Source organism: Cryptomeria japonica, chromosome 11, assembly GCF_030272615.1.
Source record: "Cryptomeria japonica chromosome 11, Sugi_1.0, whole genome shotgun sequence".
Lineage (NCBI taxonomy): Eukaryota > Viridiplantae > Streptophyta > Pinopsida > Cupressales > Cupressaceae > Cryptomeria > Cryptomeria japonica.
Window position 1 is genome coordinate 342,928,921 of NC_081415.1, and position 72,089 is coordinate 343,001,009.

At 37.8% G+C, this 72,089-nt stretch overlaps 2 protein-coding genes and 2 long non-coding RNA genes across 10 annotated transcripts; all 4 read left to right on the plus strand.

The window, feature by feature from the left end:
- The first annotated feature begins 18,654 nt into the window (after positions 1 to 18,654).
- LOC131032199 (uncharacterized) lies at positions 18,655 to 25,864 on the plus strand. Its single transcript, XR_009359484.1, has 4 exons — positions 18,655 to 18,844; positions 19,335 to 19,422; positions 21,547 to 21,631; positions 25,615 to 25,864. It is a non-coding gene; the product is annotated as an uncharacterized LOC131032199 (long non-coding RNA).
- A 194-nt stretch (positions 25,865 to 26,058) lies between these two features.
- Positions 26,059 to 28,019, plus strand: LOC131032157 (replication protein A 70 kDa DNA-binding subunit A-like). Its single transcript, XM_057963088.2, has 3 exons — positions 26,059 to 26,082; positions 26,131 to 26,408; positions 26,510 to 28,019. Exons 1-3 carry the CDS (start codon positions 26,059 to 26,061, stop codon positions 28,017 to 28,019), a joined length of 1,812 nt encoding a protein of 603 aa, XP_057819071.2.
- A 2,576-nt stretch (positions 28,020 to 30,595) lies between these two features.
- On the plus strand, positions 30,596 to 35,188 carry LOC131055896 (uncharacterized). Its single transcript, XM_059214586.1, has one exon. It carries the CDS (start codon positions 30,596 to 30,598, stop codon positions 35,186 to 35,188), a length of 4,593 nt encoding a protein of 1,530 aa, XP_059070569.1.
- Positions 35,189 to 35,432: 244 nt separating this feature from the next.
- On the plus strand, positions 35,433 to 38,714 carry LOC131032178 (uncharacterized). Of its 7 annotated transcripts, none has more exons than XR_009359459.1 (10): positions 35,433 to 35,846; positions 35,954 to 36,028; positions 36,237 to 36,592; positions 36,875 to 36,968; positions 37,254 to 37,309; positions 37,469 to 37,556; positions 37,663 to 37,732; positions 37,813 to 37,890; positions 37,997 to 38,375; positions 38,645 to 38,714. It is a non-coding gene; the product is annotated as an uncharacterized LOC131032178 (long non-coding RNA). The 7 variants fall into 7 exon arrangements; XR_009359462.1 differs by having other exon boundaries at positions 35,960 to 36,028; XR_009359458.1 differs by having other exon boundaries at positions 35,439 to 35,498; positions 35,734 to 35,846; positions 35,954 to 36,592.
- Positions 38,715 to 72,089: the final 33,375 nt, after the last annotated feature.

Genomic DNA, 72,089 nt, shown 5'->3' on the forward strand with positions numbered 1-72,089 from the left:
AGAGTACAACCGCAAAACCCAGAATAACTGAGACAAGCATAAACCGGGTGACACCTATCTTCTCATATACTCTAACACTTCATTTCCATTTCACCCTTATGCATAAACATGTAATCTACCATCAAAGATATACATATAAGCAACTAGATCAACATGATTCACCGCTTGACAGAAAACAACATAACATCACATGAAGAAGACATCACACATGACACACTTATTTTTCACGTGGAAACCCAACTGGGAAAAACCACGGTGGGGATGAATACCCACAAGCTTGTTTTTCAACTCTTCAGAAGTCCGCTCTATCAGGAGCCTTGTCCGGTTAAAGACTGATACAATAGGTTCTGTTAGGAACCGATCCTGTTAGGGATCACCCAGTTAAGGGATGGCTAGAATACCTAGTTAAGGGTTAAACCCTATTAAAGGTTACCTTATTAGAGGATTTCAAGAACTCAATGGTTTTGAGTCACCCTGTTAAAGGATTTACAGCAAGCCGGTTAAAGCTACCCTGTTAAGGGATTTCTCAACTGTTGAAGTGGTTAGAGATCAACATGTATTACAATGATCTGGTTACAACACTCAATGCCAATGTAGATCCTCTTAAGCTCCTCTTCACCTTCTGCACTTACACTCTGCAGGTATCACTTCTCTCCTTTGGTCTGGCAAGAATCACGTATCTCTTCTCTTGGATACACACACACAACTTTTGCCAACAACCCTAGAAAGAATCGCAACATCGATCTTATAGGAAAATAGATAGGTCGGTAGCATAAACCCTAAACCCTAAACCTATTAGGTTAAGGAATTCAAACGGTTCAATCCTGACCATTGAGCACACTTCATTAAATGCAACAGTCTTGATCCAATCTCAAGACATTCTCCATCGTCCATTTTCCACCGATTTCATAGCAGCTGATAACCCATCACACATTATCACCATTTACAGACTTTGCACATTCCTGAGGTAGATAGGAACAATCTCCTTCATGCAAGATCCTTCATGCGCACAAGGCTTATGTGGCAACACGATCTGTTCTTCATTACCATGCTAACTCATCACACAAAGTCACCGCTTGAGCCACACATGCTTGAAGCACTTCAACTGGAAACCCTGAAGTTGAGACTACCAATCGATAGTCATAAAACGCTTCCATGTGTCGGTTTCCATAACCATATGCTGGTTCACCTTGAACAAACACACTGCTTCACTTTGGCACAAATGTCGGTTCACATTGTTATACTGGTTCTCACATATGTCGGTTCTCACCTCTTCAGCATATTGACATCAATGACAACATACAATGTCATTATGTCCTCATACCAGTTCACATAATGCCAACAACTATCAATTAACTACAAGTTATTAGTCCATTCTTCATATGCCATCTTGGAAGCCAACAGTGCATTGTCTAAGAGCACACCATCTGCAACCAGGAACAGTGGAGTTAGGACACAATGAGACATAAGCCATGAAGGTAAAATAATGTTTTATTTTAGTATGTATTTCATGTAGTTTCATTTGTAGATTTTGGATTTCCTGTATGCATTTCCATTGTATTTTGTGAAACTAACTTATTACAGGTAACATTTTGGAGGATGAAATTCAAGCTCACACAGTAGCATTTTCATTCAGATTTTAAAGTTGTATTCATTGATTACAACTATGTTGATCTATTGTGTTATTTGAAGTCATAGTAGACATATTTGGGAAGTTGTATCTTTTGAATGCTTTTTGTTGGATAGGTGTGGTATATGATTAAGCACAAGTTTGTACATACGAACAACCTCCTAACATAATTTCATTAAAATGGTAAAAATTATTATTCACAGCGTCATACCCAAATTGTGCTAAGATTAAGGCTATTCCAAGTGCCTGATGTACATCATTGACTTCACCAAAACTTTTAATCTTCTCTGCAAACATAGTACCAATACCCCAAAAGTAATGACCTTTCAAAAATCTTGCATCTATTACTCTGCTTGTAGATTAAACTCTTTGATACATAAGAAAGAATCTATGATTGAATTGAGCAATTGATTCACCAGATACTCTTTTCACATTTGCAAATTGAATTAGTGAATCTTCCAATCTTGTGAAAGGATCAAATTGACTTAAGAAAAGGATTTAAAGTTCATGCTATGAACAAATCAGGTTAGGAGAAAGACTTGCATACCACTTTGATGTTGAACCTTGAAGAGTTTGAACAAATAAGTTGCAAGCAACATCCTCTAGTGTTCTTTGAAGAAAAAATACTTGATGTATAAAACCATTTACATGGTCTGAAGCACTTTGTCCATTCTCAGGAAATAACATGGGAAGCCCGTTATACGCATGATAAGGAATTGTATGAACAATCTCGGGTATGCACAATGGACTACCCATTGGATTCAAACTTTACCAAGGTCTAACTCACTCTAACTTAAGCAAATAATTCAAAAATCATTACATGGCCCTCCTTCTAGCACCAGTTTCTATTGATGAGTGTTTTGGCACACTCACCAAAAGTTAGGTAGTTTATGTGAATACTCGCCACCTCTCCTGAAATGCAATAAGTTTCAGGAAACTAACTGCTCCAAGGTCTCTATAATCGAGTCTTGATGGCGATGGGAAGCTCAATGGTTGATGTGATTGTACCTGTCAAGGGGCTTGCTGGCTGAAATGACTTCCAATAACAACTTATTTTTTTTGTATTTTATGATTTAGATTCTCTTTCAAAATAAACAGTAAAAGATAGATCAAGGAAACAAGAAAATAACAATGAAATGAATACAATAACAACCTAATGAACTACTCAATTAGCACCCTGCAATCTAAATATCATCAACATCATTCAAAACAACATTTAGTAATAGACTTCCAATAAACATGCAAATTCATGAAACCTTACAAATTCATGGAAACGAATATCACCACAATATTATTCTATCACATCAATTCTCATACATCATTGTATGCACAATATGATTCATAAAGTGATAAAACATAAGATCAAAATAAGTTTCTGATTTCAAATAATAGACACTACCAGACTGCAAAGAAAAAATCCATAGCACATACACATAGATCGGGAAATCTATAAGTTGCTTCTTGTATTAACTCTAAAGAATGTATCATAACATCTACTCAAACTCATAAAATCTGCATAAAAATATCTAAAAGAATCTCTAATTGGGCATCAAATCATCAATTTGTTGACCCTTATAATTAATCAAAATCTCTAATTTATAGAGTTTCTTGTCCTACTTTCTAGGAAATAAACCTATCTAAATTAAGCAATAAAAAAAAAAGCAAGGAGTTGCAGTTGGCATGCAAGTCTCTTCCTTGAACTCCAATTAACTACTACGAAACTGTGACTGGGTGACCATTACGAAAAACGATGCTCCATGAACCAACACTTTGTAATCGTGCAAAACTTTCTCAATAATTAAAGTACATGTTGGAGTAGTAGTTGAAGTCCCAGTAATAGTGACATGCAAAATTCTCAAAATTTCATGTGCAACAACTATATGTTCATCCTCTACTCCTTTTATAACTCTTGTAGTTGCTAATGAAGCATGCAAATACCTCAGCAAGACGATCAACAACATGAGAAATCCAGAACTCAGACTTCTCCAAAATTTGCTTTGCCTACTCCCACCTGTCGACCAGCTTATCAATTGCCCCCTCTATATGATAAACTCATATGGTTACCTCTACTAGCCCTGACCTCTTGATCCTCCTATAAGGAGCATTTGACCTTGGTTTGCCCAACTGTGTTCTAATATCTTCTAAATCAATATGACCTACTTCGGTATCGGTCACCCATTTGATCTAATCCTCCAATTTGGAAGCATAATTCTAACCTTGGTAGTGGTACTTCATGGTTGTAGGTAGCCTATCCAATTCTCTAACTTTCTTGTTGGAGGTTGGGTCCATTTAATTGCTCTAATATGCAAGAAAGAACCAAAAATTAGCCTATCAATTTTATCACCCACTCCGGCATTCCGAGGTTTCGAGGTGGAAAACTCCTTAAAAAATAATTAACTTTGGAACTTCGGGGTTCCAAGGTAAGGATAAGCTAAAATGACCAAGCCCGAAACTCTGGGGTTCTGAGGTAAGATAAAATAATAGAGCTCGAAACTTCGGGGTTTCAGGGTAGTTTAGTTGAAGGTCCAAAAGGATGGTCTGGAACTTCGAGATTCTGAGGTGAAATAAAATAGCAGAGTTCGGAACTCCAAGGTTTCAGGGTTCTGGAGTTCAAGGCATGGTCAAAGGAGAACAACTTTGGATTCCTGGGGTTCTGAGGTTGTGATGAGAAAAACACAAGACTTCAGGATCTCGGGGACCCGAAATCTCGAACCTAGGGCACGCGAAAAACACCAACACACAAAACGAGAAAAGAAAAGAAAAAAAAAAGAAAAATCCAAAGAAAATATACACTAGAAAACTAGAAAATCTAAAGTAGAAAACACAGGATGGAAGAAATCCACCAACCTGGTGGGAGAAAACGTGCGAAAACTCGACAACACGGAGGCACAAACTCAGGAGGTCAGAGCTAGAAAACTGGAAAGCTTGAATGCACAAATTAACTTTGAAAAGTTCATTTTCCCTATTTATACCCCCCCCCCCCCCATAAGTTGTCCGTACAATTGCCTTGAACACTACCTTGGAAGTCTAGGGTTTTGGACTTCCAAGATGACAGAAAAAAAATCATGAACATGCCTCGAAACTTCGGGGTTCTAGGTTTTCAAGGTATGTCTCAACAACAAGTAGGGCACCTCGGGACTTTGGGGTTCTGGGGTTTCGAGGTGGAAACACAAAACAAATTCGGGATTCCAAGATTCCAAAATTCCAAAGTTCACAAAAAAACAAATGACAAAACATGAAGAACTCAGAATTTTGGGATTCTGAGGCTTCAACAAAAAGGAATAAGGAAAGACCTCGAGATTCTGCGGTTCCAAGGTCTAGACCAAAGACAAGAAACAGAGAGGCTACCTCGAGACTCTGGGGTTTTGAGGTTCCAGGGTAGACCTCGAAACAAAGCAAAAAACACCTCAGGGTTTCGGGGTGTTAAGGCAAAAACTAAGAAAAATAAAACTACAAAAAGCAAAAGAGAGGAGACCCATATTTTCAAGACAAGGAAACTGATGCGGTTAGGTATGGAGGGCATAACATCACCTTGCCAGGATCATAGAACCAGGAAAACATTGTAAGAAGCAAGAAGTAAGTGTCACAAGGGAATATTTTAGCAAGATTGTTGATTTTGTGACTGCTAGTCTAAAGAAAATTATCTCTTTTGTTTCCTCATTAATTAGAAAATGATTCCCTTGTGATGAGTTACTTGAAGCGATGTGTGTTGTGTTTCCTCAATATTGGGAACTCAACAATCCAGCTAACTTTCATCATAGAATGATGAATTTGATAAACCAGTTTTGCAAATCTGTAGAAATCAATGGACAAACTATAGAAGCAATTTTAGATTAAATAATTCTTAGAGAGAAATAAACCCATTTTGCATTAACTATGAGGAAACAATTCAAAGAATCAAAAAAAGCAGAGAACCCCTTGAAAGAGAGATCAAAAACAAAGGTTTGGACAAAGATAGGTTAGAGCTCACAATTGGCCGATTCACTATCAGATTTTCTCAAACTTGTTGATTTATGTCAAAACATGATATTGGGTTTGGTGGAGGGTGAGAGAGTTTTCAATGCTTTGGGGTTCTTAAAATAAAAGATAAGGAATAAACTCGACAAGAATTTGGAAAATTTCTTGCAGCTATCTACATTGAGGTATGATGTCCAAAGTTTTCCTTATGAAAGGGCACTGGGAATCTAGATGTCCAAAACTGGAAGAAGAGGTTTGGGCAACACTACAAACCAAAGTGGGACAATTGACAGTGACCGAATGGATGCCAGTGACACATGTACTACTAGTTTTGAGATGTGGTCAAGCGGAGGTATGCAAAGGAAATAAAATGCAGACAATAATCAAGGAATCTCTCGATTTGATGATCAGGATGATGAGATGATTTGGAAAATTTAAGAGATTTAGCATTTGGCAGTTACTAGGTATTTATTAAACTTTTGGTTGCATATTGCATAATTTATTCCATCTGTCACATTACAAAATCCTAATTGTGCTTGATGATATTTTATGTTTCTATCAATATCATTTAATTTTGATATGCAATTGCATTTTTCAAATTTCTATTTACAAGTTAATAAATTAACGTACTACTATTTTTCAGTGTTCAAGAATAAGGTTGCATTAGTCATTGTTTATTTGATAATTTTGATTCAACATTCAAGTATCAAAAAAGTGTAGTATTGCATTAGTAATTACATCATGATCATGGAGATTGATAATTGCATTAGTATCAAAAAATATGATTAATATTTGATATCAACCATAGCATGAGATGAATTTTCCCAATTGCAACTTACTACTTGTTCTCTACATAGAATCTGTTTGAATAGAGTAAGCAATTTGAATCTTCTACTTTAGAAGAAGTTGAAAGACATTCAAATTTGAATCTTCTACTTTAGAAGAATCTGAAAGCCATTCAAACTCAACAACACAATGTAGACATATGAACCTCAGCCAAAAAATCCTCAATTTCATTGATTCATATAAGATTATGGATAACAACTGTGGACTTTTTGTGTATTATTCACCCTTTGTGAATTAGTATATTTGCTTCTATTGGAATTTTGAAGTATATGTAGAAGTCAAAGGAGAGGGAAAAACAAGGCCTTGATTATCCTCTTATAGAAAAATTGAGGATGCAACAAGCTTTGGGCCTTTTACAATATCAAAATTTTAATGCTAAGGAAATTTAAAGGAAAAAGGATCAAAAGTAATCAGATCAATGCTCATTGAATTGTTGAAGCCTCTTGATGTGTTCTTCCTTTTCTTCATTTGAAAATTAAAAATTTCAAAATGAGAAGAATCATAGAAAAGAGAGGAGAAAGGATCATAAGTCTTCAAATACATATTGTTTGAGATCATGAAAAGCTTTGAGATGTTTTTGATAGTTGTCATCTTCAATTTCTAGCTTGATCACCTCTATTCTGGTCATACCAATGTTGAACCTTGAGAGTGCATCCATGTAGGATTCTAACTTCTTAATTAATTGTGTATCATTTGAAGTTATATTTGGTAACATGTGATCCTGAATTGTCTTGATATCAGTCTTCCAATTTGCTTTGGCTCTCAAGACCTTTTCTCCTTTTGTCCTACTGCTTTCTTTGTCAAACAAAGGAGGCATGTGGCTCACGACTAAAACTTAAAGACACTGATTTCACTACTAATTTTATGTGTATACATCTTGTGAATAATAAAGAGTTGCTTTAACATCTCAAACATGCTTTTAAAAATTTTGATCATGTCATGTAAGAAACTTGGAAGAGGCTTAATCAATGAAATCTCCAACACTGCAATTGTCTTGCTCATATGAGATAATGAGCAGGCCATGAAATGTCATCATCTCAAATGTTCTTGAGAAAAACTCAACAACTCCTTGTGCTCATCCCATGATGTATCAACATGGTCCAAAATTTCATTGATCTTTGATTCCAACCATGATTTTGCAATGTCTCTTTATTCTTCTCTCCATCTGCAAAGAATCCATCTTTAGCACATCCCTTTCATTACTAAAACTGACTATCTCCAGTCTATATTGAGATAGATCATTCCTTAATCTCATATGTTCATCACATGTATACTCAATCCTTCCCAGAGGTATGTATGTTGGTCCTACTCTTAATTGTTCTTCTAGAGCAGTCACCTTCTCTCTCAAAATTGTGACCTCTTCCTTTGTCTTCAAAGCCACCTTATGAGTAAATTTTTCCACATCTAGATTGAGGTATTTTTCCTCTATAATGGAAGTGTTAGCCACTCTTTTGACTAACAGACCCCCAAATAATTGATCAGCTTCATAGCTCATACTAGGCCTTTTTGTGACTCTATGAAGACACCAAATAACTAGCTAATCAAGATGATCATCAAATAGTGCTCTTGAAAGTACTTCCTCTCTCTGCATTGGATCCATTGATTCTATATCTATGTCATATCTCCTTCTCAATTCATCAAAAACAATAGCAGAAGAGTTGTCCCATCCTTCCAAAAGGAGTACCCCGTAGCAAATTGTTCCTTTATAGCTCTTAGGACCTCAGCTTTTATTCTCAATCTTTCTTCGTTCCCCAAACTATCAAATTTAATACCTCTTCTCTTTTCCATTTCATTTGTCAAATTTATGATAATAAAATGTTTGAATTCCCTAGTATTTATGAAATCATCATCCCTCATGAATTGTTCACAAGCATTCAATCTCACTTCTTCACTGAGATCTCCCTGAAGTTTAACAACATAAAGGGCCCACTCTTTAGGAGGATTTTGAATGGTAACCCCTACCCTTGTATCAAATCTATGAGGAGGTAAGGGCTCATCCCCTTGGAATTTAAAACCTTGATATGACTTGAAAGGGATTTATCTTCTTGAAGACAATATATACATAGGAATGATAGCTCTAGGGCTCTTTAGGAATTGAAAAATAGAACCACTCAAAGATGGTGCACTCAAGGGCCTCTTCATGGCATCTTCTACAAGAAATATTTGTGAGGGGGAAGGGTGTGATTATTTTGGATCAAGAGAAGATGTGGATGCAGGTTCTTGAGGGCTCAAGGGAGGGGAAGCAGGGCCAATGAGAGAGCCAATTGACTAAGGGGATTCTAGCCTTTCCTCCTCTACTACTTGCACTGGGGGTATAACATCCGAGCAGGGTCTCTCATGAGGCAGGGGCATTCTATCAACATCTATATAAGTAGCAAAAATTTCTCTCATCCTTGCTTCTAGGATTATTTTCATTTTCCATGCTTGAAAGTAAGAACTATCCTCCTTCTTTATTCTATTTTCCTCATATTGGATTTTATACCACCTTTCCTTTCTTTTAAATACTTCCTCATAGTTTTTTGCATTCCTTATGAGTTCTTCATCATCTTCCTTATCCCATTGATGCTCTGGTGTTTTATCCTTCCCAATATTTTTGACAAACCATTCAGAGTCATAAAACTTATATCTAGCTCAGGAAAGTCTATACTTGTTCATCATAAAATCCAAGATATCATATGCTTTCCTATTTAAAAAGTGATACATCCCAATCACAACTTGTGATGGGATCATTGATTGATGCAATAAGGAAATTTCCTCCTTCAAACTCACAATTATATGCTCATAACATTAGCAACACAGGGTGTTATGACAATCAGGTCAAGGTAAAATTGTCAATTTTCTATTAGAGCCCTACTTATCAGGAAATCTCATGAAAAATAAACAAAGATCTTTCTCCCTTTTGGCAGTTGATAATTTCAATCATAGACAACAGGAAAAAACACAATACTCAATATCCACTTGTGCTTACCCAAATAGTTTGAATCAAATTAGTACATAAAACATGGTAAATTGCAGAAACGAATGAGCTTCCAATTAGTTGCCAATGATCAGATTTTAGAAATTCCAATTTTTGAATTCACATATCAACATGCCACGTTTCCATCTGTTGGATATACAATTTATACCAAATTTGTGCTTTCCCGTCGTGACCGTTGGACTGCGGGCCTGTTCAAATTCCACATTTGATAAATCTTTGTTGGACACAAATATCAGAATAACAATACCGATTTGCTAAATCAATGTTAGGTATCAATATCGTAATAGAAACTTTGATCATGACTTCTTAATCACTCATCGAAATAACTCTTCAAGGCAGAATAACTATTTCACGTAATTCTGATAGAACAAACTTATCCCAATGTCGCGCATTTCAACATAGTTATACCGAACAAGACAATTGGATAACTATTGGCATAACCTTCCATAGTCAATTAAACAATATTTTCCAATCCTGATAGAAGAAACTATTATGATGACCACTTTGACAGCTTTTACAACAACGACACTCTATCAAGACAACTATCCCAATGACCATATTTGACAACTTTTCCAACCTTACAAATTATGCCTCCAACTCTGACATACAGACTTGAAAACATGAAATGACATTAAAAATGGTCTCAATAGACATTATTGAATTACAATAGACCTAACACTAACTCCTATGACTCAAACCCTATTTACTAGATTCCAGGTGCTCTTGCACCAAACACCTAGAGAGGAAAAACTGCATGATCCTAATGAAATGAGGTCTGCAACATTGTCTTGAATTTCAATACTTTGATGATCCTCCTCGAGCATGCAAATGCTTCCATTTGACTTCATCTTTACCTTGGTCTTATTTTTTACTAAGCAAATTAGTGCTCCTCTTGACTGGTCACCTTGGATCTGCACCTTCATGCTCTAACTTGACCGTACCTTTTTCATCCAACTACTGCCAACAGATTTGTTGGTCTCATTCATCTCTAAACATTCCATACTTTGTCCTTCCTCTTCCCCTAGCTTAACTTCTACCATCATGATCATCACATCAATGAAGGAACAAGCTACTTCTTTCCCTCTTTGTCTCTGAATTCTTTTCTTCACTATCACCTTTAGGTTCCTTATGCTTAGAACCATTATCATACTAGCATGTAAATGGCTTCTTATCAAATCTAGCAACCAATGACATCCTATTGTCTTAACCAAAAAACTAACTCTTTTCTCCACTTTCCTTGGAGACTTCACATACATAGTGTCTTTGGCATTCTCTTGTCCTACCACTTGCTTAGTCCCTTCCACCTTTGTGACTGTCTGCAAACTCTTCTTCTTCTCATCTCCTTCACCTCTTGGGGTAACAAATTATTGTCATGCTCCTTGGATTACCATTTATTTGTTTTGTTTCTCACATTTCTCTATACCTTGTACATGGTGTTCTTCCTCTTTGATCTCTGTATCTTCAGATTGATAATCTTTTTTTTTAGCAATCTTGACTTCCCTACAACTCCACTTCCTTTCAAGGTACACACTACCATTCCCATCATGACTTTTTCAAGCCCATCTTGGTTTTACTCTTCCTTCATTATCTCAACCTTGGAGACCTCTTTATTATCTATTTCCTCATTCCCTCTATCAAATTTCATCTGCTACCTTTCACATTTTTGTCCACTCAGTGGAAGAGTACTCTTCCTCCTTTGTGATCTGGCTAGGCCTTAATTGCCTTCCATTAGGCATTGCTCTTGCCTTCTTCTCCTCTTTCTTTATAGGTTCCCATCTGTCCTACATAAGTTGTCTTTTAACCCTGTCTTATACCAATGGAGTCAAATCAAAACAAATACCATCTTTCCTAATCTTATAACTATTGTGTCTCCTATCATACAAAGCATCCCTATTACATAGCCATGGAAATCCCAACAACAAATGACATGTATTCATAGGTATAACATCACGCAAAATCTTGTCCTTATATGTGCCTATTTCAAACTCAACCCAGGTTTGTTCCTTCACAATCAAAGCATGCTCACCATTCAACCAAAAAATAGAGTAAGGTGCTTCATGAGGAAAACATTTTAAGTTCAACTTATCCACCATTTCCTAAGATACCAGATTATCTAAATTGCATGAATCAACCATCGCGTTTGATACCAATTGATGCAATAAGGAAATTTCCTCCTTCAAACTTATAATTATATGCTCATCACATTAGCAACATAGGGTGTTATGACAATCGGGTCAGGGTAAAATCATCAATTTTCTATTAGAGCCCTAGTTATCAGGCAATCTCGTGAAAAATCAACAAGGATATTTCTCCCTTTTGACAGTTAAGAATTTCAATCATCAGCAATAAGAAAAAACACACTACTTAATATCCATTTGTGCTTACCCAAATAGTTTGAATCAAATCAGTACAGAAAATAGGACAAATTATAGAAACAAATGATCTTCCAATTAGTTGCCAATGATCAAATTTTTGAACATTCCAATTTTTGAATTCACATATCAACATCCCATGCTTCCATCTGTCGGTTATACAATTTATACCAAATTTGTGCTTTCTCATCGTGACCATTGGATTGCAAGACTATTCGAATCCCACATTTGATAAATCATTGTCAGACATAGATATCGAAATAACAATACTGATCTGCTAAATCAATGTTGGGTATCAATATCAGAATAGAAAATTCAATCATGACTTCTTAATCACTCATTGGAATAACTCTTCAAGGTGGAATAACCATTTCACATCACTACAACAGAACAAACTTATCCTGATGCCGCCCTTTTTGACATAGCTATATCGAACAAGACAATTGGATAACTATCAGCATAAACTTCCATAGTCGGTTAAACAATATTTGCCAATCCCGGTAGAAGAAACTATTCTGATGACCCTTTTATTGGGATAACTATCCCAATGACCACTTTGATATATTTTTACAACAATGACACTTTATCAGGATAACTATCCCAATGACCACTTTGATAGCTTTTTACGACAACAACACTTTATTGAGATAACTATCTCGATGACCACATTTGACAACTTTTCCAACCTTGCAATTTATGACTCCAACTATGACATATAGACTTGAAAACATGAAATGACATTACAAATGGTCTTAATAGACCTTATTGTATCACAATAGACCTAACCCTAACTCCTTCGACTCAAAACCTATTTACTAGATTATAGGTGCTCCTGCACCATTGATCCTTTCTTATGTGACCCTCCCATCAAAGACATATCAGCCTCATTTAATTGATGCATGATTTCTAAAAAAGAACCCTATCCTAAATAGTAATAGGCAAAATCCTAGGAGTAACAGGACTACCAAAAACCCTCATGATAGTGTGGTCCTTAAAGTAAAACCAAGATCCCCAATTGTGGGTGATACCTAACTCAAGCTTAAGGGCTCTGGTTCTGATAAATTCCTTAGCCATTGGGCTTAAACCCCACCTAACTTCCTTCTGCAAAATACTCAAAATATTTTTTACAAATAAATTTTCAAAAACCAAATAGTTTGACTCATTCATATGTGAGTCCCAGATATAGGTCCATTCCTAAACCGGAAGCTTCTCTCCTTTAGCCATGGTTACAATATGCAAATTAAGATGTCATACCTTAAGACCTTTGTACAAAACTATATGCATTAGGAGAGAGTAATAGCTAAAAAAAATTATTTTCCCATTTTGAAATCACACGAGGCATTATGTAAACTCTGAGCTACCACAAAATCATAGTCGAAAGGCCTATTGGTATCCTTGCTTTAGATATCCATACAAGCCATCAGTATCCATTTTGGAATCAGGTCCCTTGCATCCGCAACATAGACTTGACATAAAGCATAGTATGTATCCAAAAAGTAATTGATAAATAGGTCTATGTTGTAAGGGGCAGTCTTCTTTGATGTCAACTTTCTATCATCTCCCTTTATGTGTGGAGGCCTGAATGATTGCAATCATCTTCTATACAAGATCTCATTTTTCTTATACTCCATATCTAGCTCTTGTGGATCAATGACCCAATCTGTGTTAGGTTTGAACATGAACACTTCATTGATAACATCTCTGGCGATCATTGTTAACCTATCACCTTCACTCGACACAATCTCTCTAGTATCAAGCTTGTAATTTGCAGCAATCAATTCAGTATTCACACAGACATTTGGCACCACAAGTTTTTCTAGATTGCAATTCCATATGTTGGACACTGGAACCCTCTTCTTCTTGTTGTAGCCTCTCCTCCAGAGACTTAAACCTAATGGTGGAATCATTGAATCTGTGATTCTAGCAGAGTAATCAATGATGAATTCATCTGGTTGGGACCCAGGCTTGGATCTCTTTTGTGTCTCCGATGATCTAGGGAATTGTGGAATTATTTCTTTAGAGAAATTTCTCTTCTCCAAATTAGAAGACTTTTTTCATTCCTAGGGTTAGGGTTATACAAACTAATAGAAATGAGAAGCTTATATAATTTGGCTCCAATTAAATCATACAACATTCAAACAACAATGAGAAATCTAGAATTATGTAGAGGAGGTCAAAAGCTAGCATGAGTGAAATGAAATTAAAAACAACAGTCGCTTCTTAGAAACCCTAATTAAGATAGCAAAAAGCACAAAACAATTTTTAAAATATGCAGAGTACTGTAAATACAAATCAGAGGGAGATCGGTGTTAATATAGTAGATAAATTCATATCATAATGGGCAAAATGGATTCTTTAATTGTGGGCATGTATGCAAGTGCGATGGTGGGAGGTAATGGTTGTAATTCATATTTGAACATTGGGGCACATAGTAGATTTAATATGTTTAATTCACCATTACCTCTTAAGCCTCCTCGGCAATGTTGGAATTGTGGAGCTATCTTGGTCGTGCACCTTTTCCCAATTGTGCAATCGCACGACAATCTCAGTCGTAGATCTCCTATGAAAGTGTCTCCCTTTCTCACACTTAGAAAACAAGGGCATAGGTCCCATGCTATTATTGCATGGCTTAGCTATCCATATGCTCTTGTCTTATTAGACAAGATATTTACCATTAGCCTTCACGGGTCCCACATGCCACATATGCATTGGCATTCCAGAATTAGACTTTGGATGCATCTTTGATTAGTAGTGCAATCACACAATCACTTATGGTCATTGATCTGTGCAAAACTATTTGCTTAGTAAATTGCAAAGGATGCAACCATGTCAGGCCCACCTTTCCACCATGTCAAACTGCCCTCCATGTGACACTTGCTGATTGGTCCACATATATGCACAACAAGCTTGAGCGGGTCCCATCTACCACATAAGCGGTAGGGTTGTGGAGTTAACATTTGTTATCCCATTAATCTAATCGCGCAACTATGCACAAACACTAGTTGTGGATCTAATCAAAGATGAAGGATAGTTAAACAAAAAAGGAAAGAGAGGGGAACTAGGTGGCCAACACAAAGGGTCAGTCATAGGATAACATAATGGACCTCAATGGACAGCTTAGGACACCAAAAACTGGTTGTCGGGGTCACCGCTGAAATAGATCAAAAAGAGAATGCAGTGTGGCTAGGACCTGGGGTTAAGGGTTTTAATACTAAACATTTTAAAACATAGAACATAAACCCTATACCATATGGAAAAAAATTCAAAAATGTCCCAACACTAAGGTCTGCCTTCAACTCTGATTTAGATCTAAGGACCTTTCTAAAATTAAAACAGAGTTAATTCAAGCCACGACAAATTACACTATTCTTCGAAGTACAAACAAAGTAAATCAGAAAGCTTGAATATATTTGGGATTAAAAATTATACAATATTTATTATGAAATCATTGTATGAGCTTCTATAGAATGCTCCACTCCCCATCTGATGGAATTCCAAATTGTTCTAGCATAAAGTAAGTGACTTGCAAATTTGTCAGCAATTCATAATTGGAAGTGGAAGTTGACATCAATGTTTTATCCAAAGTTGTATTCAAGGTTATCAATAGTTTGGCGATGGCAAGAAAGTTATCCTCATTTGTGTCCTTAGGAAACAGGTCCACACCAAGCTTCATTTTCTCCTCCGTCTTAATTTTGAAAGAAGCATCTCCAATGTATGATGTGTTGTATCAAAACTCATCGGCAAACTAAGTTATGTCAATCTCTGCACCTTTCCATGCAGCTTCTTCATCTTTTTTGTTGTCTTATCCAAACATTCTTGTGATTCCTATAGTTTCTTACATTTTTTAAAGGCAGATGAGGCCTTTACTGATGCATCAATATAGTCATGAATTCCCTTGGATCCCAAATATTTGTCATTGCATTTGTAGACTATTTGCAAAATTTGATTTGCAATTTTCTCTCTTGAAATCAGCTTTTTGTTCTAAGCAATGTATTCATTCAACTTCACATAATGTACACTGAGATTTCCAATCAATTCAAACAACTAACACAATTGGTCATCCTTCCGCATTATTTTCTCCCAAATCTTTTGTTTTATAAACCTCATTGTTTGTTTCCAAGATCCACTCAATTTGTCTTTGAGAGAGTTAATAGCATTGTATGGTTTTTGCAGCTCTTGAGTCAATCTTTCATTGTTTTTATTTATTCCTCTACTTTTTCTTCCCACCAATTTTCTCTTTCCTTCTCTCTATTCAATTGATCTTGTAATTTTTTTGGTGAGGCCGCTCCAGATTTTTGTAGAATTGTACTGAAGAGGCCCTTTCACTTTTAATTTTTTTCATGCTTTCAGCTAAGTTTTTCTTCAGTTCATTCAATTTCATGCTTGACTATTTGTTCTCTGCACTTGTAGATGTAGAGGCATAATTTTTTATCCTTTTCTATAATTCACTTCTATTGTTCTTTTCAACTTTCATCTTTGCTTTCTCATTTTCTAAGTCTCTCTATAACTTTTGTATTTGTCTCTCCAACTTATTTCTCTCTCTCTCTTTCTTGAGCAATGATGTGTGTACGCTACTTCATTGGTCTTTCTTGACACATTAATTTTGTCCACATTCTTAACTCCTGAAAAATCCATTTGGATGGTGCTAACATGAAATTGGGAGGGATCAATCTGATTCTCTGGTTTATTTTGATTTGGAATTGGGGGCATAACAACCATGTACTTCATCATTTCTTTATTTGGGTCATATGTGGGATATACCCTCTTCATTGTTGGTTTTGGTTGTTCCCCTACAACTGTAGTAGTTGCAACCTTCATCATTAGCTTCCTTTTTTCTTTATTTTTTTCTTCTCTCTCTCTAAATTGATCAATGAAATTATTTTAATTAAAATCTAGGGTTGTTGATGCAATTAAATGTTTGAATGGTGAAATATCACTTGCAGTGATGTAGGCACCTTCGCCTATGCATGTGGCTCTAACTGATTCATTGTGAGGTCTAACAAAAGATGCGAAACCCATTCCTAATCATGTCCCACTCTGAATTACAGTTGGGGTTATCAGACTCATTTGACGACCAGGTGCTTGCTCTAGAGCTGGAAACAATACCTTCATGGTGGAACTTGGTGTAGTTGGACATGTACTAATACTCGTCATTCTTGTCATAAGCTTTTGCTTCTTCAGCATGCCTTGATCACTGCGATTTTGTATATTATCTTCTAGTGTTGGCCTCTTCTGAGTGTCTTTTTGTCCTTGCACTTGTTGGCCACAACTAGTACTAGTACCCATACCATCCCCACCAGTGGCAGTAGCACTTGAGTCTCCACCATGTTCTAGTTGTAATTGAATATAAGTGTCGGTATTTGAAGCTGTATGCGGGAAAAGTGGGTGAATAAAACTTAATATGTGAAAATTTAGTTAAATCCTAGTCCACACACACACACAGGACTTCTTGATGCAAGCTATGGAGTAATAACGTATTACTCAGCTTCCCAAGGAGGGTCCCATGGTTCTCTATCTCACAATGTCCCTCAAACCAATGTTTTTGCTCTCAGATCACTGAGCAAAATGGTTTAGGGATGGCAAATGCAAGAGCAAGGGATGCACTGATAGTTTTTAGGATGAGATGTATTAAGCTATGTATGATCTTAGAAATGCAATAAACTATATGATAAGATGACAAGATTAGTATGAATACTATCCTAACATACTATATTTAATCTATGATTGAGCTAAAATGATAAAGAAATTATTCTAAACATGCATATTTAGTCTAATTCCTGATCTAGAAGAGGCTAAATGATGAGCATATATGAAATGAAAGCTTGAAAAAATTTGAGAATAAGTGTAATGCTTCAAATTTGAAAGATGATTATTAAAAATGGAGGAATGAGAGCTCTATTTATAGCACAAACAGGGCAATAGATGGTCAAGATTGAATGGTTTAATCAAGGGTTGAGTTTGAAAGTTGGGGATCCATGTGCACAATTGGCACCAATGAAATGGTGACAAGTGTCAACATAGGGTTGGGTTGAAAGAAGGGGTTGGAGGCATTGAATGCCTAAGAAGACCTCATGGTTATCTAGAGGCTAAGGGTCAAGTCTAAGTTAGGATTACCCACTGGATTAGGAGTTAATCCAAGGATAAACCTTTGTGCAAATGATTAAGAGATAATCATGGTCAAAGCATTAAAGGCCTGATGAGACCTTTGGGTTGGGTAGAGGTTGAGTCAAAACAAATGTTTTAACCATGTAGGAGGGTTTGAGTTAACCATTAATGGTTATTGGAGACTTTGGGGATTAAGTGGTTGAAGGTTGGAAGCCTTCAATGGTCTTCAAAGACTTTGAGCCATTTAGTGGTTGAAGGTTGAAAACCTTTAATGGTTATCAAAGACTTTGAGGTTTTGAGAAGTGACTTCCCTTTGCTTAGGGATGTGACAAAGTTTAGAGGAGGGGTTAGGTTAATTAGAAGCGATTAGAAGATTCTAGAAGGGATTAGAAAGGGGTTTGGGATTTTGCAAGTGGATGGAGGGATAATAGGATTTAATTGAAATAATTTAATTCAATTTGGTTGCAATTTGGGGAAATTAAATAAATTAGATTTATTCAATTTTAGGATAACTATTTAATTAAGCCGATAGGCTTTTTGTATGGGGGTTTCCTTGCCGGGAAAGTGTCAGCCATCCGGAAAAGGCATCGGGAAAAAAGGCGGAAAGTTGCCACTTGCTTGTTAAGCCGATATTTATTTGACCGGACACACATTCATAATTGCCATTTATTACTGGCAGTTGGAAACATTACTTCGCATGTTGCAAACTCGAAGGGTTTATTTCGTCGGGCATCAACTGGGGAATGGCATTTATTTCACGTGTTGTCTTCGTAACACCTGTACACTGCAGGTGCAGGCCAGTTCATCATTTGCTGATGTAACAATTAAGAAGCACGGAGTAGGGATTTAGCTCGTATTGTTTTTTGTTTAGCTCAATTTGAAGCAAGCCCTTGCATGGTGTTCTCACAGCATACATTTCTTCGAAAAGCTCAAACAGATTGAAGAAGGTACATACAGGTAACTTAAAATTTTTATTCTCCCTTCATACCCAATTGAGTGGAATTCTGTATTTGTTTATTTTATTATTCAAACTTGTAATTAGATTTTTAGTTTCTTCAACCTTTCATGGATGGAGCCCTACTTCTGTTACAAAATTCATTTTGTGGTCTATCAATAATTATGGGATTCAAGTGGTAATGTTCCCTTCATTCGCAAGTAAGTTTTTGTTTGTCTTCCTGCATTTCATCAACGAAACCCTGTAGTTACGGTTTTTACTTTCCATGATTAAAGGCGCAGTGTTGTCTCAGAATTCGTTTTGTAGATTTATAACAATTAGGAAAATAAATTGTAATGTTTCCCCTCATACGCAGGTAACTAGAATCTGTTTTTTTAATGCATTTTGTCTGCGAAACCCTGCAACTAGAATCAGGATAAAACATTGAGCACATTAGATGTTGTTGTATTGTCTTAACTTTCTTCTTCTGTTTGTGTTTGCTGGCATCAGTAGGCTCAAGCCCTTTACCAGACTCTATACGTCGCCAGCTTCATCGACAACTACCGACAGGAGCTCGCTAGATACCCTGCTTTGACTACAGGTTAGGTTCATTGTTTGTCTGATATCATTGCCAGAGCTTTATTTCCTGCAAATCTACAAGTTTGATTATAATATGTGTGCATTTATATTCAACTTTGAGTCCGAATTCTGAGTTATGTTGAATCTATAATCCGCCCAATTCGTTCATGTTAGACTTTGTTGTGCAGAAATCTTTCTACTCCAAGATTTAGAAACAGACTATATATATTGTGATCCTTGTCTTCTACAATTTCGGCATTTGGATCCTTGGTTTGAAAATTTATTTAAAGCATGAAATCTTTAGAGGGTGACTTATTTTTAATTCAGGTTTGAGTGGATTCAAAGAGCCGGAGAATTCTTTCCTCGCCACATAAAGTTGGAATAGTTCTATGATTTACAGCAGATTCTGTGGCTCTTCCAGTACATAACATGTCTTATGGAGATCTGAATATGGGGTTTTGCCATAGTTTTAGGTTTATGTTTATTCCATTCAATTAGATTTTAATACCAGACAAGTTTTCTGTGGATTTGAATTTTGGGTTTTACCGTAACTTATGTTTATTGTTTGCCTGATATCATTGCCAGAGCTTAATTTCCTGCAAATCTACAAGTTTGATTATAATATGTGTGCATTTATATTCAATTTTGAGTCCGAATTCTGAGTTATGTTGAATCTATAATCCGCCCAATTCGTTCATGTTAGACTTTGTTGTGCAGAAATCTTTCTAGTCCAAGATTTAGAAACAGAGTATATATATTGTGATCCTTGTCTTCTACAATTTCGGCATTTGGATCCTTAGTTTGAAAATTTGTTTAAAGCACGAAATCTTTAGAGGGTGACTTATTTTTAATTGAGGTTTGAGTGGATTCAAAGAGCCGGAGAATTCTTTCCTCGCCACATAAAGTTGGAATAGTTCTATGATTTACAGCAGATTCTGTGGCTCTTCCAGTACATAACATGTCTTATGGAGATCTGAATATGGGGTTTTGCCATAGTTTTAGGTTTATGTTTATTCCATTCAATTAGCTTTTAATACCAGACAAGTTTTCTGTGGATTTGAATTTTGGGTTTTACCGTAACTTATGTTTTATTTTTTTATATCATACCATTCAAGTAGGCTTTCAATGCTAAACATCTGTTATGATAATTTGAATTTGGGGCTTTGCTACAATTTTGCATTTAGTTTTCATCAGCTCAAGTATCAATATCTAACATGCCTTTAGGATTTGAATTTTGGGCTTTGCTATACTTTTGCATTCAGCTTCATTCCAGTCAATTGAGCTTTACAATATCACACATGTCTTCCACAGATTTGAATTTTGCGGTTTTCTATAATTTTTCATTTAAGTTAATTCCATTCAACTAGGTTTTCTGTAACCACTATAGATAGACTTTCAACATAACCGACAAGTGATCTCCCACCAAGGATCTCATATGCACAACAATAGAAGAATTTAATCAAGAATACTATATTTCTTCTATATATAAAGATTCTATTTTAATTCATCAATGCAATACTGTGCTTATCAGCAGTGTTGTTTGACAAAGCAAGCTAATGTAGTTGTGAAGTACAACAGATGTAATGCAATTGATTTTGAATTGTGATTATCAACAGTATTGTTTGTAGAAGCAAGCTAATGTCTACATTTTAGCATTATTTCATATTGTAAACAAATCACAAGTTGTTTGGATAGTAGAATAGTGACAATGTAGAGTTTGAACTATAGATCATGGAAGAGCCAAATGAAGAAATTCATAAAACTAAAAATAGTCATAGAGCTAAACTTATGAAATCAAAGGACTGATCTAATAGAGATAGAAAAAGAAATAGAAACAAGAAAATCGGTCACCATACCTACCAATGTCATACAAAATGTGTTAGAAAAGACGAGGCACATGAACTATTTGTTGAATGCCATAAGATTTTCTCATCGATTTTTAACAATAAAAAAAAAAAAAATAACTAGCATTTACTGTTTATTCATTATATTTTTGCTGGCATTCTATAAATTTATTGTTAAAAATTAGCTGATAAATCCTTCCAAAAAATTAAAAGAATTTCTTTGTGTTTTATTCATTACACAACATTCAAAAAACAAATGGTGTGCCTTGTCTCTACTAACACAGTTTGTATAATGTGTGTAGGTGCACAACAAGTACAAGCAATATACAATATTACTAGGATTCATGCTTGAGGAAATACTTTTTGAACACATATCTTTGGCTATAGGTATGGTCGCTGCTTTTCTTTTTCCTATTCCTTCATTAACCTCTAGAACAATGCAAAAAATAATTTTAAGCACCCATTGAGGTGCACTTTCTATTCTTATCTCCAATTTTCGCTAACTAGAGAGACGTCAAAGCTATAAACAGTTGGTGCTTTTATTTCTACATAATCCGAATGTTGGTTATCCCATTCTTCATTATAGACTCTTAAAGATTCTAGTTGCACATGGAAAGCTGGTTGTCCCAACATCTGCATAACTAGTTTGTATTTAGTAGCCAGAACGGATAAACAAGTAGTCTTAAGAAGTCCACTGGAAACCAATCTCCCTGAGAACATTTCGATCTATATACAAAAAATCAACCTTAGAAAATGTATTTTCTATGTTCAAGGTTGAAATCATTCCAATTTTCCAAAGTAGTCTCTTTCCAGTTTCTGATATATTTTTAATTTGAAAACTGCAAATACACATTGAAAATTGCCATACCCATGTTGTATTGCTCGCCCAAGTTTCTAACTCAATATAATTGAACAGTTTTTGCAATGGATCTTATCATAAATTAACATGGACTTGATTTCACTATGATTTATTCAAGTCCAAAACTTTTAATTACTCAACCATTGAGTTTTCCTATATCAGTAAATGATATAGTACACAGTGCAAGACTGGCAAGCCGAAGTCATAAAGTTTACTGATGTAGTGCACAGTGCAAGACTGGCAAACCAAAGCCATAAAGTTAAAAACAAGATCTGGACTCTTAGAAACTTGGACCTAATACCATGCACCTCTGACAGTCAATCAATTTAGTTAAGGTGTGGAAACATAAATTTATATTTCATTTCTTTGCCATATAGATGACTCAAATAATTTTATAGGAATTATGTGCAACCACCTTCCTTCTCTTGTTGAAAGATTTGCCTGGGAGGTGCAGCATGAGAATCTCCAAACACAACTCCACAAGTCATGACAGATCCAGATATTGATTCAAGAACAACTTTTCAATCAACTCCATCCTCTTCTTCGAATATGAAAATTACTACCACCAAGAAGGTAATTTAATTCACTCAAATAAGAAAATGGCATCCAAGCATCATCTATTGCCGCCTCGCTTGTAAAATCTAATACTGCAACCCAAGAAAATAAGAAGAGTAAATGACAGATTTTTAATTGTTAGTCAAGAACTTTTGTTTACAACTTCGAATAATATAATGCAACGATTACTATATAAATTGACCTCAGAAGCTACTCTCAGCTTAAATGAATAAAATTTACAATTATGAATGTGTATGTGTGAGCATACCTTAAATAGCTACACATTTTAAGTTTTGGGATTTATTTTTCATGAGCACCATGAAAAATATAACAAGCCAATTAAAAGGCAAAAAATTTACCTTCAATTTGCACAAACTAATAGGGAAGAGCTGAACCAAAAACATAATAATATCAATCTATCAAGCTTTGAATTATACACAATGTTTCTAAATTAATTTATTCAACCTAAATGCATGGTACCTATTAGAATGCCTAGCTTTATGATTCCATATACTAAAGAATTTGTAAGCTGTTTTAAGAGTGGGGCAAACAATGAACAGTTTCAAGAATAAGTGATGCTACAGGTAAAGCTAAAAGTTTAGAAACCTAAAAATGGTATGGCGTCAAAACTACCTCTGAAAATAGCCAATGCTTAAAGATGAAGAGATCAATGCTTTTGGAGGGAAGAAAACATATCTGGTAATACAGATGATAGAACATAGTTAAATTTAGAGATATTTGTCAAACTCAAAGACATCCAAATATAATTGTTTTCCCCACACATATTTACAGGATTCGCTGAATCAAAAGCACACTTAAGACATTGGTGTGGGGCTTAAATCGCTGAGTTCAAAGCTCCTTAGGACTAAAAAGAATTAGTAACTTCAAGATTGGTCTGGCGGTTGCACATGGCGGGCTACAGATTTCCAGATCTGGTGACTACAAACCCTAAAGTGCAATACGTCTGATAATTACTACTACATAATTTAAGTGTTTCAGATTCAGGAAAAAGCAAAATAAAAATGCAAACGAGCGAATTAAACCGATGTTTTTGGGTTTTCTTTAGGTTTGCTGCAATTTCACCCACTGATACGACATGGGTTTTAACCATAGCAAGCAAAATGGCATTGTGCAGTTATCTTCTCTTCTATAAACTGCAACAAAATAACCAACAGGGATGTAACCCAATGTTATTAACAAGTTTTAATACAGGGTCTCCATGAAGGCAACAGACTTCCATGAACTATTCTATCACCCAAAAAATTAATATACTCTACTGTGATAATAAAATCTGTATGGTTCTGTTTAACATCACTGTATAAGAGGCAAATTTAAAACATGCATGTTTAGTAAGTTTTTGAAGTTGCATAGCTTGCAGATACCTTTGTTCTTACGATTTTATCGATGGCTAAATCCGCCACTATTGCCCTGTCATTTAACTTCTATGCCAATTTTCTCATAGTTTGATTATTATTTTATTTTGTTTGACGATGGTTATCTTGATACTTATGACTGTTAAGCTCACTAAATTTTAGAGAAACAACCAGTACCACAGAACTTAAACATGATAATGGGTCACTAAAATGGTAAGATGACATCATATTTCAATTCTTCTACATTGTTTTGACATAAGCTTTTTAATGGTTATTCAAGTCGGTTACGCCCCTCTCAACTAAAAAAGTAAAGCTTGTGAGAAACCAATCTGATAAAACATCCAATGCAGAGTCAATTCATTGTTTGTGAAACCCAAAGCTCATACACAATCTTTTTTGAAATATTTGTGTACCTTTTTTTTGCAAATTCATAGTCTACATTGAGGTGGTGTATACATTTCTTACCTTACAATGTAACGGCTATTAGAAAGTGCCCTTAAGAGTGATATCTCCCTTAGTGTGCTGACAGAAACTCCCTCATCATTATTCTCGATCTTGAGCTTCTTAAGCGCAAAAAACTGACCTGTGTTAATGTCCTTCGCTTTGTATACCTTACCATAAGTTCCTTCTCCAATTGCTCAATCTTCTCCAAGTTCTCGTAAACTTCCATTTTCTTTTCCTTCTTAGAAATGGCCATAACTCCGAAGATTGCAGGTTTTAAATTGTGAAAATCTGCTTAAGGTAAAGCATGAAGGAATATTTCTATAGAAGAAGAATGGACAAGGAATTAAGAGTTTTAGGATTTGCCACTTAGACCTCTGTAGTGTTGAACCGTATGTCTTCCAGTGAAGAAAAAATACAGAATATCAAAAGACGCACTTATTGACCATTTAATTTTAAATTCGGACAGCATTGCATGTCTTAAGATTTGTGAATTAATTATACCCATCGATCGCTACGAAACTGGCCCTCCAACTAAATACTCTGAACATCGTACATTTAGGAAGCTATGAAATCAATTTAACTTTGTTCGCATTTAATGTACAGCCTTAAATAGCTCGCAACACCAAATACAAAATTCATTCTATTTCATTAATTTCATCTAATGTAGCTTATCACGTCGGAATATAATTGTTTTTTTTCACGCATATTTAGAGAATTCATCGAATCAAAAAACACACTTGAGACAAATATGCTATACTAATGTGTCATAAATAGATCACGAAATAACCAACACGGATGTAGTCAACTAAACCTAAATATTGAACATTTGTGCATATATAAGTAATTAGAAATTTACTGGAGTCTAAAAAGCATTTATTGTATCTATGCAGCACTTGTTTTATCACTGATTAGAGCGTTTTCTATTTTTCCTTTCACTAAAACTCTTTGAAAGCAGACAAACCTATTCCAAGTATTCTTGATAAGTGCTTGTCTTCAAACTATACATATACATTGCTGATTGTAACTTTGAAATTTCATTGCGATCTCATTGGACTGAAGATTTTCTCTTGATCCCAAGTACAATATGAGTTGTGCTTACCGTTAAAATATATTCGATTGTTTTAATTGTTGTGACATAGACTCACTATTTCACCGTTCAAAACCCCATTCCTCATCTCTCAAACACAGTGGCCACCATGTCATCTCCGATGGCCTCTCCTGCTGCCTCGCAACAACCTTCTACAGAAACTTCGGTGAGCTTGTTTATACATTTGTTTTCTCTTATTCATCTTATTTACAAAGATTATATCTCTATTTGTTCTTTAGTTTTCCGTAGACTTCTCATCCATCAATGCAAGTGCATATACCAACATGTCTCGCTGCTTGAACTATTTTTTTGCATCTATTTACGTATTTATATATATAAATAGATTGAAACAGATGTTCTCTACATTGTCCTTGTGCATTTGTATGCTCCAATACATCAATCTATAATCTGTCCATGCACACAAAAAAAAACCTGTAAACAAAAACACACATAGCTAGTAATACAAATTGGAAGCTTAAACAAAAAAAGGGCTGTCATGCCCATGCCAATGCGTATGAATGTACATGACCTTGTGTATCTATTTGGTTGTCTTCTATTATCCTTGTAGGAAGTGGAACAACATCTACAATTGACCCCACATGCACTGCTCTGCATCAACGCTGGGGATGATGTCCCCTCTCCACTGCTTCAGCTTTTGTCTTTTGAAAAATTGATAGACGATGAAAATGACAATGCCCGATATAAGGTTGTTTTGTCTGATGCCACACACATGCAATTGGCGATCCTCCCACCTAAGTATAGTGGTTTGCTGCTTTCAGAGACATTAAAGATTGGCACTATCCTATCATTGACAGCCTATGCTTGTAGAAATGTTTGGAACTCAAGGTATGGCCCTCTATATGTTATGTTGGTTTCTTCTTGCCTTTTCAAATCCCCCTTTCCACACTATCCAGATTATTCAACCTCTTATTTTGCTCATTTTACAGGACTATAATAATATTCAGCCTTGCTGTCAAATTTACCAATTCTCCATTGCTTGGGAAACCTAGATATCTGTTTAAAGAGCAAGAACAACAAATGTTGGGTCGAGACACACCTGCCACAACTAAACGATCCCTTAAATTTGGAATTCACCTCCCACCTGTGCAGCACGAACCTTCTGTTAATATCAGCCCGATTAAAGCCTTGAACCCCTTCCAAAATAAATGGACAATAAAGGGGCGTGTGACAAACAAGAGGAAGATGCATCAATACAGTACACCAAAGTCCACTGGCCAAGTATTTAGCTTTGACATGATAGATAGTGAAGGTACTGAAATTAGGATAACTTGCTTTGGCGATGTAGCAGAAATGCATTATCATAGGGTTGAACCAGGAACATATTATACTGTGTCAAAAGGTTGCGTTAAAGAAGCTAACACTAAATGGAATAAGCTTAACAGCCATCTTGAGATAACTTTGGACAACAATTCAATATTGAAGCGTTGTGATGATGTTGTTGAATGTGAAGCAAATAATTCTCAATTCACACCAATCAATGAAATTACATACTGCACCAACAACACTTTAGTTGATGTTATTGGTATTGTAGTTGCTGTTGGAGAACCCTCATTAATTCGCAGGAAGGATGGAAGCGAAGTAACAAAGAGAATTGTAAAAATAAATGATGCCTCAGCTTTTACTATCGATGTTAACTTATGGGGAGAAACATGGCAAGGGCTAGGTGAAGATTTGAAGAGCATGCACACAACCCAAACAGCTGTTGTCCTTGCAGTCAGAAATGCTCGTGTTGGTTATTTCAATGGAAAGGTGGTCAACACAACCACAGCAACAACCCTAAATATAAACCCTTCTATACCTGAAACAGAGACACTTATGTCAAGAGGAAAGATTTCAGATGCCCTTTTACCGCTAACATGTGTTGCTGGCCAGCTTAACTCACAATACAGTAGGATGACAATCACAGTTGTTTTAGAGCGTACAAGTGTTCTCTCTGAAACAGTTGAAAGTACTATTAGGGCTGTTGTGAGAATCATTAAAACTGATTCTTTTTGCTATCCAGCCTGCCCTTTGAAATTTAATGGAAAAGAATGTAAAAAGAAATGCACCCAGCAAAGTGATAATCAATGGTTTTGTTCAAGATGTCAAACTGCTGTGCCAGAATGCAATTACAAATACTTATTGCAGATGAAGCTCCAAGATCATACAGGGGCTCTTTGGGCTACTGCCTTTGATGAGGTTGGCACAAATATACTGCAAATATCTGCCAAGGAGCTTTACATGCTGCAGTACGATTTGACTACACAAAAAACGCCTCAGTCCATTATCAAGCATGTCCTTTTGTCTTCCTTTGTTTTCACACTCTCTATTACAACAGACATGTACAATTCAGAACCCAGGCTCAAAGCAACGATAACCAAAGTTGCCAGGATTGATTACCAGGCTGAAAATGCTCTTTTGCTTGCAGAGATTGCTCAGATGACTACAACTGCATAGTTCCAAACCAATTGGATAGTGATGCTTTCCACGTGCCTTTTGATCTTCATACAATATATAGCTTGTTCCTAGTTTTTAGTGGTCATTGACAAACAGAACTAAATTATCAGTCGTTGTCTATATCGACACTATCTAAAGTGTTTTTTGGGCTGCCTAGGACTTTTGGTTTTTGACATTGCTTTTGTTCTGTCATGCTACCAATCATACAAAAAAAAATCAAATGCAGTTTCCCTTCTTTCCAGCTTATTATCTTAGATCCTTTTGTACCTTTTTATGTTATGTAATTATTGAACAACCATGTTTTCCAAAAACACTTATTTTTTATAACTATATTTATACTATGCTGTACAAATATGATAAGAAACAAACCATACAGATTACACATTGACGCAAACATTAAAACAAGAACCAATAGCTCCAACCTATGTTGTTTTAACACATTTCCTGATCTCAAAATCATGATTTCTATATTGTACTATTTCACCACGCTTTCCCTGCCCATTTCAAATTATAATCTGCAATGTCAATATCTTGTACAATGTTGTTTTATGTTTATTGTTATTATATATTCAAAGCATTTTGTTGACCTGTCTCTTTCTTTTATTGTAATATTTTGAATCCTTTTAGATACGTTTTGATACTTGGTCCAGACACACTTATGCATCTCATTAATGTTGAACTGTAAATTAAAATGCAAGTTTTGAGCTTCCAACAGCTTTCGTATTCTTCTTTGTATTCATTCAATTTATGTAAATGTTTGTTGCCTTATATGTTCTCTCCAATATTTTACTGCCATCCATAAAGATAAATATCTCCATTTATGTATCATGATATACAAAGATACATATAGATTTCTATGTGCATTTACATATATTTCCATACACGTACATGCATACATATGGTCCTCCACAGCTGCATACTCACATACATACAACCATATATGCATCTCTATACATGTACATACAAAGGAAGGCATTCACAATAGATATATATACACATGAACAATCTTATATATCTTGAAAGTTATGTGCCTGCATACATAAGTAAATCCATCTGCAACATCTTTTTTATGTGCATGTATGCACCACTGCATAAATGATTGTATGTATGTGCTTGTGCTTCTGTATAGAAATATGTACACATGTATGTGTATATCATGAAAATTGGTATATACATTTATAAAGAAAAACCATACAAACACATTTTGACATAGCTGCAAAGTACCACACACCTATAAACATGCTCACACAAAGGAAGCCACTCACGGTGCATAGATATCAACATACACAACATTGTGTCTCTTCAAAGTTATGTACCTACATATGTAAGGAACCTTGTCTCTAGGCATATTCTTTTATGTGCATACATGTCTCAATGCATGTACAGTTATCTGTATGGTCATGTGCTTAATCTTTGTGCAAAAGTATTTAACATGTGCAATTAAAAGATTGCATCAAACAGAAGTTTCAAATGTAACTATATAGATTACAACATAGACACTATCTTTACCGGTTGTTTCTTGCACACTCAATATCTTGTACAATGTTGTTTTATGTTTATTGTTATTATATATTCAAAGCATTTTGTTGACCTGTCTCTTTCTTTTATTGTAATATTTTGAATCCTTTTAGATACGTTTTGATACTTGGTCCAGACACACTTATGCATCTCATTAATGTTGAACTGTAAATTAAAATGCAAGTTTTGAGCTTCCAACAGCTTTCGTATTCTTCTTTGTATTCATTCAATTTATGTAAATGTTTGTTGCCTTATATGTTCTCTCCAATATTTTACTGCCATCCATAAAGATAAATATCTCCATTTATGTATCATGATATACAAAGATACATATAGATTTCTATGTGCATTTACATATATTTCCATACACGTACATGCATACATATGGTCCTCCACAGCTGCATACTCACATACATACAACCATATATGCATCTCTATACATGTACATACAAAGGAAGGCATTCAGAACAGATATATATACACATGAACAATCTTATATATCTTGAAAGTTATGTGCCTGCATACATAAGTAAATCCATCTGCAACATCTTTTTTATGTGCATGTATGCACCACTGCATAAATGATTGTATGTATGTGCTTGTGCTTCTGTATAGAAATATGTACACATGTATGTGTATATCATGAAAATTGGTATATACATTTATAAAGAAAAACCATACAAACACATTTTGACATAGCTGCAAATTACCACACACCTATAAACATGCTCACACAAAGGAAGCCACTCACGGTGCATAGATATCAACATACACAACATTGTGTCTCTTCAAAGTTATGTACCTACATATGTAAGGAACCTTGTCTCTAGGCATATTCTTTTATGTGCATACATGTCTCAATGCATGTACAGTTATCTATATGGTCATGTGCTTAATCTTTGTGCAAAAGTATTTAACATGTGCAATTAAAAGATTGCATCAAACAGAAGTTTCAAATGTAACTATATAGATTACAACATAGACACTATCTTTACCGGTTGTTTCTTGCACACTCAACATCTTATATGTTGCGTTCATTTAAATTCTCTTAAATATTAATGCAGCACACACCACAAGGATGCAATCTTAGGAAAGCAAAAAAAAGAGAACAGAATTGTCGCTATTATGCACAACATAGAGAACAAATCTCTAAAAAGCGTCGCCTGGAGCGAATGAAACACAAAATGCTCTTGCCTACACCTCCACCATGCAACACCCCACAGATGATCAATTCAGATTCGCCTATTTTGAATCAAAGCCTTCCTTTCTCATCTGGCCAGACCAGTATTGTATCAGAGCAAATACAACAACCTTCATTGCATAGTAGCAAGCTACAACAAAAACATGTAACACAAAACAGGCAACCTCTATACCATCAGACAATTTTGCAGCCTACAACAACACAACAATGCACAACAAATTGTTTCTCTTCTGTGCAGTACATTCAAGCATTGCAAGCCTTCCGCCATCACATTGATTCGCTGTCCATGCTTCAAACATGTAGTATTTGTAAGGAAAGATATATTGGAATGCTACTATGCAGGAACCAACAACCCATTATTTGTTCAAGATGCTTTTCTGAAAATGGTGTTCATCGTTTCTCCTTGGCAAATAACTTAGACCCAGGCGAGCAACCTGTTGTGTTAAAAAAACTTACACAAGTAGAAGAGATGCTTATAGCTAGGGTTGCTCCTGTTTTGCAAGTCAGGCATGGAAAAGGTGGCCAATACAAATATTCTGGTCACACAATAAGTTTTCCCCAAGATATTTCAGAAATTGCAAAGCTTTTGCCACGAAGACTAAAAGACCTTGAAGTTCTTATTGTCCATCGAAGTAATATACAAGGCACAAAATATGATTGTTATGTGAATAAATTCCATGTTATGGATGCATTGAGCTATAAAATACAACATGACCAGTACTATAATGATGTTGTCATAGACTTTGATGCTGTCAACCTGCTTCCTAATACTACAACAGATATATCAAATATGTTACGCTCTTTAGAAGAGCATACTGATGTAACAGGTATTCCACCAACAGAAGACCTTCAAGACAATTGCAATGAATATGATGCAAATATGTCATCATCTTTTGTTCCAAAACTGCCTCCTCCACCCCGCGAACTAGATACAGTTAAGAGAACCTTGCAGTTAGATGTTGATACTAATAATAATATCCCTTGGCCTGAAATAAACTTGTCTCCGATAAATGAATATAATACAATAGGCTTGTTAAGCATGGCATTCCCAACCCTTTTCCCATCTGGAGTTGCACTTCCACTACAGCCACGTATCAAGCATGTTTATTTACATGAATATGCTCTCCACTTACTTAGATATGCTGATCAAAGATTTGGGCAGCATGTTAGATTCCGGTATTATATTTACAATCTAATTATGAGACATCGTTCGCAACAATCTGCAGCTATCTTCATTAAAACTAATTTGGGAGAGTCTATCCCAACCACTATCGAAGCACTCCATGGACGATTGCAAAACACTCCTGATGATCAGCTGCCTAGCCAATTGTTGCGCTTTGGCGCAACTCTTCGAGGCACCCGTGCATATTGGCGTAAATCTAGAAAAGAGCTTACTGCAATGATCTCCCAATTGGGGCCCCCAACACTGTTCTTTACATTAAGTTCAGCTGATACCAAATGGCCTGATTTGCATAGGCTTTTCTCTGAAAATGATGGCCAAACCGCACAGTTTACAAGAAAACAACTTACAGACCATGTGATCTGCAATCCACATATAACAGCATTATACCTTCACAACAGATTTACAATATTTCGTGAAGAAATTATTCAAAAGTTGTTCCAAGCAAAGGATCATTGGTATAGGTATGAATGGCAACATCGAGGCTCAGGCCATATTCATGGCTTCTTATGGCTCCCTGGAGCACCAAATATGGAGACCATTAATTGGACAGATGATAATGAGGTGCAAATGGCAAAAACTTTCTTCGACCAATATGTTTCTGCTTGGAACCCTCGCATTGCAGCAGACCGCATGAATGCAATGCACTACACTGCAATGGATGACCCTTGCCTAGCTGATACAAAAAAAATCTTCACCATGGATGCTGCATTGGATTATGAAGCATTGCTTAATACTTTACAGAGACACACAAAATGTACAGAACAAACATGCCTCAAGAAAAAAGGTCCCACATTTGAATGTCGTTACAAAGCTCCATGGGTTCAACAAGAGATGTCTACATTGACAGTTGACAATGACAACAACCCATGCTATAAACCTGCAAGGAATGATGATCGTTTAAATATTCATAATCCTTGGATGCTTTCACTATGGAGAGCTAATATCGATTGTCAACCAGTCACTTCAAAAAAAGCTGTCCTCCAATACATTTCAAAGTATGCTTCAAAATCAGAAAACAAATCGCAATCCTATATTGAAATGCTGAAAACAATACTAAATACAAGTAAATCTGAAGATAGCATTTTATTAACATATCAGAAATTTATGATGGGCATAGTAGTAGACCGTGATATCAGTGCACAAGAAACTTGCCATATGTTACAGAAATTGCCTCTTCTAAGTTGTAGCCGACAATTTGTCTCTCTAAATGTTGGCAGAAAAATACTGCACCGTGTCATAAAATCAGATAATGGAGCTGACCTTTCCACAACTTATATCCATGCTTATATGCAGCGCCCTTTTGAATTAAATGCAACAAATTTGCTACAATCAGCACAAGGGTTTTCCTATAATTCTCAACGCAAAAAAACAAAATGGCACATCAGGGATAAAAAAGCAATTGTGACTGTATATCCTCAGTTTACAGAGCCTCCAAATGAAGATACCAATCAGTTTGAGATTTTTTGTTTGTCTGAATTGCTGCTATACAAACCATTCCGTGACATCCCAACTGAAATAGGAGCTTCAAAGGAACAAATTATAAAAGTTTGGAAAAACTTTAAAAAGACAAATTACAACCGTTTGGGAAATCAACAAATTATAGATGATTGCACCCTTCCAAACGAAGATGACAGTGACAATAATGGTTCCCAACATCAAGATGATACAAATCTGTACGAGTGGGAGCAGCTCTCACAAATGGGAGCTTCAAATAACTTTGTCCAGAATGATCTGCAAATGCTAGGCCGTCGTGATTACGATATTAGCCACTTTTGGGGAGCAACTGTTGTGGTTGATCAACTAGACTCCACTGCCCTTCAGTTCATAGCTACAAGCAAGCTAAAATCCCAACACACTAGCATGCAAATCTCCAGCCAAGACACAAAAAAAAACCAGCTATCGCCTCAGCAAAAAGTTGCGCTCAACATCATTCTACAACATCATAATAATCAATCTGCAACAACACCTTTACGAATGATTGTTCAAGGCACTGCTGGCACTGGTAAATCATTTTTAATAGATTGTATTAGAAAAGAATTAAACATATCTCCACCTATGACGGCAAACCCATTGCTTGTTTTAGCACCAACAGGAGTTGCTGCATTTAATATACAAGCGACAACAATCCATGCAGGGTTGCGCATACCTATAAGAGAAATGCATCCTTTGACAGGGCAATCATTAATGACATTGCAAGAGCAATTGAAACATATCAAATATATTCTGATAGACGAAATGAGCTTTTTGGGCCCGAAACTACTACTTAAGATAGATAACCGTTTACGCCAAGCATTCCCTAACAAACAACATGACAACTTTGGTGGCGCGTCCATGATTCTTGTTGGTGATCTTGCTCAGCTTCCCCCTGTTATGGATAAACCTATATATGCTTCACACTCTACAGCCCTCAGTTTATGGCATTCTTTTACTATTGTCATAACATTGGACACTATTTTCCGCCAGCAAGGTGCATCTATAAGACAACAACAATTCAGAGCACTTCTTCACAACTTAAGAAACGCTCAAGCACTCCAACATGATTGGCAGTTTCTAATGTGCCAGACAAATGCAACATTAACTATTCAACAAAAGAAAGATTTCAACTCTTCAATCCACTTGTTTGCAACAAATGAATCTGCACGCTTGCATAACAGGAAAATGCTCAAAGAATTAAATTTGCCTGTCGCTCTAAGTTTAGCTAAAATTGCTAAGCAAACAAATACTGAATATGACACCAATGAACAGCTACCATTGGAAGTATTACTTTCTATTGATCAGCAAGTCATGTTAATAGCTAACTTGTGGATCAAAGTTGGCCTTGTTAATGGTGCTATTGGTCTCATAAAACAAATTGTATATGAAAACAATACAAAACCACCAGACTTGCCAAAATATGTGGTTGTCCACTTCAATGATTATAATGGACCTCCATGGGATATAGCACATCCAAAAGATATACCCATTTTGCCAATAACGCGAGGTAGGCGTACGCAAGTGCCTTTAACAATGTCTTGGGCCATCACTATTCACAAATCCCAAGGTCTTACATTAGATACAGCTACCATTGACATAGGTAATACTGAAAAGCAAGGCCTCACATTCACAGTTATTTCCAGAGTGAAGACAATTGATGGAATACGGATCGAACCACCATTCTCTTTTGAAAGGTTTTCCAAACTGCAAAATAATCCTTATACAACCATTAGAAAGAAAGAAGAAACTCGTTTGCAGCTACTCTCTGCGCAAACAGATATCTATTCACCTTAAAAACTTTTGCTCCAAAACCATCTTTCTTACATTCCACTACTTTCAACAAGGTAATTACAATTTTACATTGTCATACCTCTACACAACATGCACTTTCTTGATCGTCCCTCATACTAACTCTTTTTCCCTCGCTGTTCATTTTAGATTGCATTCATTCTAAGACATCCTCCATGCTACATTGAACACCACACACAAGTCTTCCTATCTATACACGCTTCAATAATTGTCTACAGATGTATCAGGTATAATACAGCTGCAATGCATTGCGCATTCACATTGCTCACTCCTCCAACATATACAGCTATCTCAGGTATGATATGTCACTTTTATTGCTTAGAATGTACTCTGTTAACAAACTTTTATACTAATCAATGTCAATTATACAAAGTTATACACAATAAAAACAATGCTATGCTTAGTATGTTCTTTTTGACTGCAAAACATCTGTTCCTCACCCCATAATTAAATTTCTAAGTATTTTAACACTAAAATGAATATATTTCTAATCAGTTTAAAACTTTATACAACTCGAACATTTGTAACAGCTTTTATCAATCTCATTGTTAGAGGAACTATATATTATACCTCTGATAAGTTTTGTTACAAAAGTGTCTCTTCAATTCAAAAGTTACTGCAACAACACAAGCAACTCTCCCAGGTATGATATTTACATTTTTTTGGCTTCAAGCATACTTTATTGACACCTTTTACTGCTCTAACATTGCTCTCTGTCACTTTTAACTAACTTCCCTCCTTGTACGCCAGCTACAGTACATTGCCTCTCCAGTGCAAACCTTCTCAATCAACCATTCAGTCTAGATTTCCTACTGCAAATTGAAGGTATGCATACCTACCCAACACATATAGTTTACATTCTCTTCTTTTTATGTGGCCATGTAATTCTTTCAAGGCATATTCTAACAAATCTTCAAATAAAATCAATTAATAAACAAACTTCTCTTTACCATGCCACTTCAGTTGTTTTGGCACATAAATTGTATATATGTTAAATTTAAGAAACTAATTCTATTGCTTCTTTTTGTTGTAGAGATACATATTAACAAAGAACCACATACCCATGCTTGGACACTTCTCACTTTTCAAGTTAGCACTGGTTGTAGCTAAAAAGTCTTCTCAATGTCAATTATACAAAGTTATACACAAAAAAAACAATGCTATGCTTACTCTGTTCTTTTTCCCTACAAAACATCAACTTTCTAACTCTTTTAAAACTAAAATGAATATATTTCTAATCAGTTTTAAACTTTACACTACTCAAACATTTCTAGCAGCTTTTATTAATCTCGTTCTTAGAGCATCTATGTATTATCCTCTGATAGCTTTTGTTACAAAAATGTTTCTTCCATTCAAAACTGACTGCTGCAACATAAACAACTCACCCAGGTATGACATAACAATGCTATGCTTAGTCTGTTTTTTTCCTTTTTTTTTTTTATATGCAAAGATAGAAGAGAGAGAAATAATAGTATCTAAGTTTCTATATATGCTATGAAACATTTGTTTCAATCTATACCACTATTAAGCTCCATCTCACAATATCAGAAATATCTATCTGTACAATTTCACAGTTAAATAGAAGACGACATAAAACTTGTGGATGACTGCATCTTTCCCTCTCATCTGAAACTTTTGTTTTACAAATACTTTCCACATGTGATTTCAAAGGAAGGATGCAAGGCCCGCAACACACCAGGCAACCTGAGCCAATCTCAAAGCCTCCAATTTCCATATACCAGTTTTCAGGATTAGACCATAGCAGGTAACGCCTTATAATAGAAAACCATAGCCCAATTTTCTATTTACAATGCAAATGCATAATTGTAACTTCTTAATTATTAAAACCTTCTCATACGTTATTTGATTACAATTTATGTTTCATAATGTACATTTCTACTTTTTGAATGATAAAAGATTCTTTTCCTGCTAATGCATATCAACATACAAAGTTATTATTACAAGATTCACATATGTTATTTTATTACAAATTATGTTTCATACTGTACATTGGCACTTTTTGAGTAACTAAATATTCTTTCCCTGCCAGAGCATGTCAACATATGAAGGTGACTTGGTGGCAAAATGCTACTTTACAAAGCACAAGTTAGTACCGGATGCATTCCATGCAACCCTGAAGAGAAAGATACAGATACAATTACCTTTCTGACTCTTTTAACACTAAAATGAATATATTTCTAATCAGTTTTAAACTTTACACTGCTTAAACATTTCTAACAGCTTTTATTATTCTCATTCCTACAGCACCTGTGTATTATCCTCTAGTGACTTTAGTTACAAAACTCTCTATTCCATTCAAAAGTCACTACTGCAACATTAACAACTCACCCAGGTATGACATTAACTTCCCTTTGTCACGCCACTTCAATTCTTTTAGCACATGAATTGTATATATGTTGAATTTAAGAAACTAACCATATTTCTTCTTTTTGTTGTAGAGATACATATTAACAGACAACAACATACCCATGATTGCACTCCATGTCGATTACAACCAAACATTTTCTGGTCATATCTAAATTTATACTTTATATCTGCTTTCCAACTTTACCAAATTAAACCTTCTGACATGCCTTTCTTCAATGCAGGCAAAACCTTTGACCGACCACACTAAATCACCTTTCCTATTTCACCAATATCCATTCATTTTGTTCCCCATATTTCAGGTCATATTCCTTTTGGTTTCTTAAAATAATTCACATTTGACCATTATAGCTATTGACCACTTCTCCCATTCTTTATTCTAATGTTTTATCTCCTCATTGCAAACAGATTTAAATATCTCAAATCTATCACTGTGTTGCCCTTGTAAAAATTGCAGACAACAAACAAAAAAATTTAGGGTGTTTTCAAACTTCACTGCATTCCAGATTTATGACACTAATCAGGTCAGTTACAAAGTTATACACACAAAAAAAAATGCTATACTTACTCTGTACTTTTTCTTTGCAAAACATCAACTTTCTAACTCTTTTAACACTAAAATAAATATATTTCTAATCAGTTTTAAACTTTACACTGTTCAAACATTTCTAACAACTTTTATTGATCTCACTGTTAGAGCATCTGTGTATTATCCTTTGATAACTTTTGTTACAAAACTATTTGTTCCATTCAAAACTCGCTACTGCAACATAAACAACTCACCCAGGTATGACATAACAATGCTATGCTTAGTCTGTTCTTTTTCTTTGTTTTTCTTAATATGCATAGATAGAAAAGAAAGAAATAATACTATCTAAGTTTCTGTATGTGCTACAAAAAAATTCTTTCAATGTGCACCAATATTAAGCTCCATCTCACAGTATCAGAAATATTTAACTGTACAATTTCACAGTTAAATAGAAGACAACATAAAACCTGTGGATCACTGCATCTTTCCCTCTCATATGAAACTTCTGTTTTACAAATACTTTCCAGCTGTGATTTCAACGGAAGGATCCAAGGCCTGCAACACACCAGGCAACTTGAGCCAATCTCAAAGCCTCCAGTTTCCATATGCCAGTTTTGAGGATTGCAACATGGCAGGTAACGGCTTATAATATAAAACCATAGCCCAATTTTCTATTTGCAATGAAAATGCATTATTGTAACTTGTTAATTATTAAAAGCTTCTCATACGTTATTTCATTAGAATTTATGTTTCATAGTGTACATTGCTACTTTTTGAATGATAAAAGATTCTTTTCCCGCTGACGCATATCAAGATATGAAGTAATTATTAAAAGATTCTCATACGTTGTTTTATTTGATTATACGTTACATAGTGTACATTGGTACTTTTTGAATAATAAAAGATTCTTTTCCTGCCCAGCATAAAAAGATATGAAGGTGACTTCATACCAAAATGCTACTTTGCAAAGCACAAGTTAGTATAGGATACATTCGGTTGAACCCTAAAGAGAAAGATAGACATACAATTAACTTTCTACCACTTTTAACACTAACATGAAAATATTTCTAATCAGTTTTAAACTTTACACAACTCAAACATTTCTAACAGCTTTTATTATTCTCATTGTTATAGCACTTGTGTATTTTCCTCTGGTGACTTTCATTACAAAAGTGTCTGTACCATTCAAAAGTCACTGCTCCAACATAAACAGCTCACCCAAGTATGACAATTACTTCCCTTTGCCACGCCCCTTCAGTTCTTTTGGCACATGAATTGTATATATGTTGAATTTTAGAAACTAACCATATTTCTTCTTTTTGATGTAGAGATACATATTACCAGACAACAACATACCCATGATTGCACTCCATGCCAATTACAAACAAACATTTTCAGGTCATTTCCCAATTTATACTTTATAGCTGCTTTCCAACTTTAGCAAATTAATCATTCTAACGTCGCTTCCTTCAATGCAAGCAAAACCTTTGACCAACCAAACTAAATCAGCTTTCTTATTTCACCAATATCTGTTCATTTTGTTCCCCATATTTCAAGTTATATTCCTTTTGTATAAGACTTGCAAAGGTTGGATAATTAGTGAGATGTTACTTTATAGATAATGGTAAAGGCACTTTTTGGGTTGTGGTCAACAGACATTCTTTAGTTATATGAGGCTGCCTTTATGTAAGCATTTCACAATAGAATTGTTTTTCTGTTTAATCAACAGTACAACATTTCAATCGTGTTTATATTTCCACTTTATACATGATTTCTAATGAATGTTTTGACACACAATTGTAGGTGGATGTCACAAGTTCTGCACATCTCATACAACAGATTCCCGAGATTGATGCTTAACACCCTCTCCGAGACCAAGATCAACTGGTATGCCGTTCTCCCTTCCATTAATAAGATTCTTTGCATTCTTCTTTCTCATTTTTAACTATTCTGCTCTGCTAATGATGTTCCCTATTTCAATTCACTACTTCCTTTCTCACTTTATTAGTAGTATAACTAATTATTGTCATTTTGTTTCACAAATAACATTACTCTCAACCTTTCTCTTTTGTGAATGACCACCACCACATACTCTTCTCGGTTTTCAAATCTTTGCCTCTTCTCGATTCTATTATATTCGAATTTTCTATTTTACGCCGCTTTGCTTATGTCAAGATATTATCGTACTATGCAAACCTAAGTCCCATGTGTTAACTTTAGTGTTCTCTTTTTTTAGTGGAGTTCATCATTTAGTGGATTCCAACTCCCATATAAGTTTTACTTGTAATTTTTTAATAAGATGTTATTTGTTTCAAGAATTATTTGTTCAACAATCTCCATTGTAATTATTTAAATATTCTCAGAATGCTCCATCTCTGGCTATATAAATTCACATTACAAATGTGATGTACCTACCTATCATTTAAAATGGTAACGAACATACCTCCATCTTTAGAGATGATTTTAGGACAGCATACTGTATGGTTAGATAGAATCCTTAAGATATAAATAAACAAGAGATCCTATCATTGATTAGCAATTAAAACTTGATTGGCACTTAGAATTATATGTTTCATAAATTCAATAGTTCATTATTTTATAAATCGGTATGCTTGGAAAAATGATTTCTATTACCACATTAGAGTCTAACAAACTACTTGAGATGGTGAGCACCGAGAGTATTTAATTATATTTTGTTCATAGATAACCTCTTTTTCAAATACACAATGGGTGCTTATCTTCACTTCAGGAAATTGCTTCTGGTTTTGGTCATGATGTAGCTGTGCCTAGGCATACAAGTAGAATGTTACTGTATTTAATAAAAGTCGCTTTTAAATGAATATACTTTTGATTCCAGTAACTTATAATCTTCACTGGAACTTCTTTTTTGAAACTGCTCCGGGGATTTGGAAAACCACTCTCTGGGAAATAAATAGACTATTATAAGATAAATGAAGCATTCTCTGTAAGTTTGATTTCTATAAATGCATACTTTGCTACAATGCATCATTGCCAATCTTAATGATATTTAATTTTGGACATACTACTTTGTGCTACACATTTTTTTAAATGGCATCCACACAACACTCCACAGGTCGAACTTATATTTTCAATGATTTAGACCAACTCTCATATTTGAATTTTTATTCACTTGTTTAGACTTCGTCATACAATGTCCACTTCCCACTGTTCCATTTTATTGCAAGAAAATTGCTTTTCTATATTAAAATATTTCAAAATGCTTGATTAACAATCTCCTTTTATACTCTTCTCGGTTTTCAAATCTTTGCCTCTTCTTGATTCTATTATATTCGAATTTCCTATTTTACGACATTTTACTTACGTCAAAATGTTTTGCAGCGTTTTGCATAGTTTGTTATAATGTCTCTTTGAGAATTTTAATGATATTTAATTTTGGCCATTCTACTTTGTGCTACTCATTTCTTTAAATGACATCAACACAACACTCGTAGTTCCAGCTTGTATGCTCAATGATTCAGAACAATCCTCATCTTAGAATTTTTATTCACTTGTTTAGACTTCATCATACAAGGCCCACTTCCCATTGTTCTAATTTAGTGATTCAGAAAACAGAATTTTTTCACATTAAATCATTGTTTTCTGCCTAATTATGAATATGAGACACTTTGCCTAATTTTTTCACATACTTCTCTCTACAGGATTGCACTTCATTCAAGTTGCAATAGTTACAAATTGCCTCTTACAAACCTATGAAGGTTGACTTGCTTGATATACATGACCTTCCTCACCATGATAAGCAAAATATATATTGCCAGTTCCTCTTTCTTGTCAGGTATTACTTGTTACTCTCATTTTCACATGCCAATTTTTTTTTGTATTTATTAAATTATTTTATAAATTGTAGCATTGTACTATTCAATAAAAGTAACACTTGAAAAATTCCAAAGTTACAAGCTTTAAAACTCTTTCTATACTGCAATTTTAATGTATATTTATTCTACTTTACCAGGTCATTTCCTCACTCCATACTACTAAACATGACATAAATAATATATTTAACTCTTCATTCATTCAAACACAAAATTCACTTTTAAATGTGCCCAACACTTTGATACACAACTTTAAAATTTACCGTTTTCCACAATTTGCAGGCTTTAAAACTCAGCAGGCGTTGTAATTTAAAACAAGTTGATCGCATTGGCTTTATGTTCTTGCTCATCAAGAAGTAAGTTGTTCTCATTTAGGTTTAAACCTTGCATATTTCGTTCTCTGTAACACTTTCTATTGCTGACAAATGTACTTGATTTCCATGCACTGCAGGTCAATCCGTCATCAGCCATTACACATCTTGCAGCTTTCAACAGCTTTCAAATTATTTGATTCTTTCAAACCTACTATTTTACATCTCACAGCCCTATCTTCTCAAATATTAACATGTTAAAGATGACGACACCGTTTCCGTATCATGTTTTAAAGAGTCGTTAAGATCTAGCCTCCCACAGTGACTGCTTACACTTATTGACATTGTAACATTCACGGTTTCTTACTTATGTTACTCTCTTCCATCATTGCTACATTTCATTCAATGTTCCCCTTTGCTGAAATCCACTATGTTTAACAACTGAATTCAATGAATGAGCATAACTTGCTGCTTTCTCTTCACCCTTGTGCAAATTTGTCACTCAAATATTAATATTTTCTATACAAAGTTTCATTTCTGCTATGATGCATTTTTTTGGCGGTGATTTGGTAAAACATAGATAAAAGAAATTTGGAAAATTCACGCTTTCCAAAAAATTACTGCACATATTTCTGCTTCATTAACAAAACCAGTTCCCCAAACCATTTTACCTATCGGCTTCCCATTGCACGCACACTAGCGTGCAACTACTAGTTAAATTTGAATTTAATTAAAAGTGGATAGGGGGGATTTAATTGAATAAAATGATTTATTCATTAAATGGTATAATGAATTTAATTTAAATAAATTGAGTAGTTTACTTAATTAAATAGAGGAAGGTGGATAATTTAATTAAATTGGATTTAATCAAATAGAGAAATGAACATAAAATATTCATTTAGGAATGAGGTCATTTTTATACGTCTACATTTTGCCCCTCTTTGAAGTGACGTGTGTGCACATGTTATTTCAAAGAAAATGATGCTTTATCATGATTTATGATCAAATGCAATTTTTTTGTGTCGCTCTTTTGATTTGCCAGTCGTGCCCCAGATTTGATTTGATGTGTGATGCCCCAGATTCGATATTTGATGGTGATGCCCCCTCGGGAGATGAATCAATTTTTTTGAAAATTTTTTGATTTAATTTGATGAGTTGCGTATGATGTGTATGATTTCGTGCATGTGAAAAGTGTGCAAATTGATTCATCTCCCGATAAGTTACAAATGTTATGGTATAGGGGAGACCGCGACCATATTACAGGTCCATTTGGCTAACCCTAATTTCATTTTCCTCCTATAAAAGGGGAAAAGGGCTTGATTTAGATTCATTTGTGCTTTGTTGACCTTGGAGAAAGAGAATTTGCTCTGGAAAGAAAATGCCTATTCCTTATCATAGACACCGATTCGAGCGCGTTTGGAGGTACCGGAGACCTGTAGCGCGTGGACCACCAGTAAGTCAACGTTTTTGACCCCTTTTGGACTTTTTATTTTGTCATTTTTAGGCGTTTTTTGATTTACAAAGTTCAGATTTAACGTTTTAGCGTGTCTAGGGTCTAGAGTAGCGCATACGAAGTGTGAAGTAGCGCATCGAGTTCAAATTTAGGGGTCGCGTCCGAAAAAGATAGGCTAGCGCATAAAATTATTAGGTTAGCGCGTGCATGTAGAATAGCGCATAGAAAGTGTCGGATAGCGCGTCCATTCAGCAGGTTAGCGCGTAGGGGTGACCTAGTGCACAGGGGTCGCAGGGGTTCACATAGGTAAGGGGGTTTAGCGCGTAGGACTAACCTAGCGCCTAGGGCCAAACGGGTAGCGCCTAGGAGGGATAGATTAGCGCGTAGACAGAGTCTAGCGCATAGGGTGGGTTAGGTAGCGCATGGGGGGAGAAAATTAGCACGTAGAGTCAGTCTAGCGCATAGGATAGATAGATTAGCGCATAGGAAAAGCAGCCTAGCGCGTGGGGGTTTGTTAGCGCATTGAATAATTGTTTTAGCGCATCGGAAAAAAAATTTGCAGGATGGGCCAATTTGAAAACTTGTTTTGTTTGTCTGTCGTGTTTTGATGAATCTATCCAATATGAGTGTTGGCATAACTTGTTTGGATTTGCGAATTTCCAAGTTATGTATAGAAATCAATCTGTTGTATTGATCAGAATATGATTTATTTGCGTGGTCTGTTTCAAGTTCAATGTGTGTGAAAGCCTAAGTTGTGTTACAAGCCGATATGGGTTGGAAACTTGAGTTGTTTTACAAGCTGATATGGGTGGGAAACTTGAGTTGTTTTACAAGTTTATGTGATTGTGGAGACTTGAGTTTTTTTACAAGTTTTGATATGGTTTTTGATAACTTGAGTTGTTTTACAAGTTGATATGAAATGATAGGATTTTGAACTTTGATGTAGATGAGCAAATTGTTTCATGTTGTTGATGTAAATTTGATTTTGATATCTTTGTTTTGATGTGGAAACTGATATTGGATTTGTTTTGCGTGTTGACAGGAGCGATTGGGCGTGGTACAGTCGAGGGAGAGATTTCCCAAACCATGGACATTGATACCGCGATTGTCACAGGCCGACCTGGACATTATCGAGAGATGTGGATTGACCTCTCTCCTAGATATGCCTCGGTTCACTGTGAACTGGGGACTTTTGACAACTTTGGCAGAGAGGTGGCATAGTGACACCAACACCTTCCATTTTGCTATAGGAGAGATGATAGTCACACCTGAGGAATGTTACCAGATTTTGCGCATTCCTGTGGTAGGTGCACTACTACCATACGAGCAGTCAAAGGAGGGTGGCACAGAGGCACTGCGCCGGATATTTCAGGATGATACTGTCTGTGGCTATGAGATTCCTTGGCAAGAGTTTTTGGACCTGGACTATGCACCACTGCCATCCGTATTAGCAGGTTTCATTGGTGGATTCCTTTGTCCTGATCACAGGTCAAAGGGATTTTCGGTGGGATGGGGGCTGGTGTTGGAGGAGATGGTTACACAGGGCCAGAGATTTGCATGGGGGTCAGCTATGTTGGCTCATTTATACAGGAGTCTGCATGAGGTAGTATACCTCAGTTACGGCAGTTTGTCAGCTGGCATGACTTTGTTACAGGTATGGTGTTGGGAGCATATTCCAGCAGCGAGGCCATTAGCAGACAGGGACAGGCCCGTAGGTGCAGCATATGCCTATGGATACAGAGGTCTAGTTGTCTAGCGTAAGCTGGGCAAACTAGAGCATTGGAGGAGGGTTTTTGACGATATAGATACGGTCGTCACCTGGCGACCGTATACAGGATGCGAGGTATGGGCAGAGGATGGGCTGGAGATGGCCTTTGTTTTTATGACTAGATACTTGATTGGGAGGACCCCGTTCGTGATTGAGCAGTTTGTGGTGACCCGAGTTTTGAGGAAGTTCGGGCGCCAGCAGGGTATTCCTCAAGGAGCATGCCTGTATGCACAGCGGCAGCAGGGTGTGGCCAATTGGGGGCCGACTATTGATAGTGTCGTGGCGGTGGAGGAGTTTGTGGGGTTGGCCAGGCAGATCTGGGACTATGCCCTGGAGATCCAGGATGCGGGCATGACAGATGAGTTCGCCCGTTTGTTTGCGGTGCGGGCAGTGGCTAGGATCTCGGATCCAGAGGAGATGAGGCCAGCATTTGACTCAGATGAGGAGGAGGGAGATGGGGGAGATGATGGAGATGATGGGGAGGATGGAGGAGGAGGATGAGGGAGAGGACGTAGAGGGAGGCGGGGAGATAGAGGTGTGGAGAGAGCAGTGAGACAGGGGAGGATAGAGAGGGGGAGAGGTGGATTGTCTATCAGAGTCGGTAGAGAGGGGACAGTGGGGGAGGTGCTAGCTACAGTGGGTGGTGAGGAGGAGCCTAGTCGACCAGCACAGAGGAGGAGGACGGATGTACTCCCACCTCCAGTACCGAGGACAGGCCGAGTGGGAGGGGTTCCGCTAGCACAGGTACCGCTGCGAGTGCGAGTTCCAGGTCATATGGAGGATGCGGAGATACGGACCTTGCAGATTACTGTGCAGTAGCTGCAAGCACAGATTTTGACCTATCAGCGGCAGATTTCTCAGTTGACCACTGAGCGAGATACCGAGATAGAGCGGCAAGGACGAGCGGAGGAGGTGGTGGCGAGCGTGCAGAGAGCAGCGGCGGGTGGTCCCATGAGAGACACCCTGAGAGAGCTGGCACTGAGAGCCCAGGAGGCAGAGTATTACAGGCGACACTACGAGGCTGTAGTACCCAGGGACCAGCGAGTAGAGAGCTTCACGCAGTCGAGATCCAGCCGATCTCGAGCTACCGGGTCGAGATCTGAGAGCCGAGGTGTGACGGGGCCATTGAGACAGGACCCTCCTGGAGATCCAGGGGCAGGTGCATCTGGAGCAAGACCATCTCCGTCAGGGGATAGTCATACTTGAGAGACATGGTCTCCGTTGTATTTTTGAGCATTTGTTATTCTTTGTACTGGACACAGTGTTTGGACACATTTTGTAGATTTTGATCATTTTTGAGATATATATATATGGCACCATTTTTTATCATGTGATGTGTTGATATGGATGCATTTATTTTATGTGATGATGTAATGCTTAAATATATGATATAATGTATCATGCAGGATGTATGCTATTTATATGCTTTGAGATGTATCTTGAAAATGAGATGTATGTTTTAATATGCTGCTAAATGTATCTTGATATGTAATGATGTTAAAATGATATGCAGACATGTAAAATGATAGGATATGTAGCTAATTAATTAAAAAATGATATGCAGCTAATTGTAAAATGATATGCAACTATGTTTTTGGTAGCATCTTCATTCTGTATTTGCCATCCGATATAACCATTTGTTTGTTTTCTTTGTAGATATCATCATTGAGCATTTATTGATTTTTGGGTATGTTGAAAATTTATACAAGCATAATGGTATAATTAAACCATAATGACCTGAGAAAAATTTACATGATTTTTGATTTTGCAAGATAGCACAAGCGTCAAGGTATAATTGAACCAGGATGACCTGAGTGCGTATTGCGTAAACAGACAAGATTAGATCATTTGTATGCGTGAAGTGGAATCAAGCCTTTAGTGATATTCGACGTATCACGTCTCGAGGCATGTATTCACACAGTACGAGTGATCGCCTCCCAAACAGAAGACTAAGAAAATATTGGAAATTCCTCTTGACCTCTAGCTGTGAAGCATTTAGTGAGACAAGGAAGAGAATCCAATAATTCAAAAAGTTCAAAATGCAAAACTAGTCAAGACTTTATGCAAGAATGCAACATGTAGTACTTCAGAAAATCATCCATCCTTGGTATTTGTGTGAATTGTTATGTTTTGGTTTTTGCGATGAAGTGTAGTGTTGTTTGTTGGATGTCATGCTTCTGATTTTTGCGATATTTTGTGATGTCATGAATGTTTGCAAGTTTTTGAACCAATTAATGCCCCTAGCTGAGTGTGCCTCTTGATATGAGCATGTACAGTGATTACCAAGCCATGGTGGGATGTGGTAAGAGGATAGATATAGAGGGATAACCTAGGATAGTGACTACGTTAAGTATATCCTGAATGAATATATTCTAAGTGTCGGGCGATGGCCGATAGTGTTTTGATGGATAAGATGGCATGGAGATAGATAGAGGAGCCGTTCTTTCACAAGAGCGCCTGTTTACCAGGTTTTCACCATTTGTTTTTATTTGTACTCTCTATTTTTGCTTTTTCTGGATTTTTTTGAATTTTTTTTTTTTTTGTTTGTTTTTGGCTTTTTTCATGCACTAGGCCACTTTAAGTATAGTACTTCTTCAGATGAATGCTATTAGTTGGGTCGTCGAGCACATCTCCGTCTGAAGTTGTTAGCTGATAAGAACCTGATCCATAGACTGATATGATGACATAGGGACCCAACCAGTTAGGTTCAAATTTCCCTTTCTTTTCTCGATCTTGCTGATTTCTTGGATTTTCTTTGAGGACTAGGTCACCAACCTTGAAGTTGCGGGGAATGACCTTGTGATTGTAGCTCCTGCACATGCGTTGCTGATATGCTTTGAGATGAGTATAAGCATGTTGGCATCTTTCATCTAATAGCTCAAGTTCTTGCAGTCGGTTAACTCGATACTCTTCATCTGGGATTAAGCCTTTCAAAGAGACTCTGAGAGATGGGATCTCTACCTCCAGGGGAAAAATGGCTTCTGATCCATATACCAATGAGTATGGTGTTGCGCCTGTAGGTGTGCGGATGCTGGTTTGGTATGCCTAAAGTGCTGGATTGAGTTGTACGTGCCAATCTTTGCCTGCATCATTCACTGTTTTCTTGAGGATTTTTAGTATTGTCTTGTTAGATGCTTCCGCTTGACCATTTCCCTGCGGGTAGTATGGTGTAGAGAACCTATGTTGGATTTTGAATTTCTCACATAGTTCTTGGACATCTTGATTCTTGAAGGGTCGTCCATTATCTGTGATGATGGAACTTGGAATACCATATCTGCAGATCAGATAATTGAAGATAAAAGAGGCAATTTGTTTCCCAGTCACTGTGGTCATGGGAACTACTTCTATCCATTTGGTAAAGTACTTTGTTGCTGTTATAATGAACTTGTGTCCATTTGATGATGAAGGATGAATTTTGCCAACAAGGTCCAGTCCCCACTGACAAAAGGGCCAGGATGTTGTAAATGGTTGTAGCTCCTGTGCTGGTGCATGTATCAGATTACCATGGATCTGGCATTTAGGACATTTCTTGGTGAATTGATATGAGTCTTTCTCCATTGTAGGCTAGTAGTATCCCATCCTTAGAAGTTTTTTAGCAAGAGTAGTGCCACTTGAATGTGTGCCACAAATACCTTCGTGAAGTTCGTGTAAAGCAGAATCAGAATCATTATGATCAAGGCAACGAAGAAGAGTACCATCGAGACCTCGACGATACAAAGTATCGGCAGTAAGGGTATAACGGGCAACTTGTCGGATAAAGTTACGTTTTTGGTTACGGGATTGGTCAATGGGTAAAATATTATGCTTGAGATAGTCGTATATTGGTCCATATAACGGAGAATCTGAACCAGTCAAGGCATAGATAACATGGGATTCAGAGTGGTCATAGGCGGCGGAGAACAATTGCTCTACCAGGAACTCGTAATGACTCTGTTGCTCTGGAATTTGTAGTAGTGAAGCGATTGTAGCTATTGCATCGGCTGCTTTGTTGTTCAACCTTGGTATTTGCTCGAAGGTGATGTGCACAAAATACTGTTTGAAGTCATCTTCCATTCGTTTGTAGGGTAGTAGCTTATCATCCTTTGTCTGATAGTTGTTATTGATTTGATTGATGACCAGTTGTGAGTCTCCATAGACTTTTAACTCTGTGATTTTCCATTCGACGGCCATTTTGATGCCTATGACCAATGCTTCATATTCAACCATATTATTTGTGCATGGAAACATAAGCCTATATGATCTTGGTATAGTGTGTCCTTCAGAAGTGATGAATAGAATGTCGGCCTCTAAACCATGTTGTGTATAGGATCCGTCAAAGTATAGGGTCCAGTGTTTGGTAGAAAGAGCAAGAACATCTCTATCTGGAAATTCAACCTCCATGGTTTGTTTTCCTGGTAGCGGTGCTTCAGCCAGTTGATCTGCAATTGCTTGTCCTTTGATGGCTCGTCTTTCTATGTATTGGATGTCGAATTTACTGAGAATCATGACCCATTTAGCCAATCGGCCTGTAAGAGCGGCTTTACTGAGTAGAGATTTGAGAGGATCAATTTTTGCCACTAGCTTTATAGTGTGTGCTAGCATGTAATGTCAGAACTTCTGAGATGCAAAAACCACTGTTAGGCAAGCCTTTTCAATGAATGTATAGTTGAGTTCATAGCCATTCAATGTCCTACTGATGTAATATATGGCGCGTTCCTTTCCTTGTTGATCTTCTTGTGCCAATAGTGCCCCCAGTGATATATCGGTTGTTGAGATATATAGGATAAGTGGCTTTCCTGCGACTGGTGGTACTAGAACTGGTGGGTTCATCAGGTACTGTTTGATTTGGTAAAAAGAATCTACACACTTGGCCTCCCATTTGAATGGTACATTTTTGTGTAGTAAATGGTTAAATGGTAGACTTTTATCTGCTAGCTGAGCGATGAATCATCTGATTGATTGAAGTCATCCCTGTAGAGATCTGAGTTGACTGATATTCTGTGGTGGTGGCATGTCCATAATGGCTTGTACCTTTGCTGGATCTACTTCAATACCTTTAGCTGAGACTATGTAGCCTAGTAACTTGCCTAATGTAACCCTGAAGACACACTTCTTAGGGTTAAGCCTGACTTGAAATTTCTCCAATCGATCAAAAAATTTTGCTAGGATGCCAAGATGTTCAGCTCTAGTGAAGGATTTAGCTAGTAAATCATCCACATAGTCTTCCATAAATGTGTGCATCATGTCATGAAATATTGTGGTCATTGCTCTTTGATAAGTGGCCCCTGCATTCTTTAAGCCAAAAGGCATAACATTCCAACAGTACGTGTAGACACCTAAAATTGTCATGTCTAATTAAATAAATATTTTATTTATTTAATTATCTAAGCCTAATTCTTCTATTAATTAAATAAATCTTCATTTATTTAATTAATTCATTTATCCTCTTCTAGCCTTATTTCTCATTTAAATAAATATATTTATTTATTTAAATTATCATTTTCCTAAATTAAATAAATATCTTATTTATTTAATTATCCCACTTCTTCTATTAATTAAATAAATCTTTATTTATTTAATTAATTCATTAACCTTTTCTACACATGACACATGTCATTCATCTCTTAATTCATACACTACCTACCTCTTTCATTATTTTACTATTTCTTATACCTACCCTCTAATCCTAGCCGACCTCCTTTTACACCTTTCAATCTTATCCCTCCATTTCATATTGTGTCTTCTATTTAAGGAGATGCTTTCTTCATTATCTGACCCTAACTACTTGATGAATTGACTGCACTACGATCCTACTTGCAACCACATTCCGTTCTTTGTTGAGCTCTTGTGCATATAAAATCTGAGAGCAAATATATCAAGCAAGATCAATGGAGATAGGAAGAATGGAGATCAAAACCCTATTGGACATGTGATGGTATAATCTTTGTGATTTCTTGTGATTTGCATTGTCTTAGGTAATCTTCATATGTTATGGTGGATCTTTGTTGATTGTTAGGCTAGGGTTTTGTGGTTGAATTCATTTAGCCTTTCAATCTTGTTATTATTGTTATCCATTTTCACCATACACATTTTGGCACGCCCGGTGGGACTCCTTGTCCCTTTGCATTTAACCTTTCTTGTTGCAGATTTTGCGTTTTTGAAGTTGCAGATCGGACATTTTTCGACGACATTTTAGGTTTTTTTCGCGTCTGCGAACTTTCGGATCGCGTCTCTGATTTTAAGGAGCGTCTGCGGATACTGGAGTCGCGTCTGTGTTTTTGACAAATTTTATTTTGATGGTCTCAGACAGGGGCGTCTGTGTTTTCTAAGCGCGTCTGCGTTGTTTTTAATCGCGTCTATGCCAGATAACGGCGTCTGTGATTTTTGACCGCGTCTGTGAGTCACAAAATCGCGTCTGTGTCATACAGACGCGTCTGTGTCTTAGGTAACAGCGTCTGTGTTTTGAATGTTTCGAAATTTTCAAATTTTCATTGATTCAATTTTTGGATTTCGCACTTAGGGTTTCAGATCTGGTTTATTTTTGGACTAATACTTTCAGATCTAGCTAACTAAGTTTGTGCAGCTTGTTTTGGAGGCAAAAAAACGTTTTGGTTGAAGGCCCCTCTTTCACAAAGTCTTTTGGGTTTCTAAAATTTACCTAACTTGTGTGCTTGCAGGAAGGGGTGATCATTTGAAACAACCCAAATTACTAACAAATTTTGTTGCAGGTCCTTGGCTAGGGTTTTTGAAATTTTGTTGTGTGCCTTGTTTTCATAGACTAGCAAACACTTCCATCGGTGCACTAAAATTGAATCATTGTCTTTTGTGTCTTGAGCAATAGGCTCTTTTTGTTTATTCTTTAGAGGGCCTGTCTTCCCGTGTGGTCATTAGGACTACTAGTGAGAAGAGAACGACCCAAGTGGTAGCGAGGAAAACCCACCTCATCCGAACCACTATAATCAAATGTATTCATGGTGAAAACTATGGATAACATGTGCTGATTAGTTCATACCGACACTATGTCTCCCCATAAACCCGTTTGATCAAATTTATTTGATCAGTTGTAGGGCGTAACCCCTACCGGCTGGGAGCCTTCTGTATTTATAGAGCTGAAAGTGCCGCATGTATGGCCACACGAGCGGATGCCCTTACTAGCACCATTTTGTTTTAGAGGCCCAAATCCTTCTAGTTGTTGGGGCAGGAGGTCGGACCTCTAGTAGCGGCCCACACACATACGGTTCTTAGTAGAGATACAAAGTTCGCCATGGGGAGTTTTCATGGGGACTGATGCTTGGCTGACCCAAGAAGTGAGTGCCGAGGGTGGAGCCAGTGAGGTCAAGCATCTAAGTATCCGCTCTGAATAGCGTAGCCTCGGGGGTAAAACCCTATGTGGGATCAACAACTATTGTCTTGGCCAGCCATAAGAATTGTGCTTGACTTATGTTAAACATTCAAAACAATCAAGACCAAACAACAAAACATTGTGTCTTTTGTGTCTTCAAGTGTATGCAAAACAATTTTACATCAAACAACACACTTTTCTTGGAGTCATTTTGGAGTCTAAACACTAGCAAACATTGAGTCCTCATCAACATTGTGTCCTATTGTCACGAAAAACAGTCAAACAGTCGGATTTGGTCACAGCAAAACAATTTCACAGATTGGAAAAATTGCACGAAGTTTACAGAAACGCGTCTATGTCTGTTTTAACCGTGTCTGAGTCATCTAGGCGCGTCTGTGAAGGGCATAATAGCGTCTGTGTGTCTAGCAGCGTCTGTGTCGAACAAAGACACGTCTGTGTCTGGAAAGCGCGTCTGTGAAGTATACAGTCGCGTCTGTGTCCAGAATAGCAAAAACTTTACAGTCCAGCAAACATAAACAAGAAAATCGCAGAAGCGCGTCTGGGTTAAACATAGTAGCGTCTGTGTCCGGAAACCGCGTCTGTGAAGGATACAGTCGCGTCTGTGTTCAAAATTGCAAGAAAATTTCAGAGTCCAACAAACAAGAGAAATCAGTTTCAAAATACTTGAGCTTCCTAGGTTGTTTCTTCGGGTTTCATCTAGCATTCAACCTGTCTCTGGGTCTCATACAGTCCATCATTGCTTCACATCTCATTTTACATTCATACTTGTCTAAACTTGAATCAAAAGGTCACTTGCTTGTCCTCATCATACTTTGTCAACATACTACATACAACTACACTTTTCTAAGTGGTCCCTCATCAAGGTTTCTTACCTTTGGGTCTCATTTGGTTTTACTTAGAGTCAAGGTCAACTTACCTCATCAAGAGAAACTATCCTCTCTTTGGAAGTCACACCTACTCTACTACTTACATACTTGGTCTTACACTTTGGACATTGCAAGTAAACTTCAGATTCATTTACGCTCCATACAACTCTTGGTCTTCCATACTCTTTCCATTTTTCATCTAGTCTCTCACATCTTCAAAAATCTAGGAGAAAAGCTAAAGAAGCTCAAGAGTTCGCCAACATGAGTTCTTATGAGTATGACAATGACTTATTTTTCAATACTGATCACACTACATTGCCTGACATGGATGTTTATAGACACATTCCAAATGTGGAAAACACAGACACTGTAAACAACAAGGCTACACACAATGACAATGTGGACAACTTTTCAATACAATCAGTAGATATAGAAGAATCCATAATGAATCCTCATTTCAATAGATTGGTTGAAGAGATAATGAAGAGGGATAGACAATACTTCTTACACATGATGGCACAAAGTGGAGCTAAAATACCTCATGACTTTGACATGTCTCAACCTATGGAAAACCGACCCTCACAACAAACTCACTCCAACATGGATCAAAGGAGACCCAATAGTGGAGGAAATAGAGGACCGCATATGGTACCTGAATCACCATCAGCTTTGCTTCAAAAACCAGAGGTCCCACATACACATGGTCAAACATATGATACTTACCTTCGAAGACCATTATGGAAGCCTTATGCAGATAGATATGCTCAATCACATGCTCAAGCTATGGATCAATCAAAACAAGTGGACATCCAAAGGCATGCTCAAAATTTGGACATAAGGAAACCTCATGTCAAAATTGGGGGCAACACAATAGAACATGACGTGCCTATAGAATATGGTATAAATGCACAAAATAGATATGGGGTTCCTCAACATGAAGCTATACCAATTGCTCCCTATATGCTGCATCAATATAGACCTCCTCCATATGAACATGTCTATGATCAATATCATCCATACATGCAACAAGCTCCTCCTCAAATTGGTGTCCCAAACATGGGGTATGCTACAAGAAATCGGTCGCCACCTAAGAATAATTTGGAGCAACAAATCAGAGATTTAAAAAAGAAAATGGAGGACATGAGTACACCAAAACCAACATACACTATGAGAGACATATGTCCTTATCCATTTGATAAGAGCATTCCAATGCCTCCATTTCCGGCACACTTTGTGACGCCAAAATTTGACAAGTACAGGGGAAAAGGAGACCCCAAGGCATACATACGACAATTTTTCACAGCTAGCATAGAGGTAGCGGCAGAAGAAACATATTTGATGAGATTGTTCCCGCAAAGCTTAGGCGATCAAGCTATGGAATGGTTCTCTCAATTACCTCCTGGTATTAAGTCATGGGGTGACTTAGCAGAGGCATTTATTCAGCATTTCTCCTACAACATAGAAACAGATATCTCAGTCACTACTTTGTGCAATACTAAGCAAAAGGAGGGAGAATCTTTTGCGTCATTTTTACAAAGATGGAGAAATCTAGCCAGCAGATGCTCTTGTGAAATTCCCCAAAAACAAATGGTAGAAATGTTCACTCAAAACGTTAACAAGGATATTGGCTATGATCTAAGGAAAGCTTGTTTGTCAACCTTCAAGGATGTTATTGAAAAGGGCTTAGCAACAGAAAAGGTCCTAATTGAGCAAGGAGTCATCAAGCTATTCAAGGAAAACAAAGATGACTTTAAAGGAAAAGACAAGCCAAGATTTTGGAACAAAAACAAGAACACAGTCAACGATGGCGTTGTTGATGCCAATACAGTGAGACCCAAGTTCATCTTTTCAGGATCAAGTTCTACAAACAATCAAGTAAATACTCAAACAACTTCCAGATCACGAAGGAAGTACACTCCATTGGGAGAACCACTTGAATCAGTCTTCAAAAAGCTAGTGGCAAACAAAGTGATCACAGTTCCAGATTTTCCTCCATATGAACCAAAGGTCAAACCAAATTGGTGGAATGATGATGAGTATTGTGAGTTTCATAAGAGCAAGGGTCATAAGATAGGAAATTGCCATCGACTGAAGAATATTGTGCAAGATCTCATTGATAGAGGTGACATTGAGATTGAGGGACATTCGTCTAATCAAGAACATGAGATGTTTAAGGAACCATTCCCAAAGCATGACAAAGGAAAAGCCCAAGTCACAGATGATCAGGCCAACTATACTCGAGCACCTTACAACTATGACTCAACTATCAATCACATCTCAATGGACAATCATATCTCTACTATTACCATCAAGAACAAAAATCCTGAGAATCCTCCTCAGAGACACAAGATTGTTCTAAGAGGTGTTGGATCTTCTTCCGAGCCTACCTCTGAATGTCATGTTACAACTCGTCGAGGTAAAATTATGTTGCCAGGTGCTTCAACTAAAAACACCGCTTCTTCATCTACTAAATCTGAGTATGACCTTGTAGAACAGTTAGGGAAGACACCCGCGCTCATTTCCATCCTTGAGCTCTTACGCATATCCCCCGCTCATAAGGCTATTCTTGACAAAATCTTGAGAGACACCGCCGTTCCTACTGATCTGAACGTGGACCAGTTTCAAGCCATGGTGGGATACCTATCCATTCCACATTCCCTTACATTCACAGAAGCTGATGACACCTCCATAAGTCAGCCACATAATGCACCATTACATATTGAAGCCTTCATACACAAGCATCGAATAAAGCGAGTCCTGATAGATGGAGGAGCTGGTCTAAACATTTGTACATTGAGCACCATTAAACAATTGGGATATTCTGATAAAGCTGTGAATTCAAAGAATCAAATTACCATCAAGGCATATGATGATGAAGAACGCTCATCCAAGGGCACAGTCACCTTACCTCTAAGAATTGGGCCAGTTACAAAGGATGTGGTTTGTCAGGTCCTGGATTTAGATCTCACTTATAATATATTGCTAGGACGTCCTTGGGTTCATGAAATGAGGGCAGTCCCATCAACATATCACCAATGCATTAAGTTTCCTCATAATGGAGTCGAGGTAACAGTTAACGGTGATCCTAATCCGTTCATATATTGCAATAACCTGAGATCACATACGGAGACCATCATTCCCAGTAATCGTGAAGCTGTTCCTTCTTCGGCATACATTGACCCTGAGTCATTAAAACCTTCGACATCAAAACAAGGTGAACTTAAAGGCAGATTTCAGGACAAAGGCATGGGAGAATACACTTTAAATCAGACCATGTATTTACAACAAGTCATGAGCTCTCCAAAAGAATTTGGAAGGCCACATCCTAACAAGCAAACATTCATCATGACGCTCAAATGGGATCCTACTACCTTTCAAAGATGGGGCGAACTAGAAGAGGAAGATTTATACAAAATGCTCTATAAAGACATTGAAGATGACACACATGATCAGATCAATATACCTTGTGAGAAATATGGCAAAGGCTTCAAGATTCTACAAAAATTCGGGTATGATGGAAAAAGCCCTCTTGGGTTACGTAAGGAAGGCGTCATGGAACCCCTACAACCTGAATTGACTATAAGAAGAGAACGCTCAAAGGGACTTGGTTTTCTGACTTCCAAGATCCACACAAAAAGGACAGAAGAGGCATCACAAATCAAAGTTGCCAAAGTTCAACAAGAAGATTGCTATTCCACAGATTCCAACGAATGGGAATGGGGTTCAGACAAATCCTCTAGTGACTACGAGCTCACCGAGACATTCAGAGAGCCAGATGAACCCACAGAAGAGGAGGAGTTTTATAACAAATTCAGAGTTGGTCAAGAAACAACCCATGAGGAGTCTACACAGTCCTTGTCTCAAGGTTCTAGGTCGAAATCACATAGGATGAGGACACCTGTCCCGGAAGGCGCTACTAGTAACGACAATTTGGATTCGCTTGCGATCGAAACTGACGAGGAGAGTGCCATCGATGACCTCGATGATTGCCTCGATATACCCAAATATAACCACATCTTCACTCTTAGCCCTGCAAACTCTGAAAATATTAAGGCCTTCCCCTTGTTCACCACCAACTCATTGACTGGGATTATGAAGGACCAGCACAATTTGACACATTTCAGAATGACGAAGCTATTATTGACTATCTTGGCATACGAGATGATCTTCCCCTTGGGGACCACAAAGCAGGATACACCATAGAACTCAACAACATGGCATATTTTGGTGAGGGTGTCGGACCTTCCAGTCGCAAAAATGTGAAAATAAGAACAAATCAAGGGTCTTATGGCGAAAACCACACTGTGGCGCTATCTGACCCCAAAAAAGTAAAAAGAAAGGACGTATCTGAGGGCGAAAACCTCTCTGAGGCACCCGAAGATGGAAGGCTCGACATTCTCCCATCATCATATGAGGAAAAGTCATCCATGTTGGTAAAGGAGACTATCAAAACAAACATTGGTACAGAAGAGGTTCCACACAACATATTCCTGGCTCAATCATTAACAGAGTCCGAAAGATCAAAATTCATAAGCTTCTTCAAAGAACGACAAATCAATTTTGCATGGTCATACGCTGATATGCCTGGACTGGATCCGGATTTGGTAATGCATCATTTGACAGTCAAACCGGGGGCAAAGCCAGTGAAACAGAAATTAAGGAAAATGCATCCACAAGTGGCATTACTAGTCAAAATAGAACTTGAGAAATTACTCGATGTCGGATTCATACGCCCAATTGATTACCCCGAATGGATCTCCAATTTGGTACCTGTCAGCAAACCAGATCGCGGCATTAGAATTTGCACAGATTTCAGAGACATCAACAAAGCTTGTCCAAAGGATGACTTCCCATTACCAAACATTGACTTGATTGTTGATCTCATAGTAGGTCATGAAATGCTATCATTAATGGATGGATTCTCTGGCTATAATCAGATAAGAATTGCACCCGAGGATCAACATAAAACATCATTCACTTGTCTGTGGGGAACTTTCTGTTGGAATGTCATGCCCTTTGGGCTGAAAAATGCAGGTGCTACCTATCAAAGAGCTATGACTACTATTTTTCATGATCTCATGCATGTAACTATGGAAGATTATGTTGACAATCTCTTGGTCAAATCAATAGACAGAAATACACATTTGGACATACTTTCAGTTGCCTTTGATCGATTGGAAAAGTACAAGGTAAGATTAAACCCCAAGAAATGTGTCTTTGGAGTAACCTCTAGGAAACTCCTAGGATTCATCGTGTCCAAAAGAGGAATTGAAGTGGATCCAGCAAAAGTCAAAGCTATCTTGGAAATGCAACCACCAAGAAATATCAGTCAACTTCGATCCTTACAAGGCAGACTCCAGTCCATACGAAGATTCATAGCACAACTGGCGGATAAGTGTAATCCTTTCCAACACCTGCTGCATAAAAACATCAAATTCAAATGGGATGACAACTGTCAACAGGCTTTCCAGACGCTCAAATATTATCTTCTAAATCCGCCAATTCTGATGCCACCAGTTCCAGATCAACCACTGTTATTATACATATCAGCTACTCCAACAGCACTGGGGGCACTCCTAACGCAACAAATAGCTGACGGCAAAGAAAAAGCAGTATACTATATCAGTCGCACATTGGTGGGATATGAGCTAAACTACACACCAATCGAGCGTGCATGTCTCGCTGTGGTCTTTGCTTCACAGAAATTACGACATTATATGCTCACTCACAAGACTAAGTTTATTGCAAGAATTGATCCATTAAAGTATCTTCTCAACAAAGCTACACTTACTGGGCGACTGGCCAAATGGGTAATGATATTGAGTGAATTCGACATCGAGTATGTGGACAGAAAAGCAATAAAAGGACAAGTCATCGCAGATCAATTAGCAGGTGCTCCCATGATAGATGATGTTCCTTTAAATTCAGAATTTCCAGATGAATCCATTTTAACAGTGTCACATGCAAAGCCATGGCAACTGTACTTCGATGGCTCATACACACAGCATGGGGCAGGAGCTGGTATTCTCTTTATAACTCCTCAAGGCGATTCTATACCAAAATCATACCGCTTATCATTTCCTTGCACTAATAATATAGCGGAATATGAGGCATTAACAACTAGATTACGAATTGCAGTTCAGTGGAAGATCCAAGAACTTCGTGTTTTTGGGGATTCTCAACTTGTCATCCGCCAAGCAACTGATGATTACCAAACAAAAGATGAAAAATTAATGCCTTACAAGCAAATGGTGGATGATCTGAAACAACACTTTACAAAGATAGATTTTGAGCAGATACCAAGAGAGCAGAATCGCGCCGCAGATGCCATGGCTACAATTGCTTCACTAATTGATCTACCTCAAAATGAGACCTGCTATGAGTTCTTGGTGGATAACCTTTTGGTCCCTTCATATGAGATCACTCCTACTGAAATGATATGCGTTGTTGGTCCCGAATCCCAGTTATATGGTTCCATATTCACATATCTTCGCGACAATATCTTACCTCCTGTTCTATCAAACAACCAACGCCGCACTTTCATTCGCCAATCCTCTCAATATGTCATTCTAGCTGATATCCTATACCGACGAGGTCTAGATGGCACTCTTTTTAGATGTTTAGAAAGCGACAAAGCTCAGATTGCGTTACGTGAAGTGCATGAAGGGATATGTGGTCCGCATACTAGTGGTCCTACCTTGGCCAAGAAACTCATTAGGACTGGATATTACTGGCCCAATATGGAAAAAGACTCATATCAGTTTGTCAAGAAATGTAAGCAATGTCAAATTCATGGAGACCTCATACATGCGCCAGCACAAGAACTACAACCACTTGCGTCTTCTTGGCCCTTTTGTCAGTGGGGACTCGATCTCATAGGCAAGATTCACCCTCCTTCTTCCAATGGTCATAAATTCATTATCACAGCCACAGAGTACTTCACAAAATGGATTGAAGCCGTGCCTCTCACACAAGTCACTGGAAAACAAATTGCTACTTTCATCCTTGACTATATCATTTGTCGATATGGTATTCCTAAGTCCATTATTACTGATAACGGGCGTCCCTTCAAAAATCAGGATGTTCGTGAACTCTGTGACCGCTTCCATATTTCCCATCATTTCTCCACACCATATTACCCCCAAGGTAATGGCCAAGCTGAGGCGTCTAATAAAACAATCCTTAAAATCGTCAAGAAGACAGTCGACGACGCTGGCCATAACTGGCATATCCAACTCAATCCTGCACTTTGGGCCTACCGCACAAGTGTCCGTACACCTACAGGAGCTACACCTTATTCAGTAGTTTATGGTTCTAAAGCCATCTTTCCTATTGAGGTCGAGTTACCCTCTTTACGGGTCTCTTTGCAAAACATCATCACTGATGAAGACTACAGGGTCTCTCGCTTACAAGAACTAGAATTGCTGGATGAACGGAGACAAATTGCTTTTAATCATCTCAAGGCTTACCAACAACGAATGAGTCGCAGCTACAATCACAAGGTCAAGCCTTGCACATTTGAGGTAGGTGACTTGGTTCTCAGAGAAAACCCCAAGAATCAGCAAGACAGAGAGAAGAAGGGCAAGTTTGAACCAAACTGGCTTGGTCCTTACATTATTACAGCAGTCTATGGATCTGGGGCATATCATCTCTCTACTACAGAAGGTGAACCTTTGGAGGATCCTATCAACAGCATGCATCTTCGCAGGTTCTACACATAGCTCGTCAGAATATCCTAATTCGAAAATACAAAAAAAATCAAAAAAAATTCAAAAATACAAAAAAAAAATTATAAAACAAAAAAAATCGTTACTTGGTGAAAACTTGGCAAATAGGCGCCTTGTGACACAAAAAACATTGAAAAATCAAAAAAATTAAAGAGAAATAATTTCGTCCAACGGTGAAAACCACTTCGGTGGCGCCCTGGGCAAGTACCATGGTGAAAACTGGGTTCCCAGCGCCATGCGTAGAGGCATTGCTCCTCCCTCCTTCAGGATTCTCTTTCATCCTTTCACTTTGCACACACTCACAACCAATTCGTTCATAATAAACTTACCCATTCCCATCATGGCTTGTTATTGATCTACCTAAGATTGGTTAGCCATTCATAATAAACCTCCCTTTCCATCCATAATAAATCAGATCCTATCTGTGGCTAAGGCAAATCCTACGTCTAGTAATGGGTGTGGAACTGAGAACATCACATGTTTTGAGGAGTACAGTTTCTTCCAGCTTCCTTCAGTCTATCCGCGCACAATCCGCAATAAAGCAACATTTGCATCACAGATCCGCAATAAAGTTTCATCTTCTCCGCAATAAAGTATCAGTTTCATGGATCCAGTCAGTTTCAGATGAGACACAGCAGCAACAATGGGCTTCAACAAATCAAATCTTTCAACAGACTCAGACAATATTATGGTTCAGTGCTATCTATCCTTTCTGTGGAAGTAAACATTGTGACCACAATCAAATAAGACTTATACAAGTGACAAGAGACACTAAACTTGAGGACTACAGTGGATGTTGGTGTCGAGTCTTGGTTTTCTTTTGATTTCATCTTTTTTTGGTGACATGTCTTTTAGCTTTTCCGGGATGTCTCTGACTAGAGATTCTATCTCCAGGATGTCTTTGACTAGAAAGGCAAGGATGGGGTATCGTCACCTATTTGTATTTTTTGTCTGTGGATTGTCTCTTAGTAATGCTATGACTTGTCCAAGGATATGAGGACACTGTGAGTCTAGTATGAACTGGGGCATTCCTTGTTTGTGACTGTCTTATCTCCATGCAAACAGGTACAATGACTTTCTGGGTCGAACAAATGCCTCGATTGTCATAACCTATTTTTGCCATAATAAGCTCAATGCTGATAACGCACAAGAAGCTCTTTCACTTTCATATCTTCTATCTTTCATCCCCCCTTTCTTTATTGACTTCCATCATCCTTCTCGAGTCCACGTAGCCTGCTATCACATGACTGAGTATAATGACACACCAAAAACATTTGCATTTCATGTAGCTGCACCTGCATTACCACATATAAACATTTCATACATACATCTAGATATCACAACTGCATCACATCCTGCACACAAAACCTGTTAGCACAATTTACATTTGTATTATCATATTCATCTGCATTACATACATTCACATTTGCATCATGCATCGCATATACAACATAAAAGAACAAAAAAATATATTGCATTGCATTATATACATATTTGCATCCATATCATAAGCATACATTCTAAGAACATCTCATCACATAGGTACACATGCATATAGCTGCCGCAAAAATGAATCATATCTCATATATATAATCAAAAATGTCATGATACAATGATGTCAAAAAATCATATGGCTACAATCACCCGCAGGTGTCTATAATACAAAAAATGGTACAAATACTGATACAGGGGAGCCCTCTATGGCTATGATGAACTCCCTCCCTCGAAGCCGCCTGGCCTCGATGGAATCTGAGCCCTAGAAGGACCCGCTCCAGGATCACCCTGCCTGTCTGGTGGTGGTGGAGGACCCATGACCCCACCACTCGATGCCTGTCTCCTCCGGCTCCCTCCCGTAGCTGTCCCTGTCCGCGATGGTCTATGGAAGCTCCTCGCCCGTTGATCTGCTGGCACGGCACCATAATACAGGTCCCTCCAGTAGGCAATCTCCTCTCCGGCTCGCAGGACATATGCGTAGCCTGCTCCTGTGTCCTCCGCCGCCCGCCTCCCTGCCCTCAGCACTGTCTCAACCTCCGTGTAGCGCTGGATAGCCTGATCCCGCTCTCGCTCAGTATCCCTGAGCCTGGTCCTGAGCCGATCCCTCTCCCTCTCTAGCTCCTGAATCTCATCTGCCTGGCCCTGGCAGATCTCCCTCAGATCCAGCAGCTCAGCCTCCACTGGGTCAACCCCCTCTGCCTCTGCCTCTGCTCGTGGCTCTCCCTCTGCAGGTGCCTGCCCCTGTACCTGTCCCTGTACCTATACTGGTTCCTGAACGGGTACCTGTCTTAGTACATGCCTAGGTCCCTATACCTGTCTCTGTCCCTGTGCCTGTACTGGCACCTGTCCCTGCACCTGTCCCTGTCTCTGTCCCTGTGCTCTAGGACCCTGTGCTGCTGGTACCTGCAGGGGCACTCCACCGCGACCCCTCACCACCTGGGCCTGTCCCTCCTATCCACCCTCTCTCCGAGGTGCCACCCTCCTCTCCCCAACTACTCCCCTCCACCGCCATCAGCCTCTACCCCCATCACCCCCACCATCGTCATCATCATCTCCTCCTCCATCTCCATCCAGTAGCTCTCCTGGATCTGTCAATCGGGGGAATGGATGCTCGGCCCAATACGCTGTATACTCTGCATCCATCCCGGCGTCCTCAATCTCAGGCCACATGTCCCAAGGAAGGGGTATCATCTCTGCCAGCTGTGTGACTGCCTGATCATATGACAACAACGGCCCGAACTGTGCCTGATCCCTAACTGTACAGGCATACATACCCGAGCCTCGTGGCATCCTCTGGATCCGGCCAAACTGTCGGCCAACCCTGTCCACCAGCTGTCTCTCTAATATATAGGGCATCCGCCCAATCAAATATCTGCTCCTGACAGTGTAAGGCAGCTCCACTGCATCATCCTCCCACTCCTCACATCCCAGATACGGCCTCCAGATAACGACATCAATGTCATCTATCACTCGCCGCCAATACTCTAACCTGCCAATTCGAGGCTGTGACGTGATCATATCGTACAGATGAACAAAACTCCGTCCATGACCCCTGCCTCTGAAATGTATCGGCCGCGTGATAGGTAGATGCTCGTATGCCCAAACCTGCAATAGTGTCACTCCACAACCCAATCCAACTGACCCATGGTAGACAAACTGGTGAAGCTCATAATATAGGTGGGCCAAAACACATGGACCCCACGCATATCTGGTGTGCTGCGTCACCAATATCTCCAGTGCTCCTCCCCAGCCCACTGCCAACCCCCGTGTCGCTCTGTCCGGACATAGGAACCCACTGATAGCTCTTCCAATCATAGCTGGCAAAGCTAACCCTGTCGCAGTCATGGTATCCCATGCCACATGTCCTGCTCTCATCTCTAGTCCGGGATCCTGGAACACCCATCTTAAAGCCTCTCTGTCTCCGTCGCGATCGTATGGAATCAGCTCTCCATCAATCGGTATCTGCAGAATCCAGTAGACATCCTCAAGGGTGACTGTCATCTCACCCATCGACAAATGAAATGTGCATGTCTCTGAATGCCATCTCTCGACCAGCGCAGTCAGCAAACCCATGTTTGCCCAAATCTCAGGCACATACAATACGTGTCTCAAACCCATCTCCTCGATGGCAGCTCTATCCTGAAAAGACAACTCAGGTCGCAACCTCTGTGTGGATGGGAATCTCTCCCGTGACTCTAGCATAGGCAAATACTCCTGTAGTCAAACAAATCAATCATGTCAGTCATGGTGGCATTCCCTGTTCATCACAAAATGCTACTCGCTATCTAAATGCATATGGTTATTTATTCTAGTGACACTCACTGTTCATCACAAAGTGTTGCTATCTATCCTAGTAGTGCTCCCTGTTCATCACAAAGTACTACGTGTGTGACATTCCCTGTTCATCACAAAGTGTTACTCACATTTTGCACTCCCTGTTCATCACAAAGTGCTGCTCATACTTTGGGTACTCCCTGTTCATCACAAAGTACTCTATCTTGGTGCTCCCTGTTCATCACAAAGTGCCTTGATCTATCCTAGTCTTCCTAGAGGACCTGCTTGAGTGTATCCTCTCAGCAGCTTATCCAATCGACGGCGTATGTTCATCACAGAACTGCCGATTTGACCTAAAAGACCAAAACCTTGCATTTTCAGACACAAGCGCGTTTCTAACTCACAAACGCACCTATAGACTGCACAAGCGCGCCTGAACAACACAGACGCGCCTGTTTGACATAAACGTGCCTACATTTGTCACAAATGCAACTTTGGCACACAAACGCCCCTTCAGGACGCAGACGTGCCCGCATGCAACACAAACACGGTTCCAGACGCAGACGCGCCTGGCGGACACAGACGCGCCTAGCACCGACGCAGACGCGGTTGCACGTTTTTGCACTTTTTTTGTGCCCTATTCCTAAGCGCATTTATTGCTAACTAGCATGCATTAATGACAAAATTGAATGCGTCAAAGTACAAGGAGGTTTGGTGGTACTTACCGGCTCCCCTGCCTCTGCTGGTCTCTGAAATCGGCGAACGCGGTCGAATCTGTGTACGAAAGCCATCGCTGCTGACTGCTACTGCTCTTTTTCTCACTCTGCACTGTGATCTCGTGAAGGTGTAGATGACAATGAGGATGTCTTTTGCCAGTGGTCTATCTTATAGCCTACCCTAGCCCTCGCCTTCATTTCCCGAGTCAGTCTTCTTCATCCCGTGACTTTGTCACTTTATCCGACCATTCCATTCTAGCCTTTCTTTCTTATCGAGAGATTGTCTGCAATCTTTCCAGACTTTTTCATCCAATCTCTCGAGGGGGCATATCATTCCCATTCTGGGGCAACTCTGTAACAGTTCATCTTATCTTCTTTGAAACAACGCGACAAGCCGCATTGTCTCAAAGAGGGGCAAAATGTAGACACTTAAAATTGTCATGTCTAATTAAATAAATATTTTATTTATTTAATTATCTAAGCCTAATTCTTCTATTAATTAAATAAATCTTCATTTATTTAATTAATTCATTTATCCTCTTCTAGCCTTATTTCTCATTTAAATAAATACATTTATTTATTTAAATTATCATTTTCCTAAATTAAATAAATATCTTATTTATTTAATTATCCCACTTCTTCTATTAATTAAATAAATCTTTATTTATTTAATTAATTCATTAACCTTTTCTACACATGACACATGTCATTCATCTCTTAATTCATACACTACCTACCTCTTTCATTATTTTACTATTTCTTATACCTACCCTCTAATCCTAGCCGACCTCCTTTTACACCTTTCAATCTTATCCCTCCATTTCATATTGTGTCTTCTATTTAAGGAGATGCTTTCTTCATTATCTGACCCTAACTACTTGATGAATTGACTGCACTACAATCCTACTTGCAACCACATTCTGTTCTTTGTTGAGCTCTTGTGCATATAAAATCTGAGAGCAAATATATCAAGCAAGATCAATGGAGATAGGAAGAATGGAGATCAAAACCCTATTGGACATGTGATGGTATAATCTTTGTGATTTCTTGTGATTTGCATTGTCTTAGGTAATCTTCATATGTTATGGTGGATCTTTGTTGATTGTTAGGCTAGGGTTTTGTGGTTGAATTCATTTAGCCTTTCAATCTTGTTATTATTGTTATCCATTTTCACCATACACAGTACGTTCCCCAAGGACAGGTGAATGTTGTTTTATCTTGATCTTCTGGAGCTATTTTGATTTGATTGTAGCCTGAGAAACCGTCCATTAATGAGAGCATTGCATGGCCTACTATGAGATCTACAATTATGTCGATACTTGGCAGAGGAAAGTCATCTTTTGGACAAGCTTTGTTGACGTCTCTGAAGTCAGTGCAGATTCTGATACTACCGTCTGGTTTTGATACTGGAGCGATGTTGGAAATCCACTTTGCATAGTCAATGGGTCGAATGAATCCGACATCTAATAGTTTCTTTATTTCAGTTTTGACCATGAGTGCCACCTGTGGATTCATCTTTCATAGCTTTTGCTTGACTGGCTTAACACCTGTAGAAATGGACAAGTGATGCATGATTAAGTGTGGATCTACTCCGGGCATATCAGCATATGACCAAGCAAAGTTAATTTGATGCTCTTTAAAGAAGATGATGAATGCCGATCTTTCTTCCTCTGTTAGAGATTCTGCAAGGTGTATGTTTCTGGCTGCTTCTGTGGTACCAATGTTAATTGATTGAGTGGGCTCAATCAAAATGGGTGATCACTCATGAAAGTGCTCAGGAAGAGTGTCAAGTCTCCCATCGTTAGGTGCCTTAAAAAGGTTTTCACCCTCAGATGCATCCTTTATTTTTACTTTTATATGATCTAGAGCTGCCATTGACTGGTTTTCAGCATCAGATCCTTTATTTGTTGTATTTTTGCGACTGAGAGACTTGGCACTCCCTGGTTGACAGATATCGTTATTTTGTTCACTGGTAGAGCCTGTTTCCGGATTTACGGTACATAGGTAATGGATAATAGATGCATCATCTGGGAAAATTGGTATATCATGGATTTCAGGTTCGTCCCAGTCGATGAGGTCAAGAAAGACAAGTGGTAAGGAATCGTTGGGTGGATCAAGTTCGGCTATTGTAAGTGTTAGGATAGAGTTTTCATCGTGTTGGGTTTTGGTTTTAAAGAAGTCCAGGATTTCGTCGAGGTCCTCAATGGTATCATTCTCCACATAGACTTGTTCATAATGTTTCTGTTCGCTTTCCTGGGCGTCATAGATATTTTGTGGTCCAAATTCAAGAGGTCTATCTTCTGCGTTATGTTCTTCTTGAGAAAGGGATATAGAATCAGTATCATCCGGGATATCGGTAGTAGCATATGAGCAGGTACCCCATTCATATTCATTGGAATCTCTCTCATAGGCATCGTCCCAGATTCTATCTGTGTTATAAATAGGTATGTTGTATGGTGAAAACAAATCTTTGATGATGGATACCATTTTGATGGTTTTTGTAGATTCTGTATCAGATCCGTCTTCTACTTGCTGGATTTGTTCATAGACTGTGCTTCCTCGTGGAGGAATAATGGTATCTGGAGATGACATAATTTGTTCTTGAGATATTGGTGTTTGAATATGAGCTACTGCTGTAGATAGGGCCTTCTTATGACTTAGAAGCTTTTCCTGATGTAACTTCTGATCTTGATGTTCCCGTGCCTTGTGGATTGTTTCTGCTGATTCAAAAAGTGCTTCCTACCAGGATTCTTCTTTATACTTCTTCTTTTCCTTCCATTGAGGTTTTCTAGTTGTGTGTGTCGGCCATTTCAATAGGAACGTGAGTTTAGAACCCAATCCTGCTTTGTTTCTACTAGGTTGTGAAGGAAGATCTATAGGTTCAGTGACTCCTTCTTTGTGTTTCCCAATAGGTCCTTTACCGCCATATCCCATTTGCTTCATGATTAAGTAGCCTTTTCCATATAGGTGTATTGGTAGAACCATGTTCAGAGCGGCTGCTCTATGATCTTCTTCCTCATCTTTGTACAACCAGCTAAGAATGTCCTTATCTTCTGATTCATGGGCTAGAGTACCCAATTGGATGAAGGTACCATCAAATTTAGTGATGGGCTGAGTAGCCAGTTGTGTTGATGTAGTAGGCAAACCATGCGATCTAGGTGAGGTTGGCAATTTTGCCAAACATAAAGGCTTCAGAGAATATTCTCCCATGCCTTGGTCTTTGATTTGCATTTTCTGTTTGAAGTCTCCCCATAAGGAGTTGGGCTTTGTTGTTTGTAGATCTGATGTCAAGGATCACTGCTTTTCTCTATTATGAGGAACCAAACTGTCTTGGGCTACCCCCATTGCGTTGCAATGTTGAAATGGATTGTGATCAGCTGATATGGAGATTTCTTGTCCATCATAAGGAAACTTGCAACACTGGTGATATGTAGAAGGTACTGCTTGCATTTCATATATCTAGGGTCGTCCTAACAAGATATTGTAAGTGAGATCAATATCTAAGACCTGACATATAGTCTCTTTTTGTACTGGTCCTACTTGAATAGGTAATATCACTATTCCTTTAGAGGACCTTTCCTCATCATCATATGCCTTTATGGTAATTTTCTTGCAAGGATCAATAGATTCTTCTGAGAAGCCTAATGCACGGATAAGCTTTAAAGTACATATATTAAGTCCGGCTCCTCCATCTATTAAGACTCTTTTTACTCGGTGTTTGCAAACGACTTCAATATGGAGAGGAGTATTATGCGGATGACTCAAGGAAGTATTATCATGCTCTGAGAAGGTGAGGTTATGAGGTCTTGTCATATGGGCGACCATGGCTTGAAATCTGTCTGTATCCAGATTTTGAGGTACATTTGTTTCCAATAGCACTTGCTCCAATATGTCTTTGTGCTTTGGTGATAGTTTCAATAATTCCAGGATAGATATCTGAGCTGGAGTCTTGCGTAGTTGGCTAACCAAGTCATAGTGGATTTTTGGTGCGATAGTTGTAGGTGCAGTATGTCCCTTCAAGACATATTTCTGAGTTCGGGTTGTTACATTGACAGATTCGTGATCATGCCAATCTTGAATGGTGATGACATTGACTTGATGATCTTCAGCTGATATGTGGTTGATAGTGTTGTTGTAGATGTGATTAATACGAGCTCCGCGTGTATCATCTGAAGTTGATGCTCCATCTTTGTTGTAATTTGGGAGAGGATTTTTGAAGGCTCTATGATTACCATTTGGTTTAAGACCATCCACCGTTAAGTCACCTCGATCAATCATGTCCTATACTATGTGTTTCAATCTCATGCATTCGTTTGTTCTATGACCCTTATTGCGATAGAAATCACAATAGTGCGAATCATTCCACCAAGGTGGTTTGATTGGGGGTTCATAGTTGTTGATTGGAGATAAAGAAAGAATCTTATTTGCCAAAAGTTCTCTAAAAGCGGATTCTAATGATTGTCCCAGTGGTGTGAAGATATGCTTTTGAAAATTGTTCGTGTTGTTGCGTGGGTTGTTGTTAGGTCCTGGATTCATCTTTTTGCTTTGAGAATCGTTGGTGTTGTTCGTGTTGAGTTGTCCTTGGTCATGGTTTGGTGCATATGTGTTAGCACTAGGGGTAGCATTTTTAGGATTTTGAGGATTTTGAGGATTTCCGGATAATGCAAGCACGGGTTGCTTAGATTTGGGATCATATGATTCATTGTTGCCTTCATTTTTGTTTCGAGTCCAAAATCGAGATTTGTCAAGGTTGGTGTTGTTCTGATTATTGTAATTTGATGAATTTGTTCCTTCCTTGTAGAATTTGAGTGTTCCCTTTTTGACACATGCTTCTTCTACTTGAATGCCATTTTCAATCAATTTAGCGAAAGATGGTATGCATTGAAGTTTTAGTCTGTAACTCATTTCGCCATTCAAGTTATCGATGAAGATTTCCATTTTCTCCTTTTCGGGAATATCTCGAGGATATCTGGATACTATGCGTCGCCAGCGTTGAAGGAACACCATGAATGTTTCATTGTTCTTTTGTTTGGTGTTGCAAACATCTAGCATGGTTATGGCATGTTGGATGTTGTAGGAATAGTGGGTGATGAATTTGTTAACCAATTCATCAAATGATCTAACAGGTGGCAAAATTTTGGATAACCATTCCATGGTTTGCCCTCTCAGGCTCCTGGGGAATAACCTCATTAAATAGGTGTCATCATGAGCAAATTCAAGGCTCAGTGTGCAAAATTCTCGAACATGATCTCGGGGATCACTTTTCCCATCGTATTTATCAAATTTGGGAACGTCCGAGTTTGGAGGAAAAGGCACCATGTTCAATCTTCTGTCAAATGGATAAGGACAGATTTCGTTTAAAGAGTATCGTACTGTTGTCCCTTGTTGCATATCTTGTATTTGTCTTTGCAACATTTGCATTTGTTGAGTAAGAGCAATCAAAGGTGCATTATCTTGCCGAGGGAAGAGTTCTTCTCTCGTATTTGTTCTTAGCTGAAAAGGTGTGGTAAACGGTATGTTTTGTTCTAGAGTTTCGAGCTCAGGTATATGCATTTCTGGTATGCGTTGTTCTGGAATGTGTTGTTCAGGTATGTGAGTTTCTTCTTCTCTTTGTTGTTCTTGATATGTATATTGTCGAGACCCAGTTTGAAAAATGTTTGCATCGAAATCTTCAGGAAGTTTAACGCCTTTACTTGTAAGCATGAGCAGATACTTTTCTTTGTCATTTTCCATGAGCTTTTCTACAAGTTTTTGGAAGGAAGGGTTTTCCTGACATTCCCGAAGAAGTGCTTCAGTAATTTCAGTTTCTTCTACGAGTGGAACTTCAAAAGGATTTGATAATCTGCGATTCATACTTGATTCTGCGTGTGTCTCGCTTTGTTTGTCTCATTGAGAGCGAGTGACAAGCATTTTAGTAGAAACTTTCAGTGATGAAAGGAACAAAAGTCTCTTCGATGTGTTGCTTGGGGGTTGGTGGTTCTGGTCGAGGTGTGTTATATGTGATGCACTCGTCGGGTAAGAATGCTGGATTGATTTTTCCACCACGGTTTATGGTTTGATTAAAAGCAGACTTTTGACAGTATGCTCTTGTCTTCAAGGGTTCTTTGTCAAATTCACTAGATTTGTTTTGGATATACTTTTTGACGTGATGAAGGAATACCCGATGAGAT

Bases quoted from the DNA above. Each gene is read 5' to 3' on its own strand.
- LOC131032157 (XM_057963088.2), top strand. From the start codon at position 26,059: ATGCCCATGCCAATGCGTATGAAT. The intron at 26,083-26,130 runs GTACATGACCTT...TTATCCTTGTAG, and splicing joins CCATGCCAATGCGTATGAAT to GAAGTGGAACAACATCTACA. The intron at 26,409-26,509 runs GTATGGCCCTCT...CTCATTTTACAG, and splicing joins AGAAATGTTTGGAACTCAAG to GACTATAATAATATTCAGCC.
- LOC131055896 (XM_059214586.1), top strand. From the start codon at position 30,596: ATGCAGCACACACCACAAGGATGCAATCTTAGGAAAGCAAAAAAAAGA.